Source organism: Chelon labrosus (genome assembly GCF_963514085.1).
Source record: "Chelon labrosus genome assembly, chromosome: 9".
In the NCBI taxonomy this organism is placed as follows: domain Eukaryota; kingdom Metazoa; phylum Chordata; class Actinopteri; order Mugiliformes; family Mugilidae; genus Chelon; species Chelon labrosus.
In genome coordinates this window covers 18,837,234-18,897,300 of record NC_140359.1, presented here as the reverse complement: position 1 = coordinate 18,897,300, position 60,067 = coordinate 18,837,234, and the positions used below count along the sequence as shown (strand labels likewise).

Below are 60,067 nucleotides of genomic sequence, written 5' to 3'. Positions count from 1 at the left end.
GTAGAAATCATTCATTCATTTTCCTCTGAGGGGTCGCAGCGTCTGCTGGAGCCTATCCCAGCTGTCATTGGGCGAGAGGCGGGGTACACCCTGGACAGGTCGTCAGTCCATCGCAGGGCTAACACAGAGAGACAGACAACCATTCACAATTTTTGTACACAAAAAAAGTGGAAAAAGATCAATTTTATATTATATGTGCCCTTTGCTCATGAGGGTAACTTATTTCTAGGTTATTTATGACAAAAAAACAAGACAGTCATCTCTGTCTTAATATTTTACCATTTTTTGTGTTGTATTTTTAAAATAAAAGCCTACAACTACAGTTTCTACAGTATGTAAAAACTGAAGGCTAGACTCTCAAAATAAAACATCCCAAATGTTAAAAGCAGCTCACATGAAAGTTACTATTGCGCATATTCATACATCAAATGAAACACAGCAGCAGCACTGGCACATTCTAAATTTCTGCCGGAAATTTCGAGTTTGTATTACAGTTTATTTCCACTGCCCTGTCTTTTTTTAAACTTGTTGCAAATGCACAAACACTCCTCAGTGTAAATACTGCTATATGTATTGTAGCAGACAAGTGATTCCTGTTGCACAGCAGTGTGCGTGAGAGAGAGGGGGTGTGGTGTAGCAGAGGAGATGTGTTAATTGTAGACACCTGTGAACTGGGTGAGGGGAGAAAGGGAGACAATGGCAATCAGGAAGGAGTGTGGAGAAGAACAGAAGCAGTGCAAATACTCAAAACAAATGTTTAAAGAAGTCATATAGCTGCCAAGGACTGAAAAAGAAAGCACATAGGAAACCAGAGTGAGTGGTTTCAGTCAACTTTTGTAACCTGGACCCTTATATGGGAACACTGAAATCCTAGAGCAGCAACAGTGAAATCTTCTGCACGCTGGTGCACTGAAGTCTTCTGGTACCAGGACTACCCTCCAGTCTGTGGATTGTTAACCTCCTGATCCTGAAAACAGCTCTCCAAACTGTAAGTTCTACCCTCTGTCCCTCTCCTTATCTTTCACATTTCTCTTTCTCACCATTCACCATTGAACATTTACGTGTTTAATTTAAGGACTGGCTGCACTTGAGCAACGCTTATTTTGATTTTGCATGAACTTTGGACGGAGAACGTGGGATTTGTGGACTGGGGAATTTTGAGGAACATTGAAATTGTTTTCTTTGTAGTGTGGGTGTTTAACTTTAATTGAACTGCTGGAACATTTGGGGTCATTAGCCTACCTGTGGGAGTTATTAATTTATGTTAAATTTTTGAAAGTGTTTTGTTGTTGTAAATCATGTCCTTAAGAGATTGTGTTTTTGTTGCCCTGAAATTCTGGTTAAAGAAAAAACAAAAGGCTAAATTCATTGACTCTGCTTATATTTTAAACACAGGAAGAATGTTAACTATGTTAAATTTGTTTTAATTATGCAACGGAAGCACCAAAAAACAAATATGAGGATTTTTACTACTATTATTTGAAATTCAGATTAGTTTGTGCATATTTTTAACATTAACACCTTATTGTTAACTTTACTAGGTTATCAACAACATGCAGTTATGACTGGTATTCATGAAGTTTATGTTTAGAGTGGAGATTACTTTATTTAGAGTTAAGCTCACTAGCAACAATAAGTAGCCAACACAGTCTCACTCCCACTGCGCATTCAAAGACGTGTGCATGCGCAGTAGCAACAAGTATCTGAAGCACAGCAACACACTAGTCCAGCCGTCTTGTTTATACTTTTGAAGAAAAATAATAAGGTAAGTTATCCAGCAAGTTTTTCTGTTAATGTGTTTTAATTACTGCTACGACTGTTGACGCTAGCTAACGTTTCCGCTAGAGGTGTTCGGTTAGCGGTAATTTGAACACTGTACAATTAAGAGGAGAGGACTAGGAGAAGGAGAGGGAGGAGGTGAAGATGGGGAGAAGAGAAGGAGAGGGGCAGAGGAGAATTTAATACAGTTAATCCAACTGTTCCCTTACCGTATACGGATATCAATGGTGGAAGGTTGTCAGTGTTGTCGTCGTCGTCAATAAATATATTTAGACATAAATGCATATTAGAAAAAATAAATAATTGGTGTACCACAGTGTCAGCTTGATTGAATTCAGCTGTGCTTCTTGATGTGATGACAGTTTCAGAATCAGAGTCTGAGGTATCATCTGCTGCTGTAAAAACAAAAAAATTCAAGATCATGTCTAGACATGTCTACTGTCTAGATGTATCCTTCAGTAGAGTATCTAAAACAAGAAAAAAAAATAAAAAATATTGAAGCACTAACCTAGTTTAAAGTGTTTCACGTGTTTTCGTTTTTTAGCCTGATGTCTTCCTCTCGGCCTGTAGTTAAAAGACTGACGCTCTTTTGACTTGGAGATCTGTACTCCAGGAACTGCTTAAATGATGGGGAAGGTTTTTCTCGTTGATGGTTGTAAATTTGCCCTCTCTTTGCATTTTGTAAATTTGTTTTGCCGTTTGTAAAAGTGTTTTTTTTTTATGATTTGTAAAAATGTAAACTTGTGTCTTTGTAAAAGTGTTTCACATTTTGTAATGTTGGGTTGCACCTCTCGGCTGTAGAAAAGTACAGAGTAACGAAAGTAGTAATGAAAAGTACAGAGTAACGAAAGTCTCTAGTATCAAATAATTCACTATGCAGAAGTAAGAAGTAATAAATATACAAGAGAAAAACATGCAGCAAACATAACTGTCAGTTCCTTATGTACTTATGTATGCATGTACTTCCCAGATATGATTTAAAATATCCTAATTGGTCAAAGTACTTACTACTGCTAACTAAACTACAGTTACTCCGCTGGATTGTAAACTTGCTTAGTTAATTTTTTTTTTTTCCCAGTACTACTCTGTTAGAGCTCATTAGTTTGACTGCTGAGTAAACAATCAGACTCCCCGTTACTCTTTATTATTCATCATATGCCAATATGCAGGCATGCAAACTGGTCAGGGGTCAAAAAGGTGAGAAGAGTGTGAAGAGGGAAATGGCCACGAACACCCCCCCCCCCTTGGTAAACAGAGATTTACAAAGACAACAGACTACAAATTCACTAATTTTTACCAAAAAAAAAACTTTTGAGCCATTGAGCCTGAACAGCTCAATGGCTGTTTTTCCTCGGGCCTGAAGGGCATATTTCACTGCTGGGCCTTTATTTTACTCAAGCACATCGCGGTCCAGGCCTTTATTGGAAGGAGGCCAGAATTAGAGGCAGGCCTTAATTTCTATTTGAGCAAAACGAACTACGAGTAGAATGAATAAAAACAAGATTTTGTGTCTATTTGAACCTATAAAATACTAGGTTCATTTATTGAAAACGTACCGTTACCATAACATGGTATGCATACAGAATATTAACAACAAATGAGCGGCGCGACGCGGTCGGAGCGCACTGAGGACAGTGAGTCCGCTGCCGGTCGGCAGTCGCGCCGGGAGCGAGTGGGACCCGTCCCTCCCCGCACGGAGAGAGGGCGCAGTGAGCACTGATTCCACGACCCCAGGGACCCCAAGTGAGATGCGGGGGGTCGCTGTAAAGCTCGCGGCCGGAGCCGACGAGCCACCTTCGCCCCGAGCACTTCCAGGTCGACCCAGAGCCGGTCGCGGCGCACCGCCACGGAGGAAATGCGCCCGGCGGGGGCCGGCCGACGCCGGGGAGAGGTCCCGCTGAGGGGATCCTCCCACACCGTGCCGCCGAAACCCTGACCCGCCGAGATGACCGGCCTTTATTTACCTCCGCTGACAGCGAGACCGGCAAATGTTGGAGACCCGGCCGCTAATGGAATACAGGCCAATATTAGAGGATTTACGGTATATAGAACATTATATTATTATATTATTAAAATATATTAAAATAAAAGTCAACGAGTAGGCTACCCCCCCCCCCCCCCCCCCCCCCAAATATTTTCTCCTCGGATTTGCACGAATCACATAAGTCACCCAATTTGGATTGAAAACGGCGAATTTCGCCGAAAGGTGAGGAGTTTGCATGCCTGAATATGAGTAGGCCCAGCCGGTTCAGAGTAAGGTCATGCCCATGCCCAGAGGGAGGGAGGACTTGCTATCACACAGCAGGAAGGATGTCATGCTCCCTCAGTAAACACTGTCACATGCTGATGACATAAGATGAGTGGCTGTGCTGTGTTTGGGGTTAAGTCATTTGTAGTAAATTTGATTTCAACAATAGTAGCAAATATAATTTGACTGATTTTACTAAGTCATTGTTTAGTTGTTACATTGTTTTTTTTGTGACAATTTGTTTAAAACTTAACATAGTTAAGTAAAGACAAAATAAATGCTTTTAAATCAGGTGTGTGTGTGGATGAATTAAAAAAACATATTATTTGAAACCAAACAACAGCATAAAATACATTTTATTCTGGAGTTTTGATACATCAAGTATAATAATGCAGCACAGTTATGCTGCTCTCTGCGTAAAAAAACGCTAAGGCAATATTACTAAGTACCAAAAATAAACTTCAACAGACTCAAGGGGCACAGCGCTATATGAACACATACTTGTTTTCATAAATGTTTTCTTGATGCGAACGCCAACAATCACAACCAACTGACAAAACACAGTAAAAACAGTGGATGATTACAGTCAGAAACAATAACAACATTTAGACACATGCGACTGCATTTCATGATTTAAATATAGTTTCTTTTAAATAAAACTACTGTACAAGTAAATGACAGGAGTAGACATATAGTAAGTGCTCACAACCTGAAGCTGCACTATATGAGAAAACTTTGCATGTCAAATACAACAGTTACACACTGAGCATGTTGTGAAATCTCAACCGAGGAGCATGGATGAACTGTGAACCAATTAGAAATTGTGCAGGCACTTCAGTGCAGGTGGTGAGAAGAAGGTTAAAATGCAATATTGTCAATGCCCTTGGCACAGGTGTGCATAAATGAGATAAACGTAAGTTCATTGTAATCATTTAATTGTTAACCAACATAAATATTTTAGCTGCAAAGTTGTGTGTAATAATGTCCAGTGTGCAAAGTCGGAGAATCTCATGCTAAGAGACACGTCTTACAGCTGAAGCTTTGAAGCTACGATACACTGCAGCAATCTTTCAGAGCAAAAACTAAAGATATGAGACCAATGTGTGTCAAATTGACACATGGATGTAGATATGCTGTACCCGGAAAATCTGTTGTATAGCCGACTGGTTCTTTATGACAAATATATATTTGCCAGTCTGTACAATGCATCTAACTTTGAGAGATCACTGCTACTCCAAGCAGGGCTATTTGGTCACTACATGTTTACGCTAATATCGTGTTTGAATAACTCACAGTGAAAGAAGCAAAGCAGATTTGTTGCACAAGGAAACTCTTTCTTGACTGTGTTGTTTGTTTTATAATCTGCTCCAAGGAGCACACGTCACCCTGTCAACACAGTTTAGCACAACTTCATGAATACTCAGCAGACCATCTGTTACCAAAAAGTGCATATAACAAAATAAAACTAAAATATCCAATCATTTGACACTGCACATTGTTTCCTTAAATATTTGGGGTATAGTTCATATTCAATTTGTATATAACATTTCAATTTAAGGGATGGAAGCTTCTTAATGTCCTCCTTTAAAGGAGTGTTGATTTACAAAACATCGCAATACAACATAAAGTAAATTCACAGAAATAAATAGGAAGTGACAAGAGGATTTGAACAAATAAAAATACTGGAGTGTGTGTTCAGCTGTTGTCTAGTTAAAGGATACCTCCACTCTTTTTTTTTAAATGTATAAATTTCATCTAATTTCCCTTCATAAAATGTCAACGTTCTCATAAGAGATCTACTTAATTTCTTATCTGCTGCTTCTCTTTGTTTTCTCTCTTCCTCTCCAAGTTTAAACACAAAAGCCAAGGTCTTTTACCTTCTGCTGGATGTCCTATTGAAGGAATTAGCTGTACTGATGAAGACACCTGAGGTCCACTTGATGTGAAACAAAGGTAATGTAGAAATCATCCTCCTTGTTAGAATAGAAATAAGTGAACTACAAATAAATGATGGCATTTTTTTTGTTCTAACCACATGGATCACCAGGAGTGTACATAAAAAATATTAAAAACAAACAAAAACATTTTAAAATAAGTGAATAAACAGTATTATATGTGGCCTTGAAGGTAACATATTTCTTTATAATCTGACTAACATTTTACCTTCAGCAGTAACACACTTGTCCATTCGTTTGTTTGGTTTACTACGCAGCACAATCTAATTTGTGTACCTAATTTATCTATGTAATTGATAATGCTGGTGCTTTTGCTTGCTGAAGAACAATCACATAGAGGTTATATAATTGTAATTAAGTGTGACATTCCATATTTTGATAATATGTTCATTTTCTTTTCAAAGCGGACGATAGATAATTAAAATATATCTCAGAGTTTCAGGAGCGAAACCAGATTTCTACATTGCCCTTTTCCACCACTAGGTGGCTCTCCACTTTTGTGGATGATAGAGAACTATAAAGTGAGGTGAAACTGTCTGTTCTCACTCAAATAATAATTTTTCAAGTGTTATTTTTTTTCCTCTCTAACTTATCACAGATTCCTTAACATCTGGTTTAATGCAATTGCACATCTGCACTAAAGTAACAATGATCTTAAAAAATCTGTGATTAAGCATAAAGTGGAAAAAAAATAAGTAATTCTGACATCGTGAAGATCTGTTCTAGTCCTACTTAGTCTTTGGGCTAAAGGTGACACCTGGCCAGTCGTAGGTGTCTGGCAGGAAAGAGTCGTAGTCGGTGTTCCAGACAGTGGAACGTACAAAGCGGTCCTTGTCCAGAGGCTCAGGGTAGCGGAACGCCATGCCTTTAGCATAGACATACTCAACCACCTGTAGTGAAGAAGAGAAAGTTTAGCGCTAATGAGGACAAACAAATACAAAGCAGGCTACTAGAGCCAAATCTGACTAAGCAAAGCTGCAGGTTGTAGCATTATGTCACGGTTGTTTGTCAGGCGGTGGGTCATTTGGAAAACAAGACGAAGCTAAAAGTGGCTGCATTTAGGCAGGAACTGTTCAGACATAGGCTAACTTTAACCAAAGCTTTAGGTACTGTCAGTAAGGGAAACGTACCTTGACAGCCATCTGGATAGAGACCTCTCTGATGTTGGAGAGGGGAGGATAGAGTCTGCCTTCTTCAAGATCTTTATCTGTCAGCTGCTCTGCAAGAGTCTGGAAGGAATATAAAAATACTTTAATGTTAAGATTTATTTCTAGACCTTAGAGAAAAGAAACATCACAAATACTACTAATATTTGCCTCCAGTATGCAGAGCTTCTGCAAATTAATGTGCAGCTGGTGACAGAATTTGCCAAACTCCTACTTTAAATATTTACATAACAATATTACAGTGACAGTGATTCCATTAGTAAATGAGAAATAATTGTGCGATCACTAATTGCTCTGATCACTGCTAAGAATTCAAATACAGCCCAGCAAAAGAAGATAGGAAAGAAAGTGCAAAGCAGGATCGGCCTTTTTTTTAAAAGCTCTTCATCTGCTAGCTGTTACAGGCAGAGTCTAGAAAGAGAGGGAACAGGAGACATCGGAGGGTTAAACAGGGTTCAGAGGAACACGAGACGGAGTCAGCAAGAAAACACAGGATGGAATGAGAGAGTGAGTAAAAGATAAAGTTTGCAGAAGAGATTGAGAAACACTTTGTGATGTTTTCAGACCTTGGCAGCCTCTAAGAATACTGTGTCACTGATGTGTCTCACTCCACTCAGGATTACAGCCAGAGCCACACCTGAAACACACATACAGCATTTAGTTTTACACGGTGCATTTACTCATCCAGAGGCATTGTCCTATGGTCTAAGTTGTATAAATGTGGTGAATCTGACAGATAGTTTTGCTGCTTCCAGACTGATCAGCTGATGGTGGGCGCTGCAGTGAACCATCCAGGAAGACATAAGACAGTATTTTAAGCTAAAACAACCAACATTTACACTCAACAACGTCCGAGTAAATGTTACTGTTTGATCGTGATACAATATGAAAGTTGTCATGCCATATTCTGCTAAGTAACATAAATATTATATATCTATTTCTTTCACCTGGAAAGATGTAAGCGTTGTTCCCTTGTCCCGGCGTAATGATGCGGCCGTCGCTCAGAGTCACTGGACCAAACGGACTGCCACTGGCAAAAAGACATCTACCCTGTGAGACACAGAGACAGAGGTTGAAAATCACAAGAGCCGATGAGTGAACGGGAAAGGACGATAGCAAGAAGAGTGGTTTAAATGTCAAAGTACTTCTGTTATTCTGTAGGCGTCCTCAGCCGTGCACTCTGCTTTAGTGGTGGGATTACTCAGGGCAAAGATGATTGGTCGTTCGTTCAGGGTGCCCATGGCCTTGATCACATCATGGGTAAACAGACGTCCAGCTCCTGACACACCTGCAGGAAGAAAACAGAGATCATAACTACTTCAGACAAAATAAAAACGTTAAAAAGCTTAGATACAGCTAGAGTTACATGAATATAAAACAGAGAAGTTCGTCACCAATGATGGCTGTGGGTTTGATGGTGTTCACAGCCTCCAGGAAGCTCTCTACATTCCCTGGACTGTCGTGGACAAATGCCTCCTGGTTAGTGTCCGTTTCCTGTGATCTGCCCTGGAGTCACATATGTTTACGTCAATTATAAATCAATTCGCCATTTACACCGTGTGTAGACAGTGAGCCAGACAGGAAGCCACGGAGACATGTGCTGTTCCATATTTTCTAGTCATTAATGTGTATGCCACACGAACTAACCTTTACGAGTAAGCCGTATTTATCGTACATCCAGACCTTGCTTGTGGCCTCAGCTTGGCTCATCCCACTCTCCATCATGGCCATTACAATCAAATTGGCAATGCCGAGGGCAGCCTATGAAGAAAGTATTTAGATTTATTTAGTATTTAGTGTATCTTTAAACCACTTTATCTGTGATCATATTTTACTTAACAGTATCACCGACTCAGTCAGTAGGGAGAAGTATGGCTCTCACAAAGGGGCCTAATTTATTATTTTATACATATAAATTATGTTATATATACAATCAAAAGACACAAACCTGTGGAACTTGGATAAACAAATGAATAAGTAAATATTAAGACTACCTCTCCTGCTCCCAGGAAAAGCACACGATGTTCAGTGATGGGTTTGCCGATGGCTCTCTGAGCTGCCAACAGACCAGCGAGGGCTACGGACGCAGTGCCTGGACACACAGTACAGTACAGTTAACAATGAAAGCATTTACACATCATTTGTCTTACAGTAGAGGGTTTAATCACTGTGATTAATACTTTATTTTCAAAAAAAGATTTTTGTAACATGAGGTTTGTTTTTTTTTTTTTTTAGGTAAAATGCAGGAAGGCGTGAATCAGCATTGCAGAGATGCTTTTACGCAACTGAGCATGTTTGGACGCATTAGGACTGGATGTGTGGAAACTTTGAGGGCTTTGAGTCAGCTGGAAAGACACATAACGCATAAATAATAATACGTTCTCATAAAAAGATCATTACAAAGATAGAATAACCAGGCACAATTCTCTGTAAAATATACACAGTGCAAGACCCAGGTGGTGTTAGGGGTCACATGCGAACCTTGGATATCGTCGTTGAAGGTGCAGTACTTCTCCCTGTACTTTCTGAGGAAGCGGAATGCATTGTGGTTCCCGAAGTCCTCAAACTGGATCAGTGTGTCCTGCCCGTATTTGTCCACCACAGCTTCCATGAACTCATCAATCAGATCATCATAGGCCTGGGAGCGGTCTCGTTTCTGGTACAGGCCCATGTACAGTGGATCCTTGAGGAGAGTCTGACAGGAGGACAAAAAAGGATTGAATGTTTTATTTCTATATTTTCCGTCATCACTAAGGCATTTACACACGTACAGTAAGATGACAACGTAGTGTTCCTACCTCATTGTCTGTGCCAACATCTATTACCACAGGGAGACATCTCTCAGGTCTAATGCCGGCGCAGGCAGTGTACAGACAAAGTTTTCCAACAGGTATGCCCATTCCATAAACACCCAGGTCCCCTAATCCTAAAATACGCTCTCCGTCAGTTACTACCACTGCCTATAAAAAGGAGAGAGGAGGAGGGAAAAAAAGGAAATTAGAATAAAATTTTACAAGCACACATCTGCGTGATAAACCAAACCCCACCTGGGTCAAGTGAATACAGAAAATGTGGATGTTAATGGGTCAACTGACCCTTTGTCAAGTCTTGCCTTTCAATGGTACAGTTGCTAGGTAACCACAAATCAAAACTAAAAACTGGTAAAAAAAAAAGTGAGCATGTAAAAGTTAGCATAGTTGCTACTGTTAGCTGTCTCTGCGTTACCTCTAGACAACATTTCTGGAGGCAAGGATCTCTATATTCCCAATCTAATCTATATTTACTATGTTGTAACAGGGACTTCAATAAGCTGTGTAGTGTTATGTACATGACACAATATTCTCAGCTACCTCTATAAATGTTAAATGCTACTGATTCATGAGAAAAAACAAAAAGATTTTTTCTAGTTACTCACAGCAACATTAGTCTCTGGCCAGTTGTCCAGAATGGAGCGGATATGTCCTTTGTCCAAAATGGAGATGAACAAGCCTCTGACGAGAGAAACAAAATGATACTTCAGCTACTTTAGCAATCGTGTTCATCTTCTATCTACGGCAAAATGTATCTTCAGTAATAACGATAACATCTTAAACTACATGTGCTGAGCTCAATATGTCTGCCAACCACTGGTGTAGTCCAGGGTATACGCAGGTATACGGCGTATACCTACTTATTTTTCAGTCAGCATTGCGTGTACCCACTTCTAAATCCCCCCTGATGCGGCTAGTACTCGCTGCCAGGGACTTCACTAATTGACCTGGTTAACTTTAGGCACGAGGACTAATGAGACAGTCAGAGGCAGAGTAGGGCGAGGGATGCGCTGACCGCCTCTGGAACCTGATTGGACACCTCAGGTGCCTCCAGTTGATTGACAGGTCACTGCACGTCCCGTTGAAAGATGCGCGATTCCAATGAATTGAATGTGATTGAGAAATGCAGTGTCTTCCAAGTAATTTTGAGGTAAATGAGTCCAAATGAGTCATTGTTTTAAATTACTTGCAAAATAACTGCACATTTAGAGAAGAGATTTGATGCCAGTAGGCTACAGTTATGAAAGCCTAATGTTATGTTAGCCTGGAGCTATGAAGGGGGGGGGGGGGCAATTTCATTGTTGGTTTTCAGTAAGTGTATAATCAACCCAGTTCATAAGAATTTCATACTAGACCAGACCTGGGCATGACACGGCCCGCGGGCCATATACGGTCCTTTGGCTGACTCTGACCGGCCCGCGTAAAGCTTGTCATTTGTTTTTTGCGTGGTGTCCTAAGATAGCATGCTAATGCCGTGTCTGTATGTTAGCATGTATGTTAACAGACTGGTGTTTAGCTGCAGTGATGTTGCCATTTATATTTTAGCTTTCTGTTAGCCGTGTGTGCTACCGTGGAACAGTAGGCTAACAGATTTAGCCCGTTGTCTGCTAACTAGTCTGCTAACTGGTTACAAAGACATAGTGACGCTGCTAACTGGTCATTTAAAAAAAACCAAATCATACTAATAGATTAATAGTTAATAAATAAATTTTGTTCATATTTTAAAAGTTCATTGGTTCATTTCATTTAAGATTTAATTAACTGCACTTTATAAGTGAATGTGTTCATTGTAAAGCATTTCAAACTTTACGTATGACTAATTGCTTTCTCGATCATCCCTTTACTAAAAACACCAGCACAAAAAACATACCAATGCTACGGGTGCAGAATTGAGTTCAGCCTATTGGCACGGCCCTCCAAGATATTTTCGGTTTCTCATGTGGCCCCTTGGGAAAAGTAATTGCCCACCCCTGGTATAGACTGTAACGTTAGATGAAACTGTGATAAATGCCCAGAGATTATATTAATGTCCATGAAGCTCGTTTGTTATTGTAAAGGTCTAAAAGTATAACGTTAGCTAAGTTACTTCACCTGACTGACTGAGCTACATGATCTAGTTTAAGTTTATAATAGCTAGGCTGGTAGTTGATTTTAAAGTAAGTTAAAGTACAAGAATGGAGACGAATAGTTTAAGATTCGACCTAACATAATACTAAGGTCTAACCACTCTGTCTTATTTTGTGTAGGGACAGATAACATTGAAAAGAAAAGGGAAATATTCCAGACTTGTTTGTAAAGAAGCACAAGTCTCCAGCGTCACGTTTTTGTTCTGTTGGCTTCGGCCTAGTTACTGTGCTTTACAGACACACTGATACTCCCACTCAAACCACATTTCTTTCTTGGTTGTTGACTTTATTTAAATAAAGTGGTTAAACTTTACGCTTAATCTGTGTCTCTCCTTTTGTTGCCATGGCTTTTGAGCCAGGTCATGACAAAAGGCAAAACTGAGAGTATACCCACTTCTCCAGGGACCACTACACAGCTGCTGCCAACCAATGTAGAACCTACAATTATAGGCTCAAACTGTAAAGATTTTCTGAATCCTTACTTTGGTCTTCTAAAGATATGTCCATAGTGCGTGCAGGCCAGTCCGACGGTAGGAGTGTAGACAATTGGCATCAGTTCGTCTATATCTTCCATCAACACCCTATAGAAAAGTCTCTCATTCCTTTCCTGGATGCCCATCAGGTAGATATACCTGTGTGGAGAAAGATACATGTAATTATTATTATTATTATTATCATCATCATTAATGGACATTCTGCAGGGCTTTAAGAAAAATATGCCATTACTTCTCCAGTGGATCAGTCATCTTCTTGAGATTATTCTGAAAGCGCATGGCCTGAATATCTTGAGTCTCCACTTTGGGAGGCAGCAGACCATGTATCCCCAACATCTGTCGCTCCTGTAGAGTGAAGGCCATACCCTGAGGACAAACACACAAAAACAGGGGCTATGAGAAGGTGGAGTTTTGTCAGCAGAGGGCGCACTGGCTCGCTTTAAGACCCTCTGGTGGGGCTGACCTATTGACTTTGATTTACAGGAAAAAATAACATCTGAGTGAAAGGGAAGAAACCACATGAAAGCAATTTTGCACCACAGAAAAGGGGGTAAGTGTGGGGGAGTAGCCTCAAAGAAGCCAATGGAGAACACTATCGGCAGAGACACCCCATTTTTAAAAGTGAGGATGGGGGGAGGTGAGGAATGGCTGCACACGGTTTTCATGTTCCTGCAGTATATCTGAGCATGTGTGCGCACCGCACAGTTACAGGCCCCACTCTGAATGAAAAATGGCCCTAACACATAAAAGCCGGCGCCTGGGACTGGGGCTGAGGAAGGGGCGCATTATTCTGTGAGTGATGAATGGTGGGGCTCCCCCTGGAAAAATGCCGAGTCATGCCGACGGAGCATTTCACTTCAATCAGCTCTACCACTGAATTCTTCTCAGCCTGGTCCAAGCTGCAAACGTCAGATAAAGGGATTCTGTCTATTTATATGAGACATTTTTATGGGAGAGATTAAACTTTATTAAAAAATCAGTTTTGAAGGCTTTGAGTGATTAAAAAAGTAGCCTAACCCATAAAATATAAAATAGTGCATTAATGCATTTACTGGAAAGTTCATTTGTGTTATTAAATATATTTATCTTTACATACTATAAGTTGTCCCTGTGCTTCTACATGTTCAAAGTGAATTAAACGTAAAATGGTACATTTCACTTTAATTAAATTGCATTTCAATTATAAATATGCTTACGTGTTTCAGCACATGGACAGAGTTATTACATAGCTGAGTGTTGCATTCAATTATATGAGTAACCAGTCACTTTCCTTATCCTATGACTCAGATTACAACTACAAGTCACAGTAGTCACAATCCAGTTTATAAATTTTACAATGCACAGTCACTAATTTGACACTGAAGTCCACTAGGTCCACTTTAAATTTCAAAAAAGTCATCAGTTTTTATTTAACCATGCCGATTTCTTTAACACTGTGGCTTTTGCTGTGGAGGTTTGAGAAAGGAGAATCATGACGATGCAGCATGCTAATGCAAGTCACATCTCCTCTAGTAAATACATACGTGACTAACCAGCATGCCGCTCTGTTTGTCTTCCTTCGTGCAGCTTTAAGAATGTTTGGATGAATGCAGTGACTTTAAATGCTAGAACTGACATTTAAATAAAAAGTAAAACCACAGTAGCCTCTAAGCCAGCCAGAACTCTGGGGCGTGTTTCAACCATTGCTGAGGTAAGTTGGCCTTGAGTCACTCCATTGGGAACTGATTCATGCAAAGATCCACCAGGCCAATCATATCGTTTTGGCGGGCTGAGTGCTATTAGGTTGACATTATTTACAACAAAAGTGTCTCTGACTGGTTGTAGGACTATCGTGTGGTTTATGCTTCTGCGTCAATTTGACGCAGTAGCTACGGCGACAGCCCAGACCCTACGAAGACCCGAAATTTCTGCGAAAGTTTCAGTCGCCATTGTTGAAAGCCAAGCAAGAAGTGGAAACAAAAATTAGGACGACTGGCAAAAAAGACACAGCGCTACAAGTGTTTGGGTGGCATTTTTACAGAGCTAGCCAGACTGACGAGCGCACAAGTATGAATGGCTCGCATCGGCGTAGGCTACGTGGGTAGGTAACGCCGTCTATGTCCCGCAGAGGCATAAACTGCGCTTATGCAGTTGCATGCAGAGCTATTTTTGTCTCTATATCAGTTGAAACCAATAGTTAAAACATCCCCCATAATGCAACACAGTCTGGCTTCCTGACTTAAACCACACAGCTATCGTCATGACAAAAGTATCGTCATGCAAATAATAATTTGAGCAAATTAAGTGGTGTTTGTGTTCAATACATAAAGGTTGTTCAATGTCTCTGCTCTGTGTGTTTGAAAACACCTGGACACTTATTCAGGATTTCTCTTGCACTCAACGCTTGTGTCCTTTGCAATTTTCTGTTTGTTTGCTTGCACACTCATTTGGTCCATGATTTAACAGCAGGGTCAGACAAGGAGGCCCAAGGAGTACATGTTATTTGGTTGTTTTGGTAGAAGTATCACTTAATAGTTTCCAGCTCACAAGATGCAGGCCTGGGTTTCAAACCAGGTTTCTCTACATCCATCTTCACGTACAGTCTATGGGACCACTGGGCAGAGAGCAGTTTGCATGTAGACTGGAATGTCTATATTTAGTGCAACTTGTTCAAGCTGCACTAAATATAAACACAGGTCGTGACAGAGGGCTATCGTGTCACTTCCAGCAGCTGAAGCTTCATGTGTCAAATCATATTTGTAACTTTCAGTCACTGGAAACACCTCTCAAGAACCCCCGGCAGGCAAAACACTCCACAGCACGATGCAACACTGTCAAATACAATACATCTGCATTGAGTATTAAATATATGTTCCAGTCTAATTTACATCAGCTGAAGGATTTCAGGTGTTTTGGTCAGTCCCCACTTTGCTGCGGCAATTCAGAAGAGACCACTGGCGTAACACAATATTTGTTTTCATTAAAATATAGTAAAAAGTTGACTAATCAAACGCAGTCATGTCAGAACCTTCCAGGCATTTCATTATCAATGGTAATGCCATAAGATACGTAAATACAATGTCAGTGAGCCACCTACTTTGTTGGTGCGAGGGTTGAGCATGAGGGGCTTGCCCTTTTCTTTGGTATGTGCCCATCTGCAAGCAGAAACACATGGCCTCAGAGACCAGGTCGTCCTCAGCCTGGACAACATGGCAGACAGTCACTGGTCTGGAACGTCTACTGGTGAAAACTCTGTGAGGAAGAGAAGAAAAACAGAGATGACCAAATATCCTGCTGGTTGTAGAAGGACGACTTGGATGTTGAATATAATGAATGATCCTCCTAGAACATGTATTTGTGCATGTCTTGTGTATTTAATTCTTGCTTCAGATTATCTCAAGCCTATTCACTAAATCAACAAATGTTCTTGGTGTTCACGGGCAATCCTTGAGGATTACAAATAATGGCAGCAGTGGCCGTCATTAATCTGGATGTGGTCTGAAGTGATTTAGTGAGTGATCTTAGCTCTGAAAGATTGTCATAATCCCTGTTCACAGTGAGCTCCACACAAAGACAAAGAACCAGAATAAATGGTTGGCATCAACCAGCAGAGGACAGATGACAGACAAGCAGACAACATGCCTCACAGACTTCAACTAGTAACAACAGAAATCTTTTTGGCGTCTAAATAGCAAACTTGCAGGAATAAATTATCTATAGGCTTGCACTTTTTGGAATAAAAGAGATAAAACAAGCTCACAAACACTGAACAGTATCTGATGACAGGGTTTCCCAAAAAGATGGCACACAATCAGCCATTACTGCATAGGGCCTCTACCGTACTTTTAGCTGCTGTTGGTGGCCTGGAATAGTAACGTCATTGTAAAAGCTATGTCATGCATGTGACCTGTGATTTCCCAGAAAGAGGCCAGTTAAAGTTACTCTGAGATACTCTCTGTAAGTTATAAACAAATAAAAGCAACTTTGACAATGAAACCATAAAGTTAATGCTGCTTTCTCACCAGACTTGCAAAGACATTGCACTGAATAAACATCTTCAACATAGATATGATGCTATCTTGTACTTTAAACATTAGTGTGAATAAGGGCAGACGACTGCTCACACACACACGTGTTTGAGAAAAATGGAAGCACACTGAGAAAAGAGACGGAGCAGATTTTCGTCAGAGTCATTCCTCAGTCCACCCGTTATATATAAAAACATTAAGCTCAATTAAACTATGTTTTTGTCATCGTTTTATTTATTTCAGTATCTAGCAAAATGACCGTTTTCTATTGACCCAGAGGAAACGCAACTGGACGTGTCAGCAAGCTGGGTTTGGCAATGCAGTTTCTATTTTAGTTCCTTATAATTTAGTGTCCAAGTCTTGCAAGTCCTTAAAACATTACATTGCTTTCAAATTCAAAATGGATGAGTAAACTATGCTCAACTGCAGTCAGCCTTTATAAAATTGGGCTTAAAAATGTCTAATCTGCAACATCATTTACTGGCTGATGAAACAAAAACAAACAAAAAAAAAGACTTGAGCTCTGACTTTAAATGATTTTTCTGGAACAAAACGCAGCTGAGCTCAGCTGGCAAGAGAACAAAGTCAAGGCTGCGACACTTTCGTGCCCTCCTCCATTCCTCATCGGACTGTTAATCTCTATCTGCGAATCTCATCATAAACACACCCACGCAAAACCACAAGGAAAGTGGCGATAAGATGAACAGATAAATATAAAAAAAAACATACCACTACATCAGATAGTGCTTGAAAATGCTTTTAGGGACAGTACCTGTGCTTAATCAGGCTATCATCAGGCAATTTAATTATCTGTAGACCTAAGAGGAACAGCCATTACAAAGCCTCTGTGAAGTATTTGTGTTACAACCTGTTTCTTGGACGTATAAAGCCTGAACACCTGATGAGATATTTGTTTTTGATGCAGTGGATGCTGAATTATTTTTTAATTCTTCTCCTCCCAGACTTTATTAGTGTGCCAGCTCTAGAAAATCAAGCATATTGAGACTGTTTGGTACTTTTTCTGTGTCTGCCAAGAAACAAGGTAATTCTTGCGCATGTGCCAGCTTTGTATCACTGTCAGAACACCTGCTGTGAATGCACACCTCCACAGCCAGAAACTGGTCTGGACTGTTTGTAAGTGTAATTGTTTGCATGCACATGAAAGCAGCACTTAGTGTGTTTTTGGATTTCTTCTGTGTTCATTAATACCAATAACCTTTATGAATGTTTAGTGCGCGACTGTTATATTAGAATGCATTAATTTCCGTGAGTGTTTGTTGTTCCTCCAAGGTTGTATTTTGACAAATCTCAGTTTTCACAAGAGCTGCAAATATAGCTTTAAAGGAACAGTATGTAAGATTGTGGCCAAAACTGGCCAAAACTGGTACTGCAATCACTTTCAAAATACTGTAGAACGGTGTATCCCCTCCAACCTCCCCCCTGACTCGAGGTTGCCAGGTTACCGAGGTAACGTTAGGCTACTCAATACGTCTCAATTACATTTCACATTGCCATAATCGACGTGCTAATGTTGTTTTCCTCGGCGTTTCAGCATAATGACAGAGAAACGGGCTCATAATGCATTGCTAATGTTAGCAATGACGACTCGCCGTTTTTATTTCCCAAACAATTCCTTACCTTTTCACACCTCCTCTCTATGCGCTAACGTAACGTTACTTTGCACGAACATGCATAACTTTGTTCGACTGTCGTGAATATTTTAAATGTCCATTTACATTATGTACAAGTAAGTTAGCCAGGAGAAAATTAGCAACGTTGGCGTCTGTCTTCAAATTCTTCTCCGTTTTCAGCCGTCTCCATCTTTCAAAGGCATCTCCTATACAAATCCTTGTTTTATTTCGGACTTTGTCACGACGTAGTTCGGATTCATAATGAGGTCTTAGGTTTCGTAACGTTATACATGTTTTATCCGACACTTTCGTAGCTGCAGCTGCGGTAACTAGAGCAGAGCTGGCAACCCGGATGACGAAACTCTACTGACTTCGTGATTGGTAGATAGGTGGAGGGTGGCGCCTCAGACCAAAACACAACATGACAACAATAACATCAGTTGAGGGCTGCAACTTTCACTTTTAAATGACAATATCCTGGCCGGACCACTGTTGTCAGTGATATAAGTATTTTTGAAATGAACATGATTTCTTCATGTCTAGTGACATATCAGGGCCATTTTATGATTAATTGAAATACATTTCTTACATACTGTTCCTTTAATATCCACTGATCATAAATGTACAACTTTTCAATACCACCTAAAACTGTACATGTCCCTTACTATATCTCATACAGATACATTTTTATCTAATTCTAATAAAGGTGAGGCGAACAGAGCACACACTACAATCTGACCAGGCTAATAAATCTTGAATTACTGAGTCTGAAATAGTAATTTGAATAAACTATGACTGTATTGAAAGCTCCAGGTTCAAATCCAGGCCGACTGAGGCCTTTCTTTTGCATGTTCTCCCTGTGTTTGCATGGGTTCTCTCCGGGTACTCCAGCTTCCTCCCACTGTCTAAAGACATGCTTGTTAGGTTAACTAGTCACTCTAAATTCGCCGTAGGTGTGCATGTGAGTGTGAATGGTTGTCTGTCTTTCTGTGTTAGCCCTGCAATAGACTGGAGACCTGTTCAGGGTGTAACTCGCCTTTCGCGGGTTCAAGTTCCCTTCACAGGACAAGTGGTTATAGAAGATAAATGAATGACTGAATGATTGAATGAATGAATGAATGAACATATTGACTTAAAAAGGCATAACGTAATTAAGTATGACTCAGAATAGAAACACGGTGCTCTCTTATGTACACAGTGACACTTTGCAAGCAACAAATCACACCCACATACAGTATATGCTTTTAAATGTATACTTTTTGAGGGCTTTGAGATTCATCTTTTATGTGGCATAAACAGAAATCCATTAAAACCATAGTATTATAGTATTAGCACACCAGTTTTACTCTAAATGAACAAACAGACCATAGTCATCGCACAGCTGGGTGTGGCATCACTGACAGCAGGTGCTATTGTTCTCCTCTAACACAAGACTTATCCATCCTGTTTCTTAAATAGTTTCTGGTTATTTATAAAAGACACCTTCTGCAGGAGTTACTTATTACCTAATAGCCACTAACATATGTTGTGCACGTGGCAATAACATAATTACAGCAGGGGAAAGCACAACCTTTGTTCACTCGTTTTGACTTTATGTTCTCATTGCGTTTTAATGTGTAACTACTAAAATAGAATAGATGTTTAGCAACCCTTCAGCAGCTCCACAGCCATCTCCCGATAGGAAATGAAAGAGGAAGACGTGAATGTTGCAGCTACCCGTGAATTTATAACCACTATCTTTAAACTTATCATTATAAGATAGAAAAAAAAAAAAAAAAAAAAGGATTTTAAAGCACTAGCAAGCTAACTAGCTAGCTTAGCAGTCTCATTCACAACCACAAACAAAAAGGCAGCTAACAACTGCTAAAAGCTAACGTTTGGCTAGCTTCGAATAAAAGTAGTACATCGTTATTTTAGCAACGGCTCCAGCGAGCATGTTAACGGCAGAAAAGCCCACAGTCTCAGTCCTTGCAATTGCTAAACGGACATCAACACAAAACACTTTCACAGCCTGATATCTTCTCTGCTACACACTGCCATTCATTTAGACCGCATCTCGCTAACTACTGACTCAGAAACGGGAAGTTCTCAGACGACAAGGACTTCTTATTATCCAATTAAGACCCGACTTACCTTATCTTGGATACTTATAATGCCGTCGTTACTTCAGATATGCAGGTCACTGTTTGTTAAGCATGTTTTTCAAGATGTTCGCTTTCTTACAGCCGTGGCTTGACCGCTTGGTGCGTCCCTTGACAGATGCCGGAGTGGTGGTATTGAGGAGAGGACGCAGAGTAGAAGAACTTGGCCGCTCAGCCAATCACAGCCTGGGATTTCCCTATCGCTTACCGTACACACTGCGACATGCGCAACATTTTTTTATTATTTTTTTTTGGCGAGAAGCCCATTTGCCGTAATTACTGTAAAATAGGTTCATTTAAGATCACTTGAAACTCAAGTTTAAGTAGTTTTTAAGAGGAACTTGTCACGTGAACATGAAGGCCTGTAAAAGGCATTTCCATCTAAAATTGCTAGAATATATTTAATATTTTAATATATTTAATTTTATAAGCAGTAATCAAACATGTGAAATATCCTTAAACGACTAACTTACATTCTTACATCCCTTACCTTTATTTATTTTGTTACTGCACCTAAGGGGGACCTCAGGCCACCTTAATTTCATTGTTACATGAAATCACTACAATCACAATAAAGACATTCTATTCTATTCTATTCTATTCTAACTTAAATATATCATCTTTAGCTGGTGATATGCCAACACACTTAGAGCAGGAGATCAAGTAATTGCTTTAGTACTGTTTTATTAATTTTCAGCATAAACAGAAACTCCAAAAAAGAGATATTATCCATCAATGTTAAGCATTAAAAATCACTCAGATCTTCTCAGATTCAAAGCTGAGGCGTCCTTGAAGCGTGGGTACAAAGTAAACAAGAGCCCACAGAAATATGACTGTTCCACAGAGTGACACTCAATAAAAACAAACGATGTTTAAGCTATCTGAATAGCCATGCAGAAGGAAGGGCGTATGTTACATTCAGCAAACTGGAAGCATCGAGGTGTCCTGAGGCACATTCTCTACATAGCTTCGGCTCAGTAACCACACGTGTTACAGTATGTCTGCGTGATTTTATTGCTGGCTTAGTTTACCTGCAGGAGAAACTATATTATGCAATATGTGATCATTAGACCTGTATAAGTTCAACATGAAATTCATTTTAATTTGCTGCACTGCACAGGTTTTATTCATTTCTGTAAATAGATTGATCAGAAAACTAGCAGTTTGTTCTACTTGTCCTTTACTGTGATCACTCTTTTCAGTATGTATTTGTATGTATATGTATTTCTGAATGTTCAAATGACACTATATGTGCTTCATTGTAAAAGTAAACAAATAAACTTGGCTTTGCTGTCACAGGGGTTGTACTGTTCCCATGTATGGCTAAATCCTCTGGAAGTCATACTATGTTGTGCAGTGAAGAGCTCACTACAACCTGTGTATGCTGGCTACAGCATGCATAACATACAATGAAATTTCATCTTTGTATGTGCAGAGGCAAATAATGAATGCAAAAGCAAAGAAAACTGTGATCCGTTTGCAGCTTATCCATATTGTATGGATTCAAATTAACATTGCAGGACATGGTAGATTTGGGGTATGAGATGCTGGACTGATCAATGACAAAACATTCTTATTTTGTTGTGTTGCTGGCAGTGTGATTGCAGACTGCACACAGTCTGTGGTAAACTCACAGCAGAGCTTTACATGTCAAGCTGTAAGACTCAGAAGGCCAGATAGCAGCTACAGAATATGGGGCACATTGATTTAACTGTTGGCGCCAGCTCAGCAGAATATCTTTAATGCCATTTCCATATGCTCGCTGATTCATTTTCAGGTCCACCACAATTGAATTAAATGTCACATGCACTTGATTGAGAGACAACAAAGGCACAAGCCAACAGCTTTCATTTGTTAATAACTTACTGTACACTGAAGAGTATCTTTTAAACCAGAATGGTTCGGAGACATCAGTTGCCAGCATAGGTAAGTGAAGCTAAAAATATATGTTTTATTTATTTTCAGTGTATTAATATGGTTACTGGACGGCAATGTGAAGTTTAGAGTACAAATATGCTCCTATAAAGGTAGTAAAGGATCTACATTCTCCAAAATATAGGCTACTTTTGTTTGCATTAAAGCTTTCCGCGGCAAAATGGGTTGAAGTTAGCAAAACGGTAACAGATATTGGTCTGTCTAGTATAAGGCCTGATGACCTTGTTCGCTCCATCAGGCAGAAAGGAAATATTTATAATCAAACGAGAGCAAAGTTGGCTGAATAATCATAAATCACTACCATAGAGCATTCAACATTCAAACAAAACACTCCAAATTAACATGAATGTGAGCCCTAAAAAATATACAAGAATAATTTAAATCACAAAATTTTGAGAACTGCAGTATAGAATTAAATATGACAACCATGTTTTACAAGTCTACAGGCTTTTTGTAGTCACCGTGAGAAAACAGCAACAAATAAATCCTTCTGGTTCACCATGTGACTGATTATTCTTCAGCTAATACATTCAGGAAACAGCTGGGGGACAAAAAGCATTCTATCTGTTGCTATCATTATTTGGTGAAATGTCACCATTGGAAGACTGGCTGACGTTTTGAAAAAAATACTGGCTGATTGACACGGCGTCAAGGCTTTTGTACAGAAAATTTAAAGCACGCCTAAAATACGAGTGAGCCCTCTCCGGTGACCGGATAAATCAAGTCAGCAGTCGACTATCCTCCCTTCGTCGTTTGCAGATGTTTGTATCGCAGAATAAGTCGCTGTCAAGTCTGGCCTGCTCCAGCTTTAACTTGACAAATCACAGCAAACCACGGTTACCACAAACATTAATCAGCTGATTATATCGAAATATGTTTGCGGAGAACTAATCTTTGATATTTGCGCTGCTAAGCATGGTTATTTATATTCAACCCGAATGCTTTCTGACCTTATTGCCTGAGAGAACGCCTCATGACAAAGCTGCAGGATTGCTTGTTTAAGTGAGGGTTTTTTGTCGCGGCATGTAGTGTGTCATTGCAGTAGTACCAAAAAGACAAAAGCTGCTAACACTAATGTCTAATTTTGAAGCAGCATAGTAAACCGCAGACACCCCTCACTGTGTAAAGCACTGCTAGCATTTTGGAAGTGCTACCCATACTGATGCTAAACTGCGGATGTTGAAATTCAACATCAAGAGTTGGGAGTCTGTGGGGGCTGAGTCCTGTGCTCTGGAAGCCTGGGTACCTTTCGGTTAATGTTTGGTGCTTTGCCTTCTTCCATCCACCCTCCCTCTTTTCCTTTCTTCCCATTTGCTCTCTCCTTATTCTGCCTGCAGAGTTTAAGTGCTCGGGATATGAACACGTCTAGGTCGAACAGGCGATCTTTTTGCTTGACAGGAAGTGACTCCAAGGAGTCAGCATTTACTGGCTCAGAAGTGGAGGAAGTGGAGGAAATGGGCTGGGGTTCAAGGGAAGGCAAAAGCGGTGTGGTGGGGGGTGACGTCGTTTGTGGCAACAGAGGAGGAAGCAGAGAGGTGGGAGATGAAGGGAGAAGCGAGGGAAGGACATGAGAGGAAGATGTGACAGGGGGAAGTGGGCTTAATCTGTCTATGTCATATTCAGCTGATTGCCGCTGCATAACTTCCATGTAGTGGAAGACTGGAGTTGGGAGGTCAGTAGGGGAGAGTGGGAGAGGAGGTGAGGAGGTATAGCAGGAGGGCGAACGCTGCTCCAGAGAAGGACTGGGACTGGGCGAGTGGAGTCGAGACTGGGTGCTCTCCACCCAGCGAGAGATTTCCTGAAATAAATCCCCGGTCTCCTCCTCCTTTTCCTCTTCTGCTTCCTCCTCCTTCATCTCTCCATGGGCCTCTATGCTGCCACCAATGAACTCAACAGGCACAGGGAGGTTGCTAGTGTTACGCTTCCAGTGAGACAGATCCAGGATCAGCTTAGGCTCAGAGTAGTGTTGAGGCTTCCCCTCCCTCCAGGCGATCTTATCCAGATAGGAAGGAGAGCCCACTTTGTAGTCACAGGAGCGGCCGCAGTCAAGCTCCCCGTAGCCCAAACCACAGGCCCGTTCCAGAGAGGAGTGAGAGTTTTCCAGGAAGCGTTCAGCTGAGCTGCTGTGGGAATATTTGCGTGGGTCGACCTGTGTAAGACAGATGAAGAGTGGCAGAATGACAAAAGGTTGATGGTAATTACTTCCAGTTTGATTGTATCTTTAAATTCTTTGACTTAATTCTTGCTAAATATCATATGCTGTAGGTATTAAACTGTAAAACCCATAAAATTAAAATGAAGTTCAAGATATAAATACTAAAGACAGACATTACATTACAGACTAGATCTTGCAAGGAACATGCAAGAGGAGAAAAAAGTAAAAATAAACACTTGTGTGAAAATTATTTGTGACGTTTTCTTCCACAAGCACCAACGTCTCCTTCGCATATCGTTAAAATAAGATACTGGTTATACGTTGTTTGTATCAGTACAAATCAATCAGTGCGGGGCCAAACGACAGAGCATATCCAACCTGAGCCTCCTCCAACAGGGAGCTGGAACTTGCTCGGGGGTCCCTCTGCACCTCCTCATCCTCTGTAGTGTCTCCCAGGTCAGAGGTCGTGTGCCTTGGGGGCAAACAGCGACACTTTCCGCCTGACTGTTGCCAGCACATATCTGTTGATAAACTGTTCTCGTACCTGCAGGAAGGCAAAAAATATATTTGATAATGTCAAATCTTATTGCCAGATACTTTACAGTATCAGATACTTTATAGTATCTGGCAACAAGTGTAGTTTAGTGTCCTTTAAGAGAGATTTAAAATCAATTTAGATCTTGGAAACTGCTTCATTGATTAAGCTATGGTAGCAGTAAAATTTGCAAGCTCAGCCCAAACACATGCAAGTTGGAGTCTAAATCATCCAGATTGTGAGAATGAATGGTGGCCTCTCTTTATGTGTCTGCCCTGTGACCGACTGGTGACCTGCCGGCGTCCAAGTGCCAGCTGCTGCTATTTTACCCGGTGTCATCTGAGATAGCCTCTAGCGCCCCCTCTTTAAAGAAGATGTTGTTACAGCTAATGGCTGGATGTTAGAACTATGTTGCACTGAAGCATTATAAATCATCTGATAACATTAAGTTTTGCAGGACTATTACCTGGAAATAAATACTGGAAATAAATCCTTTTTTTATTTTTATTTTGCACAGATGAGTATCTGCTCATTTGTATTTGCTGCCAAATTGGCTAAGACACCAACAAAACAGACTAGCATGCATTTTGACAAATTGAAACAGGATAAAAAGCAATGACTTCAACTTCCCTACAAGCATATATATATATATATATATATATATATATATATATATATATATATATAGTATTGAATTTACAAACCTGTCCCAGTGGATGCTGGAGGCCTCACTGTTGCTATTGCTGAGGCTCTGCTCGGTGATGAGGCTGTCCACCAGTTCATCCTCGATGCGGAAGGGATGCGACGAGGTGGGCTCATCCTCTGGACACGAGTACTGCTGAAGGAAGGGGTGGGACAGCGCCGCCTCAGCCGTCAGACGATCCATGGGGTTAAAGGTCAAGATGCGCTCCAGGAAGTCCACAGCTGTGTGGAGGAGAAGAAGGGATACGCGCGGGAGGAAGGTGAATTAAAACATAAGTGACCACCAAGTGTGTTCTTAAGAAATACATTCTGATTTTTTCTCCCTCAAGACTAAATGGTATGTGTGAGACTTCCTAACCTCTAAAGCCTACTCAATCATCTCTTGATTTGCCACAAATGTGAGGAGCTGTGTGGTATACTGTATCTTCATTCCTCCATCACTCTTAAATGTCACCTTTCAGTTTAATACTGCTTGACCTTCCCCTTCTTCCCGCAACTCAATTCCCTCCACTCACCCTGAGCATCCACTTCAGGCAGCAATTCAGAAAAGGGTTTCTTGACTCTCCATCCATGACTGACATACGAAGGCATCACCTGAGAAAGTAAGGTTAAAATATTACAACGCTTCTGTTATGGTCATGGTAATATACTTCTTTCACAAAGTGTAGACAAGACCCGTGTCGGAAAAACACACTCAACCTTGTTTTAAATGCTGCTGTCTAAAGCTGCAAACACAGCATGACTGACAAAATAGCCAGACTGCAGGCAAAAGACTTGCCGCAGCCACTGAGGCGTCACCTGTAGCAGATCCTGCCTGTCCTCCTCTCTCAGCACGGGCACCGTGTCGAGGATCAGCTGCATCTGCTCCAGCTCGTGAGCTCCTTGGAGAGAGAGCAGACCAATGAGAGACAAGCTGAGATGAGGCTGAGGATCGGTTACGCAAGCAGAAAGAAAACCTGTGACCTGTAAGAGTCAAACGGGAATAACTGGGAGGCGGCAAGTGAAAGGAAATGCAAGGTGCAAAAGGAATCAGTTGAATTATGCAGTTAGGCTGGAATATTCTGCAGCAATTAAAAGCTGGAAGTGCAGGTTTATAGCAGCCACGTCACTTTTAGAATCATTGCTTGGAACGGAAAAATGTCTCTTTTTGGATCTTAATCTTTTTTTTCATTCTTCTGATTATCTACCTGAAACCCCTGAATAGATAAGGTTTAGAATTTACTGGTTATCTCAAACTATGACCAATCAGTCCAATGCTATATTCTCTACTTAAACCTCACACATTTGTGGGAATCAGATGCTGTAGTCAGGCTTAACTCTGTGCATTTACAGATGGAGAACAAATACCACAGATTTCAGCGTAAGTACAAGTGTATCATCCTTGTGCAAGCATGGGTGTGTGTGTGTGTGTGTGTGTGTGTGTGTGTGTGAACTCAGGGAGCGCAGCACAGCAGCATTTTCCACCCATATGGCACAGCGTCACCTTGCCCTTTAAATGTTTCCGTTTAATAGCTGATGGACACCAGCAGGTGGCGCTACGTCAACACATTTAATCTTAAGAAATGAGCAGTGTCTTTGCTTTAGAGTACACCGCTTTCCCTCTGATGGAAAAAAAAAAAATGTACAGCGTTTCCACTTTATCCATTTAGTTAATAGAAAAGCAGAGCGATGTGTGAAAGTGTAGCGCACAAAAACAGTCGGGAAATGACGGCAGACAGAGTGCATCGTCAGCACTGTACTGTGGTGTTCTGGTGGAGGTCGGATCAGCCTGTCAGGAGGAACTACATCTGCTTCAGACGGGGAGAATTTCTCTGTCTGCATTGTTATTCTGGTCAGGCAACAAAGTGGCCTTCAGAAAGAGAGTGAAGTGTCTTTGGTGGAGGACACTCTGGAAAGAAAAACTCTCCTTTGTACGGTCTAAGCACCTTTTCTGGCTTTAAAACTTAACAAAAGATGACAAAACACGAAGATGGGCATGAACATGACTGATTAAACAGATTATTCTAATGTTTGTGTTCAAGCTAATGACAATCAGAATCATACTCATGTGGGTTCACACAGAGCCTACAAGGAATTTGTCTTGGAGTTAAAAGAGTTAAAGTTAAGAATAAGAACGATATTAAATGTCCGCAATACAAAAAGAATATATGAAAAAGTCTGGATTGAAATAAGGAAGGAACTGTTTTCAGCAGAAAGGAAACTATTCACGTAGACACAGGTTGTGTGTGACTTACTGTACGTTAATGTAACTTGTATGATATTTATGGGGGTGGATGCAAGTCTGTGTCTGGTGTCAGTTCCTTATATTGTGCAGTAGCGCTGTAGATACTAATGAAATAACTGTGAATTATTTAAAAAAATAAATAAATAAAAGTATCTTTAACATGCATTTGTGGGATCCAAAAATATCAGACAGTATGCTGTCCAAAACAAGAAAAAGGTCTGGTTGGACTTTTAGTAACAATACATTCTTTTTTGAATACTCATGAGGTGATAGGTGATCTTGCATGACGAACAGTGGAGGTACCTGCAAACAGCATGCGTCCAGTGAGCATCTCAGCCAGTATGCAGCCCGCGGCCCACATGTCTATGGCCTTGGTATAATTGTTGGGGGACAGGAGCAGACGGGGGGAACAATACCACTTAGTTACCAAACCTTCAGACAGATAGCCCTGGAGGAGTTAAGTGAGTTGGACAGAAACAGGAGAAGAAGAAAAAAAGAAATAGAGAAAGTTGAAACACAGGGCAACAGCACGTTATACTGCAGTTATATTAGTGATGAGCGCGTGGCAGATGTTAGGAGCAGTGGGGCTTTGTAAGTCGGCATGCGGCTGAATGAAGTGTTCAAGATTCTCCCTTTCAGTGCAATTTTAGCTGACAGTTTGTTGGTGGTTATTTTTTGTGGGAGTGGAAGCGTTGCAAAGTTGGTGATGTAAGCTAAAATAAAAAAAATAAAAATAAAAAAGGAAACTTGAGCTCAGAAGACATATTTTGATTTACGCCTCCAAAGGCTTGGATAATCTCGCTTCTGGATGCACTTTGCAGTCGAAAAAACATTCCCCTGAATCCAAACCTTAAAGTTGTCACCCAGCCTTTGTTTCTCTGCTGTGCAACAACATATACACCCTCTCGTTAGCGCTGCCCTGACAAGACTCACCTTCTGCCTTTTTACTTTTGTAAAACACTCTCCTTGGGAATTACAATGATGTCGCGCAAGGAGATGAGCCACAGGCGAGCAGATTATCATACGAGTCCGATGTGGTGATAATGAGATGTTTATGCCTGTTATCATTAACACTCTCGTCGCCTCCTACAGTATATACATCGCTCCTCCTCACTCCTCGCTCTCCGACCTTACAACATCCCAGAATATCCGCACTTACTGCACAGTGTTTGACTATATTTGTTGTATCTCTGCTAAAACAAATTCCTCTGCCCCAGCCTCTTGAAGCCTGCACGACAAAGCATGCTTAATATTCTCACAAATGTTATGTTTTTTATGGGAATAAGTGGAAAGTAGTTTTTCAGTACTTATCCATTTGACTGTTATGAACTGTTTTGTGATGAAAGACACGCAAAAAGTTTTTTTAGTAGCTGGAAAAGACGCCCAGAGGTCTGAGGTGTCTAATCTGCCTCCGAGCACTCTTCCCCTATCATTTCTTTCATCTCCGCAGCCCTCCCTCGTCCATCCTTTCTGCTCTCCCATCACACCTCTCCCCTGAAAAGCCTACTATTTCAATTTTCTCACCATTCACCTGTCCCCCCCCCCCCTCCTATCTGGCACTGGAATTATTCTGTGTAAGCTTCTAGATGAGCGAACACGCTGGAAGTGGCTGTCAGAAACCGCTCTGGGAGCTTTTTCACACCACTTAAATGATCTCGGGCTACCTGTAACGTTCCACTAAGCGGGGCACGGCTCCTCTCTGGATTTGTGTTTTAGGTCTCTCCCAAAGTGGATTGGTAAGTTACTTGGCGGCCGTGCCTTCTTCGTCTTTGAAGGTGGGAAAATCAGAAAAGCCGCGGACGGCTTCTTGATCAGCAGGTTGTGACTCAGAGTGTTTATTCATAATGGGTCGCCCACACCACTGCTCCCACTTATATATATATCGCTCCCAGCAGCGTAGCCCTACGTACTGTAGAACTCAGCCTGTTTGAAATGCTTCTCTTGAGTTTTTGTGGGCCAGCTTTCTTAAAGGTTACATTCCTCCTAGAATAAAATGTGTTAAATGAATTGTCCACTTGCACAGCGCTATTGAGCAGCCCTGAATAAGAAGCTATAAATTGAGAGCTTCACGCTGGCAGCTCTCTTCCGCCTCAAAGGCCTCTCTTCTCCGTTCCGTTTCCTTCTGCACCACTTTCATTCCTGTCCTCCTTCCCTCTAACTTGTCACAATATCTGCTCCTTTTGTTTTACCTCCGTTCACCAACTCTGCCTTCACTGCACCTTACTCACAGCTTCCCCCCTCCACGCCCTCCATCATCGCCGCCGCCTGTCCTTGTCTGTGTGACAGAGGAGTAACTGATGCTGAGCGTTCAGTGATCAGTCTCAGATACATACAGTCACCTCGTCTTCTGTCTGTCTGTCTGTCTATCTGGCTCTCTCTCCTCCTCCTCCTCCTCCTTGCTGACCACGTATTACATCTGAGCTTTCCTTTCTGAGCCCTTGACAAGAACTTGAGAGATGGTGGCATTTGAAAAGAACATTTTAAGGATGGAGTTCTGTTCAGAAAGCTTTTCTGGAAACTGTTTCGCAGATAAGTTTTACAAAACGACGCATAAATGTGGTTTAAAACTGCACGTTGTAGCTATATTAACTCAGTTTTTAACAGCAAAAATTCACAATATTGGGCGCTGACACTTTCTTCCTCCTCGACCTTCTTCTTCCTGTCTTCACCTCCTGCTTTCCTCTCTGTCCTTAATGAGTTCTCATTAACTACACACGATATTTTCCCTTCTCCGTCCTCTTTTCTTTACACATTTCACTCTTGTTTTTTAACCACCCTTGCTTCCCTCACCTCCTTTCTCACCTCCCTTCTTCTAAGCTTCGCAAAAACTTTTTCAACACCCCGTCCTTATTCCGTGTCCTCCCGTTCTTCGTGTGCCCTTCGTCCGGGCCATGAATAATTGCTGGGCAGATCCAGCTCTGCCTCAGCAGGTGACATTCACACATGCACGCTCACACAAGCGCCTACTGGTGTAGACTGTAAACAACATCACAAATAACGCTGTTCTCCTTTTCCTCGTCTAGCCCCTCAACCCCTCTGTCATCTCTCTTCGCCTGAGTAAATGTTTGTCTGTGTAGTCAGAGGCGCACTTCTAGAGGGCTCATCAAACAGCCTCATTTCGATGCACTGCAGAGTCACGGTGTTTTGATAAAGCCACTGTGGTAACGCACGAACCGTGTAGTGCAAAGCACCGTGGAAGAAATGAGATTTTTTTTTTTTTTTTTTGGAGCACTTATACATAATTGAAAAGGGGGCTCATCCTTCAAGGGTGAGAACTAGAAATCTTAACTAATGCGACTGAGCCCGACTGTGATGCAAGAACGCTCTTTTCCAAGAACCATGAATGAAACATAAAGACAGTGCCGCCAGTCTTGTTTAACAGCTCGGAATGAAAGTCGGCGCCGTTCGTGAATTTCCATCACGGCTGAAGTCGGTAGTGGCTGCATCCATTAACACAAAGGGTTTGAAAAAGCAGGGCTTTGGTTTTGCATTATTAAATGGGAGAGAGGAGGCTGTCACGTTCACAGCAGGCATCTGCTTTGGTGTCAAAACTGGATCACAAGAAGCCCAGCATCGTCTTACACGCATATCATTACACATACTGGTGCATAAAACAACAGTTTTATGCACGTGACACAATGACAAACAAATCTATCTATCTATCTATCTACCTAGCTATCTATTTAGCTATCTATCTAGCTATCTATCTATCTAGTGCAGAGTGTAGTTCAGCCCTGAACATTATGTTCTCTGACAGATACTGCAGTTTCTGGAGGTGCAGTGCGAGAGCAAAGAGTGTGGAACACAGTGAGACACAAGTAAACCTTGTCTCTGCTGTTCTGCGTGGCCCAAACCGCCTTAATCTCTCTCCCCCTTTTTCTCTCTATACGATCATTTTTTTGTTCCCCCCTCCCCTTTAGCACTTTTTGTTCACCCTCCTTTCTTCTCCCTGCCTCCGCTTTTGCACTCTTCACCTCCCTTTCTCTCAACCCTTGCATGACTCAATACCTCTCACCCTTGCTCCTCCTCATCTGCTCGTTACCGTCCTCCTCCCTGCCAAACGCACCCCTGTGTCTGCACCCAGCTGATCCCCAGTCCCGTGTCCTGAGCTGACAAAGATCGCCTTTCACTGGAGCTCCTCTTCGCATGCAAAGAACCAAAAAGCACACGCACATCCAGCCCTGCTAGTGTTACAGGGCTGCTGTGGGTATCTCTGCGCATAATAAACCAGAACAATGGTGCGATAAATGGTCACATTCATCCCCCAGCAGCCTTCATCTACAATGGGCAGGCTAATCACAGCGTTTGATTAGTGCAAAACCTGATACCAGGCCTGGGAAGAAGACCTTAATGGCAGGGTTTGGGCAAGAGAGGAAGTGACATCAGTCGGCAACATCAGACTTGGGGATGTGTAATCAGAGAGGGCACTGGTAATGATGATAATAATCCGTACTGTAGCTGAAACATGCAGCTGTTACACACTTTTAAAAAGTACAGCTCTTGAATTTTGGGCTGTACTTTTTACAAGTGGCCAAGATGCCACTGAGGTAACACTTGAGCAAAAGAGTTTCTATAGAAGGATTCTTTTGCAACTTCTTTCGAAACCTTTGTTGCACAAACCACATACGATCAGAGCTTTAGGAGTTGCCGGATATTCTCATATCAGCAACAACAATGTCACACAGAGCTGGAACGCAAAGAGAATTAAAGAAAAATCCCCCCAAATTCTGCTGACTTGAATATTTCTTTTTTTGCGTGTGTGTGATTCATTTTTGTAGAACAAGTCTCACAAAATCAGGGCAGCCGGCACTACAGAGGCATAAACTTCCACGCTGGCTTGTCCGCATGAAGATTATGGATTTATAAAATTAATTTTAAACTTGTAAAGAGAGCACCAACAGAGAATAATGATCAGAGGCATTTATTGGCCCCTAGTCAAAGTTAGCCTTGGCACTTTGGCTACATTTACTCGCCCCAACAACAAGATTAGTAAGAGTTATTGCCTTAAAACTGGGAATGTTTATGCGTGTGCAGTGCTTATATGTCATGTTTGGTTATCACTTATTTCATCGTCTTACATTATAAATTTTTTTTTCCTTAATTGATCTGCATGTGACCCATCCGATTATTAAATGTATATGCATTTATAGAAACACAATATAGGGCTAATATATTATAATCGCTCTGATTTCCATGCCAAGAGCCAGTTTATTGCATTTGTGTATCTACGCGTGTGTGTGTGTGTGTTTAGGTGGGTCGTTGCGTATCTCACGGTTACCTTATGAGAATAATGAGGGTCGACAATTCTGGCCAGCCCGAAGTCTCCGATCTTGAGCAGCAGTTGGTCGGTGTTGATAAATATGTTGGCAGGCTTCAGGTCTCTGTGCAGGACGTTGGCCGAGTGGATGAACTTCAGTCCCCTCAGCAGCTGGTAGAACAGCAGAGTAGCATGACCTGTTCAAGGGCAAAAAAAAAAAAATCAGGCTTCAGGACACCGGGACACCCTCCAATGTACTCTTCCAAATAAGTGTACTCTGAATTGTGTTGATGACTCGGAATTGATTGCATCCTACCGGGGCAGGGTGCAACATTTTGTTAGTTCAATAACCCGACCATCAATCACACTGAAAATGAAAATCTGACATTACTTTGGACGTGTGACTCGTGGACAATAACCTAAAAACTGTCACTTTAATGATTTGTAACATACAGTTGGCTCATAAAAACTAGCTAAATGTGGCAATTAAAATGTTTGTTTTTTGTCAAAAACTTAATTAACAAGATCTTAAAAGGATTTATCCTAAATCCCATAAATCACAATGCAAACACAGACAGCAGTGAATTAACAAGAGACAGTTGAGTGTCTCAGTAAGAAGCATCATAGAATCAGTATGGTGATACGTCGAGGTGAGATTGACTGACTGAATATCTTCACAGAATGAAGGTTAAATCTCAGATTACCTGTGGGCAGCGGCCCCTGCTCAAGCAGCCGAGCCAGATCAGTCTCCATGCACTCCTGGACGATGTACAGGGCGCTGAGGTGGGTTGGGTCCCGGGGCAGCGGTCGCCCGTGCGGCGCCAAAACCTCGTGGACCCGCACCACGTTCTCGTGGCGCAGTCGTCGGGTGATCTTCACCTCCCGCAGGGCGTGTTTCACCGTCACGGCGTCTCGCATCACCAGCTTTTTAATTGCTACACTCTGTCCAGTGCGCTGGTCCACGGCTGACAGGACCAGGCCGGTGACGCCTGTGCCGAGAGGTCGAGGGTCGACAAAGTGACCGCTGAGGTCAAAGCCATGGAGAAAGGGAGGCATGTCCTGTCTGGCCATAACAGCTCACTCTAGAGGTACTAGGGATTAATCAATGATAGAGATACTCCAAGTACTGGTACCTGGTGATGGATTCAATCTCTAGATTAAGAATGTTTTTTTTTTTTTTTATTGTTTTATGCACACAATGTTACATCTTGCTGGTGAGTAAAAACCTGATGTTTCCTTAGGTAGTCAGTAGCTTTAGATGTCTGTTTTCTTGCAAACGCAACCCAAATGCTGTAGAAGTCTTGTGGGAAAATTGGGCCAGTTCTGCTGGCCCACAGAATTGGAAATAGGATTATTATATCAAGAAAAGGCTGTGCTGAATTTTGAGCTATACTTGGTATTGCAAGAAGAAGTTTCTTTGTGCATCATTTCACCTCTTCATTAGTCCTGTGCAGGGCAGTTTTTTATCAAATCAAGTTTTTACTGAGCCATCTGTTTCTAATGTGGCCCTGAAGTCAGAACACAGTGTTGTTGATGGAAGATCGTTTGAGCAAAGAAAAAAAGGGAACCTCACAAAGGATCAAAATATATTAAACCAAATGGGAGGAAATTTAACATTCAGCTTAGTCAGTGATAGCGCAGCCTCATGTTTAAACACGTGTCGGTAAAAAAAAAAAAATCTGCAGGATATGTTTAAAATGAAAAGATTTTCCCTTCAACGCCTTCCTCTTGACAGTGGTGGCTCTTTCTGCTCCAAAGATTTGTTTTCATGTCGTATTCTGCTGCAAGGATGCACTTTTATTCACTGAAGGAGATATTTCTCAATATCAGAATATCAGCGGGGTTCGTTAACACGACCCAGGGCAGGGGTATCCATAGAAACAGCCCTCTGTGCGGCTGGTTCAGCTCTTACAAGTGTCGACGCATGATGGGACGGAGGAAGGCGGACGGTCGGCTCTACACTCCTCTCTCTTTCTGGAAGTCTCACAGGGCAGTCAAAGACTTTGATGCTTAGGCAGGAGGAGGGAGGTGGAGTCATGTGCTTTAAACTCAATGAGACTCTGTTGGCTCCTCCTCTTCTTCCATGATACCACAGAGTGTCTCAGTCAGCCAGTTCATTCAGAGTGAGGTTGGACGGCAGACAAATCCCAGACCTGTGGTATCCTCTTTGTGTGTGTGTGCGCATACGTGTGCATGCGTTTAATCCCCCAGTTAATCTTCTTCCTGTTGCCTTCTCATGAACGTAGGGATTTCAGTATCGGGCCGCAGCCACGCTGGGAAGACACTGCCATCCATTAGCCGCGTTGCTCAACACATCACTGCTGAGGAAAAGGAAAAAAAAAAAAAAAAACAGGGTGAACAAAGAGCCGAGAAACAAGGAAGATAAAGATGAAAGTTACACAGCAACAGAGAGCCTGGGTGTTCACAGGCTCTGTGTTACCATTACATAAGACAGAATGGCACTGTAACCTAATCTACACAAGCAACTCCATGTGCTTAGAGAGGATAATCACGTCAGTTCAGTGATGCTTCAATATGAAGCTCTTAGCGTTTCAGAGACGGTTTAATGAGATGAAACAGATTTTTTTTTTTGCTTTTCCAGTGGGAAAGTTTTCATTCTTTTACTTGTTTGTCGCTTTCAGATCCACCTGAGGTTTTAGTTCTCATTTCTGCCCTTGCAAGGTCACGCGGTGGTAGCAAAGAAAAGCATCGACTTCCTCTAACCCCTAGGTCCCTGCACTGCGAGAACTCAAACAATCCATCAATCCATAAAACAAATCTCCCTGCTGTCAAAGGCCCGAGGGCATTGCCGAGAGTTAACTCTTTCTTGAAATGGTGGGGCCACACACACACATACACACAGTAGCGGTGTACACAGGTGCTCCGTTAGAGCCTTCAAAACACACTCCAAGAGACCCACTCACGTGTTAGGCTCCGCTGGCTAACTGGCCGAGGCTGCAAGAGTGTAAGGTGAGAGCAGAGATACTGAGAGAGTGGAAGCATTGACAGTGCTGCTGGGTGGGAGGCGCAGCACTGGGGTAACTTTATAAATAATGCATAACCACTGGAGATGGCGGTCGGTGCACTCTCTGAGCATTTACTCTCCTTATTTCTGCGGGTTATGCAATGAGACTATATATTATAAATAAGAATCATTTAACACATCCCAGTGCGGTGCAATCTTTGTGTGATATAATGAAATGAAATGAAATCTAACACTGTCTTTAAATGTCTTTGATTTGTGTTCAGTAAGGGGGGGGGACAAATAAAACTGCACTCTACACTTGAGCCAATGGGATGTTAACAAATTTGTAGGTGATAGCAGATATGAGCAAACAAGGGCGCATCTGTTGTACCCTGGCTTTGTGCAGCTGCCTCTCTTTGTCCCCGAGGAGGCTCTCTGGTGGTTGTGTTTTCTTTCTTTCTTTCTTTCCTTCTTTCTTTCTTTCTTTTTTTACTCTATTTACTCCCCAACAGGCATCAAGGCAGCTCTACTTTAAATGGGGAAACGCTGCATCCTCTCTGCACTCCGGCTTGATGCAGCTGTCTTTGTGTGTTCACATATAGACTCCAGAAACGCCCCTCTGACAGAACAAAAACACTGGGATTGAAGTGCATGTAATAAAACATAAAGCAATAAAATAAAATAAAAATAATAAAGTACACCAACCACACGCAGCCCTGTGCTCCGTTTCCAGAATCTTACCCACCTAAGTATCTGTTCGGCCACCAATAAACAAGAGGAAGGAGAAAGAAACAACCATCAGCACTCACCGGAGCATTACGCAGCCGCAGCCTGTCGTCCAGAAACAAAGATCCGGGGGGAAAGATGCGAGAGATACGGATCCTTGGAAGCGAAGAAAGTGAAACGCGACCGCATCTCTTTCTCCTTCCCTCTCTCCTGTGTGCGTGTGTGTGTGTGTGAGAGAGAGAGATTGAGATGATAAAGCAGCGAACAGTCGGTACGGGTCGGCACCGAGGGCGATCCGCCGAGATGAGATAAGCCAGCGGCTGCTATAGAGCCGCTTATTGTGGGAGAACTGTCCACTCTCTGTCAGCGCTTCAGAGGAGTGAGCTGGGAGGAGAGGAGGGGAGAGGGAGGAGAGGAGGGGGATCACCCCCGATTCAGGTACATCTCACCAGACCTGAGTGGCCTCACAGACTCTCACATACACTGGCTGCACCACAGATGATTAACTACTCATCTTTCTCCTCCATATTCTCCATCTCTCTCTGGACTAGTTTTTTTTTTTTTTTGTGTGTGGTGCTGCACTTCTTACTATAGTCTCCAAAATACAAATAATATAATAAGGACAATAGAGAAGCCTAAACCAGCTCATTCCGCCTTGATTATTATGTCTTGATCACCATGGCCATCTATCATCCTGACAGGCAAGAGGAGTTGTGGGTCTGAGATTCCCCCAAGGGATGAAGCTAGAAAGGAGCCTCTGCTGACTGTGAATGAATATCTAAACAGCAGCAAGGATGCCAACACATGTTAATGACCCCGGAAAAGAAAAACATAATTAGTTCAAGGAGAAGCGTTGTGCAAAGGAAGAATGGAAACAGGAGCCTGCATGTGGTAAAATACTGGATGTGTCATTTGCTCATCATACTAAGTATTAGGAGTTCATTCATTCATTCATTCATTCATTCATCTTCTATACCTGCTTATTCCTGTTAAGGGTCGCAGGGGTCTGCTGGAGATCCCAGCTGTCCGTATTAGGAGTCTGATAAGCAAATACATTCAGTTTGTGATTTCTTACTTTTCCTAAAAAAAAAAAAAAAAACATCTCTAGAAACCTGTGTGTGGGATGTCTCATGCTCCTGTTACGCAGGCAACAAGCAAAGTTTAACAGTCTTACAAAGTCGCACCAGTGTTTAGTAGAGACTGATCTTATGAGAGACAACTCACTGAGAGGAAAAGAAGAGAAAGAGAGGGGTGAGCGACTTAATGATTATGCAGAGGTGCTACAGCTGTAGGGATTATTAAAGAGGAGAGAGGGCGTACAGAGAACAGACCCATGAGTCATCTAATGTAATGAACTGTGTGTGATATTGTTACAATGATGTGGCTGACAATGACAATGAGAAAAGTGGAGGACAGGGACTATCCATGTCCCCTACTCTGAGTCATTTCGGGATGTGTAAAACAGCTCGGGGGTTGCTGGACTTCCGCGTGTACTGTGTGGGTTTACAAAATGAATGCGGTACAGCAAAACCTCTCCCTAGACTTCAGAAAACCTGATAAAGACCAGTTTATAATGAAATATCAGATCTATTCTTATACTTTATTCCATATTATTTGTCTTTTCTGTTCATTCACTCATTCATTTTCCTCCGGGGGGGTCGCAGGCGGGGGATGGAGCCTACCCCTCTGTCATTGTGCGAGAGACGGGGTACACCCTGGACAGGTCTCCAGTCTATCGCAGGGCTAACATAGATAGACAGACAACCATTCACACTCAGACGCACACCTACGGCGAATTTAGAATCACCATTTAACCTGACGAGCATGTCTTTGGACGGTGGGAGGAAGCCGGAGTACCCGGAGAGAACCCACGCAGACACAGGGAGAACATGCAAACTCCACACAGAAAGGCCCCAGTTGAACCCAGCACCTTCTTGCTGTGAGGCATCACTGCTAACCACCACATCACTGTGCCGCCCGGCTTTTCTATTGATTTACAAAAAAAAAACAAAAAAAATGAGGACACAAAATGACTCGAATGGCTCCTTTGATGTTGAGATGCACTCGCCTAATGGCCGTGACTAGACACCCACAGCGGTCCGGAATGGAACATCTGCTGACAAAGGCACGAAACATCACTTTGTCGTGTCTCCTGTGTATATTTTTATGTTTCTGAAAAACAGCGGCGTCACGACCTGCTTTCATTAACAGCAGAAGATTAGATGGAAGAAATCCAAATGTGTGATGCGGCACTGAGGTGAAAGTTTTACAAAAATATCTTCTCGCTGCCATTTTTATTTAGTAATTTCAGAGACTTTTGATTCATATTTATGAGACTAGTTCCAGTTACGTGGCAACATGTGCTATTTTATTTTTTTTTTGAGTACTGCTTCAGCAATAGTAGTTGTTGGAGGTTAGCTAAGTCACCTTATAGGTAAAGAAGTAGCAGGTAAAGATAAGAAAACGAGCAGATAAAGGGAGAGGAAACTGGACGACCTGAACAATAATGTATACTGTGAAGATTATTGTAGGATCATAACAGATACCATGGGTAAAACTTCGATACAGCTGCGGCAGCTCACATGGCCCATTTCAGTCTTTGTTGTCTGCGTATGCACTGTGTTCCTGTTCCTCTTTTCTGGCTACACAGTCTAATTAATACTGATAGCATCTGACAAATGGAGACGTCACGGTGTCAGTCGTGGGCGGCTATTTGCAGAAACACACTCGCAGCCTTGTATGATGTCAGTAGCACCTGCTCCTGGTCTTGACAATGTATTGTCAATGCGTGCTGAAAAAGAGAAGGAAAGAAAACCCCAGATGAACCTTAACGGCGTACTTATTCTGTTTGTTTAAATTTTTTAATAAAAAGGTTGAAAAACCCCTTTTCCTAAAAGACAGCAAACATTCTCCGTTATCTGCCGTGTGATACTATTTGTCCTGAGGTTTTTTTTCCCGTTGCTACTTTGATGTTAAAGCTGTCAGATATGTGGCAAAACCGGCCGTTATGAAACAAATCCAGAAAAGGAATTTAATACAAGTGTTATATCATGGAGGAATTCTCTGGATGAGACACAGAAACTGCCTTCCTGCAGTTTCCTCTGTACCTTCAGGACAAAGTGAGCAGCGGCACTGCATGTTCGTCCTTCTCAGATTACCACCCTTCAAAAGACGCCTGTCTAAGTAGAAAAGGAAATAAATAAATTAGAGGGTAGGCCAAAATTTCCCAATGGCATCTGGCTCAGCCGGCTCATTTTTGTGTTTATTTTTTGGGTTTTTTTTCAGGGAGTTGGTGGCCCAGAGAGGGGAAGGAAAAGGAAAGGAGGGACACATCTGTAGGTGTGCAAAGATGACTCATGAGGGACCGGAAGATGGTACAATGCCAAATGATACGCACAAACACCTCTTACCCCAGTGAATTCAACACTTTCAGGCGCTGCCTTTTTATCTTGAAGGTGACAGAAAGTGAAGGCTGAACATGAAGCTTGTTCTAAAATAGGAAATGATACCTTACTCAAGCCTCATGCTATCCAAGACTATTGTTTCCCTATATTCATCATGCTTCCCAAACTGAGGTCTGAGCCCCCAAAACCAGTGACAGGAGACGTAAGTAACAATGACCATCTTGTGACAATTCAGTGTTCTGCTAGGAAACTTTTGGACCTGGCATTCATGTCATGGATGTGACTTAGACATGTAGCCCCCACCCCATAGTAATGACACTCCTTGATGGCAGCAGCCATCCCCAGCAGGATGCAGCCTGACACAGGCACACACACACAAATGGTTCAGGAACAACTCAAAAAAACATGAAGAACAGCACAAAGTGTTGACCTGGCCTCCAAATTCCCTAGATCCCAAACTCATCAAGTATCTGTGGGATGCACTGGAACAAGCCTGATCCACAGAGGCCCCTCCCCTCGACCCATAGCCCCCACTAACAATATTCTGTTCCCAGACACCACAGGATAATGTTACGGCTGATCGGTGTGGACAACCCACTAAAAGACAGTGGGCTACTTAGCAGGCCACACCTTTGTGACCTCACAACCTCTGTGGCAGGGCTTTCGATCAGTTCCACTAGGGGCTGTCTGAGAAAAGAGCTAATGTAAATGTGTGAATAACACACACTTTTTGTATAAAAAGAGACTTTAAGAGTTACTTTGACTGTGGTTTTATTGAAAGATTGGACCAAACATGGTCAGAGTGCATCAGTTGTGCCGAGAAGGCAGCCAGTGACATTTTTAGATCAAAACTCTGAATCAAACCTTGGGCACTACAAAGATTCTCTCTATGCTTTTGAGTCTGTGTGTGGGCTCATGGATGGCTCAGCTGTTCTTAGGTACCAGTAAGGGAGGGCTCCAATTTAACAGGCACACAAAAAAAGGGGGGAACAACTGCTGTATAACTTCATTTAAAGGGGTAAGCCACTATTTCTACACATGGAGTACACTCTACTATAGCAAATAGAGTGAGATCAGATCTGAGATTGAGACTCAAAACCTCAAAACGAGCATTCAACCTTACAGTCTGGTCTGTAGAAAGAAGCCTGTTCTTGGTTTCTATTTACTTTATGTTCTTGTCTGCTTTATTATTCAGATTATGCAGCATGACTCTCTTCTTTGCTGCACCACCTATTATCAAGGGTTAACACCTGAAACTACAGAGCGAGAGAAGTTGAGAAAAACAAGAACACAGGACAGAAAAACATATGGGTGGCCCAGATAGGAGGTAGAGATGCAAATACACCTCCAGCGTAAGAAGCAGAGAACAGATAAAGAAAGACGTGTGACGCGAGGGAAAAGGTGAGGCCAAGGAGTTGACACAAAGACGTGGGAATAGACTGACATGGGAGTGACAGAGAGAGACGGGAGAAAAAGGCAGTTTGAGGAACAAGGGAGGGAAAGCAGGTCTCAAGAGTTGACAAGGTTATCTGACAGCGTGTGCGCCAACAGTTCTCTCTGAAAAAGAACGCCCCGTCTAAATGTCAACACAGCCCGGAGCAGCCGGCGAGGATGTGCACTGAATAAGATATGCAGCCAAGAGATATGAGAGGGACGCAGACTGAGACGGGGTCACTTACGTTCATCAGCAGACGGCATTCACACAGCTGCACAGACAGAACAATCTCAATCACAGGGAGAGCTATTAATAGAGATTCCAAGTGAATGTTAAGATACATAGTTGTAGAAAAAATATTTCACAGTCTCTCTTCAAGCTCTACTGAGAATAATATGCTTTCTATTCTTTGGAGCATTGTAGGTTGTGTTTAATTTATTTATGTGAAACATGGCAAGTAATATAAAATGGGATCTTAACATATGATCTTCTACAAGTCCATCACTGCTAATGCTTTAGACTTTAAACTCAGGGCAGGTTTTTAGCACCACCTACAGGACATTCGGTGTCGCTGCAACTCAACAAACAACATGGGTGATGGTGCTGCAGATGCAAATAGAGCCTTTATTGCAGGGACTGGCAATAGAGGAGGCAAATGAGGCACACAAAGCTGGTTTGAATTAATTATACATTTACAAAAAAATAAATGGAATACTTAAAGTGAAACGTGTTCATTTCACCAATATTTTGTTATCGTATGCTAGTGCTATTCCCCATTGAGTCCGGAGTTAGCCGTTATTATCATCCGGGGTCTGTAGGTCAATCTACAGACCTGGTCTTCCGACCTGGATGATGTCGTGTCTGAGCGCAGTGCGCACCCGCGACGTTCGGCTTATTTACATGTAATTTGCAACCTGTAATTACAGGTTGCAAATTACGCGTGGCACTCAGACACGACATCATCCAGGTCAGAAGACATCATCCAGGGTCTGTAGGTCAATCTACAGACCCTGGATGATGACAACAGGTAACTCCGGACTCAACGGGGAATAGCACTAGCGTACGATAACAAAATATTAGTGAAATGAACGAGTTTCGCGGCAGATGATGCGTTATTTAGAGGCTGCGTTTCGGTGCCCCATTCACTCCCACTATATGGATATTTACGCTGATCTAATTATCTCCCGAAGGAATACAAATTACACAAAAGTTATATGGGTGAGTAAATGACCGTATTTTATACCAGAAATAAGGTCCAGGTTGTAAAAAACAGTAGTTCCCTTTTAACTTTGAATTAAACTAATGGCTAAAATCAGATTTATCTGGAACCTCATCAATGGGTGCTGTATATGTGGATTGATGACTATGTCTCCCCTGGACATGAGTTTCTATCTTTATCTTTCTAAAAACTGACAGGGCTTATGTAAGATGAATAGTCCTATCTTCTGTATGTGCCACACTTGCGGCCTCTTTATCAGCACAGTCAGGAGGTGAGAGATAACCACCGTGGGGTCGCGTTAAATGGGATTTGAATGTACAGTCTGACACGAGCAAGGTGTTTTGGCACAAAAGTGGCGACAACATTAGACATAAATGTCCGATCCCCCCCTGCCCTCGTGTAAGAACAAAGGAGACGGGTGAGATATGACTACAGCAAACTCAGGATTATTGTGAAATGGTCACTTTTTTTAATTTAGAAATATAATAAACACAACAAACGTGACAATAGATGTAGAACTACAGCTCAGTTCAACACAGTTAACTGACCATAAAATCACATTTATATGTATTCAATCGTTCAGTGGGCTATAAATATTGCAATCCTAAATAAGGCATTAAACATCTGTCCTTTTTATGTCAATCACAACATGTTTAAAATATAGTTTGAAGTCATTCATTAAAGTACTGTGTATTCCCCAAAGTATAATGTCCTTTAAAAGAATATCTACATGATGCAGCAGAGGAAGAAGGCTCAGACGGAAATACAAGAAGAAGATGGTTATCTTTTCTCTTTGATGTCACGGCAGCAGCTCTAGGTTTACATTAGAAACAAACTGCTGCATCAGAAGGAAAAAAAAAAGCTTTCCACAGAGATTTTAACTATTTATGACCGGTAAAAAACAATTATTTAACAAGTCAGTAGTACACTGATGTCGATTTCATCAGCTCCGGCATGATCCCCTTAAGACTAAGACAATGACGTTGCTTAAATTTGCACAATAAATGAATGCTTCTGTACAGCGCACAGTAAGCGGTCAGCAAACCTAGAGGGGTAAAGTGAGGAGGTGGTACAGTAGGTGGTCGCAGGAGTGTTTTAGGCGTACAGAGGCTGGTAGCCACTCCTCCGGCTGCCACTTCTACAGGTGATCACACAAACGCTCAGCATCCCAAAGAACTGCAATGAGAGAAATCAGGAAATAAGAGACTGATTTTCTGAGGCAGCACGTGAACAGATCAGTCCTGGGATGAAATGTTAAGGGTTACTCTGAATGTTATGTTGGGGTACGGTCAAATAAGAGCAAGAGTTACAAAAAAGTAGTTTAGAGGGCAGTCGGGAGGTCATTCGATTCAGATATTTTCCCCTCATGATGCTATCTCCGAGTTGAGCTTTCTTGGAAAAATCACTTTGAATCACATAATTAAATAAGTGTAGTGTAGAAATGCTGAAAATTGCTGTGAGGATGCCACACTGACCCCTTTCTGTTTCCAGTAGTAACTTTCAACAAAGATGGCATTGTACATTTACACGAACAGATTTTCCCCGTTTGCAGAGATTGAGTTAATCCATTCAGCCGTTTTCCACCACTGACAAGCTGACATATTGCACACAGGGAAGTATAATGTGTAGAACAGTATTGCTTCAAACGTCCACGCCATCTGTTGCACTGACGAACTAGTGTGTGTCTCGCTGCACATGTGTTAACAGTGACGCTCATTCAATGTGAGCCGCGCGTGACCCACTTACCTTGATGATGGCAAAACCGAAAACGACCAGCATGGCGTAACCCAGCACGTCTTGTATGAGCTTCTCCAGCTTGCCCTCACAACCCTAAAATACACGCACAATGAGCACACATATAATACATTATAGCATAAAATAGCAAAGTAAATGCACAGCAGAAGAATCTAATTGAAATGTAGCTCTTACAGGCCCCAGCTGCAGGTAACAGGCCACTATTTAAAACAGGCGTATATTATAAGCAGATGTTTATATCTATTATTGTCTGTCTAATAAGTATAACATTCATTTTTCATATGTTAATACATTTTAGGACCCGTAAAGTAACCGCTTTACGCTGCTAAACTCAAGGGGATCTTATTAAAAGCCCAGCAGTGTTTCAAGACACTGAAACCTTTAACCGTGCTTTTATTGTGAAACATTTGCAGGCATGCCAACAGTTGAATGAGTGGAAAGCACACGCAGCGGTTGCATATGCAAACTTTTACGCTATGGTCTGCCGGTGGGGGAGAGGAGGATGTTGGCTAAACTGTCCAACATCAGGAACAACCCCTCTTATCCCCTGTATGAGACAGTTGGGACTTTAGGAAGCTCCTTCAGCCAAAGACTGCTGCTCCCACAGTTCAAGAAGGAACGTTTCCGGAGGTCTTTTGTCCCCTCAGCAGTCAGCAATCAGACTCTTTAACGTCAGCATTACTTAGCGCTGCTGCTGAGCTTCTGGGACGTATAAAGGACATAATACATCTGTCTATACCACTTGATCCCTGTATTAATACACATCATTACCTCATGTCTTTTTGGTGCAATACTCTGTTTGTTTGTCTTTATTCATGATATTCATGAACGTCATTATGAATATGCAGCTTTCAACTTTTTGGTTAGCTACTTAAACCTGATGCAATATGTAAATATATGTAAATATCTTTTGTACCTTAACATATTTACTGTTATATAGTTTCTCTTCTATTTAGTTTTGTATATTGTAAAGTCCTATCTTATCTTACCTTATCTTATCTTACAACATCCACAGTCACAGTACACAGTAAAATAGGGCCCAGCGACTTTTATACCGCTGGTTTTTATTTGATATATTGTAAAATTACAATCCAGAGCACAGCAAAGACAGAAACACACTCACAGTGAGACAGCCAAGCACCTTCTGTGTGACTTACGTCTAGGTTAAGTAGGTGTAGTTGCTCCAGTTTGCCAGTACACTGGGTCGTCGTGTTTTTACAGCAGGACGCAGGCACAGAGTTGTTGTGGGTGGTGAACCAGGTCGTGTTAAACCAGCTGGTGTAGTTGCCGACACCACAGCACTTCAACTGCAAAAACATAATAATGGACAGGTGATAAGAAAGTAGAACAAAGGAGTGGTAACGTTGGACTCTATGATAAGAGATATATATGCCTGTATAAATGAGTGACCTACAATACTGAGGAATTTTTGTCCTGCTTATGTTTTGGCCCACGCACTCTCCATCTTCAAAGCCTCATCTTTTACCTCACGGAAAATTTCCTACATGATATATGACAGAGTAAATTAGGGGAATTTTAGGGGCATGTACAGTAGGTGGAGAGTCGTTTGTTTTTTAAGCTGTTGACGAAAACTAAAAACTAAATTGAAAGAGGAGGAAATGAAACCAAGCAGGTGAGAGGGAACGCGAGCAAAGCAGAAGTCGACATTTACGAAAGTAACACAGAGAAACCGGATCTGTTAGTGTGCAGCAGAATATAACACCGACCTCCTTCTGCAGCACGTCCACGGCCTTGGTCTCGGGGTCCTGGCCATACTTTGAGAAGACGTCATTCATGGATTGGCCCAGGCTTCCATTTATCTGGACAGACACGAGAACGTCGGGTACTTAGAGAGTGAACTCACAGATACAATACAAGTCTCCAATAGATTATTTAAAATGGATGATAAAATAGAGTATATTGTTTAAAAATCTGTCTGCCGCTCACCTTTCCTCGGTAGATGAAGCTGAATGCCAAAGCAGCCACTTCAGCAGCAAAGATCAGCATGATGATCAGGAAAAACTGAATGAGAAGTGAAATTCAGTGATTAAAAGAGAATCAAAAGGCTTTGAAAGGATAAACCACTGGAAAACATAAATGAAACATTCAACATGATACCACAGCAACCGAAAGCAATATTCGCAGTCTCATTTTCACCTTCAGACTCTCCAGTTGTGCATACAAATGTCTAGGAACTCTCTCTTTCTCTCTCTCTCACACACACTTACAAAGCCAAGGCCGAATTTGGACTCGCGGAGCGTGGCGCAGCATCCCACCACGCCGATGACGAACATCACGACGCTGATGCCGATGATGATGGCCGCCGGGATCAGCGTGTGCTTGTCCTGAATGAAATTGCCAAAGTTGTTATAGCTCTGGATCATGTAGGCGCCGACGTAGGCCAACGCCGCTCCTGCAGCCTGCGGGGGAAGAGAAAGCATATCCAGAGTCAGTGTTTATTCGCAGCTGAGAAGTGAGCAAGTGGCAGGAATTAAAAATGTGACATGTGTGCACACGGATCGGACTTTATCACTACATACTAACGAGAAAAATTAACAATGAATGCGGATTCCACTCAAGGTGAAATGTGTAAGTTTGAAAACTAGGACGCATAGGGGCATGGTGTCAGGACAAACAAACGAAATAATAGTTATAGGAGAAAGGAGGCCCCCAGATGGCGACCCTATAGCACATTTCTATCTGTCTTGTGACAGATTTCTCTAGTTTCATCTAATGTGGGACTAATACCCGTCAATCACAATTTAAGAAGTTAATTTAGGTCAGAAGCTTCAGTCCGTGGAGCTTAACAAAGCGAGTTACTGCAGAGACACGGATGTTGGTACAGTTGACGAAACTTGTCACATGATCCGTGTTTACCTCTCTGTGTCGTGCTCTTCTTGTGTACACTGAACAGCTGTGTTACTCATTTACAAATATGGATGTTAAATCTGGTTTTTGGCAGGTCAAGAAGAAGCTGCAAACACATATGACTGGACTACATTATTATAATTCTTCAATAACACTATTTTTAAAGGCAAAACAAAAAAAAAACGTAGTTAGACTGAGAGGCCTTTAGCTATTAATGCCATGAATTATAAAGCGAGAACAAAGACAGCGGTTAACAGCGGCAGATCGAGCGCAACGCGATTTGCTCTCACTTCATTATCTGTTATGATCTCACACCATTAACACAGACCAAAAGATTAGGCTTCGAGTCACACCATCATCACGACCTTTCTACAAGTCATGCTTCCCGGGTGAGATCATCAGTCATGAGACTCCACGTACACCGGCCAAGTTTGTCCATATACAGAGGAACGGCTACAATTACAGTTACAAAATAATTTCCTCATTTCTTTGGATAATAACCGGTTTGTTCATGCCGTCCTCCGCGCCTGTTTAACCATGCGCTCAAAATTCCTCCAAGAAATCTATAGGGTTAAGAAAACAATGCCTCTGAAGTATTTATCTCGATCAGCACACGTAACTTCCATTTGCACTTTGACACGCATTGTATCAGGATTCAAACTCCAATCTGTTATCAGAGAAACCCAATTGTGTGGAAGGAAAAAACTAAAAGTGAAATTAAATGATACACCGATCAGGCATAACATTATGACCACGTTCCTAACACTGTCTCGGTCTTCCTTGTCCCTCCAAAACAGTTGTGACTCATCAGAGAATGGACATGGGCCTTCTGAGGGTGTCCTGTGGTGTCTGGCAACAGGATGTTGTTAGTGGGGGGCTTTTGGGTCCTATGGGTTGAGGGGAGGGGCCTCTGTGGATCAGGCTTGTGCCAGTGCATCCCACAGATACTTGACCAGTTTGGGATCTAGTGAATTTGGAGTCCAGGTCAACACCCTGGGCTGTTTTTCATGTTTGTTTGAGTTGTTCCTAAAGTGTTTTTGTGTGTGTGCCTGTGTCAGGCTGTATCCTGTGTCATTGCTATGAGGTGGGGGTGCCTGGTCTGGTCTAGGTGGGTGGTACATGTCTAAGTAACATCCACACGAATGCCAGGTCCAAATGTTTTCCCAGCACAACACTGTATTGTCAAAAGATGGCCAATGTTATTTACTTCAGCCGTTCGTAATGTTGTGGCTGATTGGTGTATGTGATATATATAACTCTTCTGAATCCAAACTGTGGAAATGTGCTGAATTTCTCTTTCCGTATCAGATGGAAAATTTGCGACAGAAAAAAGGCAAATATCAGAAACCACCCCCCGCATGTGCGTCTCTGGACATTTTCAGTTTTACTTCCCCTATAATTGATGTTCTTTGTTCACTTATGTTTGTCAGACCGCACAAAACACACATGCTCACATAAGAACAATCATTCATGCTGCACTCCAGCCTCATGACTCACTTCTCTTAATCACTCCCCAGTCACGGGATCCCTATGGGGTTTGCTATTCTACACCCCCCCTCAACTCCCCTCCCCTCAACAGCTCACCCCTAATCTGTCCAGAAACTCTGATCTTGTGCCTTTCGAGGCAGCACAAAGAGGCTTACACAAGGTATAGCATCCACGCACGGTGGCACCTCCCTGCACTCTGGAATGTGAGAAACCGCCGAGGCAACTATCGTTCCTCCTCGACCTGTGGGAATGATTTTAGTGGACCCCTTAAGGACTTGAGCTGTACATCTATTTCCAAACTAGGAAATAAAGCAGCCATGACACTTCCACTCATGTGCTTTCAAGCATTCAGAGAACATTAACCTTTTCCTTTTTGATTTTCTTTGTTAAAAGAAATGCATAAATACACTGATTATTTACTCCAACTACATCAACTGAAAATAACTTTTTGAGGGTGTATATCGGGTTTAGCTGCTCACCACATAACCAGCACAATTGCCTGAAATCCTTTAGAAGCTTAAAATTATATAAAATATAATAATGATGGCACACACTACCAAATAAAGGTGATCATGAAATGTCGGGACATTTCCCTCTCTTTGAAGAGAATGTGGCAATCTAACGCACACAGACCCTTGGTCCGATAAATCAGTGACAGTGCCAAAGGTGGTTGCTCACTATTTTGCTACGCTGGTTCAGTCGCAAGTCTTCTGGCTAAACAACATTCTCCAGAAGCAGTCAGCAGACTGGATGGACTGCACAACCGAGGTGACGCTGTTGGAAAAACAAATCAACAACCAGGTGATATTTGTGGTCTAAACATGAAGTGAAAGCGTCGGATTTTTGCAGCTAGAAACTTTCCGTGCATTGTTATGTGTTGCCTGTCATGCCGAGCTTCAGGGAAACAAGGAAACACAGGAATACAATACAAAGTCCAAACATATAAAAAAGAAACTATTTCGTGCGGAATGATTTAATAAAGAGAAAGTAAATGAAGCGTTAAATTGGGAAGAAGACAAATAAGGAAGTAAAACAAAAACTGATGCGGTTAATGAAATGACAGCAATAAACTGTGTTCTCCATTGAAAATACAGCCGACACAAACACAAGCCTGTTCCATCTCACAGTAATCTAATTACATCAGTCACAGACAGACAGGCAGGGCAGTTTACTAGCTCCCTTCAAAACACTTCTTTTTTTTTCTTTTCTTTTTTTTTTTGTCTGTCTCTTGAGGACACAGAGGAGGTCAAATGGGCAGAGACAAGTTTGATTATTCCATAAACCAACAATGCATAAATCCAAACTTTGCTCTGAACAACGCCAGATCTGACCTCTGCTCAGATAGAGGGTGAGTCAGGGTTCAACCCAGGTGGTTGGCAGTGTTGCAGCACAGTCTGATTGGTCAGAGTTCCCCCTGACTTCAGCTGAACTTCAGATTCTGGTTATCGGAAATGAACTCATAGCCTTCTCATAACTCGCTTGTGTTTTTCCCTCCCCCCTTAGGAACTGCGCAGATATAATTTGTAGTGTATTAGGGTGCGTTAATAAAGTAGTGCACCATGGAGCCTGCCAGGAAAAACTGGGCCATGGCTGTAGAGATGCTTATCAAGTCATTACCGAGATTTGTTGGATGCCAACGTCAAAACGCAAAAACAATCGAAGTAAACAGCGATCACTTCGAGAAAAGAAAGAGGAAGTGGTGGTTTCATTCAGCCCCTTCCTCCGTCCTACGGCGCCATCAGCTCTAATCTCTGCAGGTGGAGAAACAACACCGCCACTTACCCAGAATATCAAGCTGAGGAAGAGGAGGATGGTCTTGGACGTGACGATTCCGCAATCCATGTTGCCTGGCGGTGCTGGGGAGATGGATGGGGAGACTGTGGAGACGCAGTGGTACAGTTTTTATAGCGCAGTGAGCCGAGCTGCTTCTCCTCCTGCCGCTTTGGTCACAAGTTTCCTCACACTGTCTGCCTGCCTGCAGTGACTCTGATCACATGGTCACATGCTTAGGGGAGGAGAGCAATGGTACGGAACAGGTCCTGGGGCCCACCCCCTCCTCTCTTCTAACTCCAGCCCCCCTGCTGGAAGGCTCCATCACACCATACGCAGCTCACACGAAGGACACAGGAAAGCCCTGGGGCATCAAATATGACAAGTTAAACTGCAGCTGTAATATGATTTTTGTTTGTTTGTTTTTACTATGAAACAGTTTTAAGAACTTTTTGATAATAACTAGTAAACGTTTATTGAAAATAAAATGGCCTACATTTCTCCACTTTGCCCTGAAAATGTGCCCTTTTTTCTTTTTTGGTCATTTTTTTTTTTCAAAGCAATTCAACATCTACCCTCCCTCCCGCTGACGTCTTTACATTTACGCCTACTCGTGACACAACATAACCGTTTCACAGAGATTAGTGAGGTCACCCTGTTATGTGTTAGCGTGTAATCACTCAATAAAAATTCACTCCTAATTTCATGGTCCTCAAGTTAGTTACTGTTATGATTCTGGTTTCCCTTTGGCGGCTCAAAGTGATACCAATGAACTCTGCTGCCATAAAACATGGTTCTGTTAACACTACCTCAATGGGAGGGTTAGAGGCCTTTTATCTGCTGAAGCAAATTCCACAGTCATATCACATGGTACCTGCAGATAGGCTGAATGCTGGTGATTTAATCCACTTATCTGTTGTGGAGGTTTGGCGGAAACACAGAAGATGGTTTCAGCTGACATGGCTAAAGCCTCTTACTTTTTGTAGAAACCAAAAAAAAAAAAAAGTTGCTTAAGTCCTCCTGTGTTTCCTCCTAAGTGTGGTGGACTGAAATATTTCATACATACACACACACACACCCACACTTTTGGAGTGGTTGACTAACAAAGATTACTCCAAAAGCGTGGGCGTGTGTGTGTGTACACATGAACAAAGACGAACGAATCTGTCCAACTGTAAACTTGTGGATTGCAAAGTCTTCAGAGAAGGTTACTTAACCTTTTCCAGCCACGACAGCTCTTTTTCTGAGCTCCTCAGAGAGCCCCATTCTTCCGTGCCATCATACGCTTCCACAAATGTGTGTTGTGAAGACCAGACTGTGACAAATACCTGAATTTCTAAACTAAACAGGGCACCGAATGACACCTGAGTCTCGCCCCAATGACTGGAAACGCTTCTGAACAGATGGACTCTAAGTCGGCCTTGAAATTGATCTTGTAATCCTAAAAGTGCACTTAAAGGGGAACTGCTATTTTTTTTACAACCTGTACCTTATTTCTGGCATAAAATCGTTTATTCACCCATATGACTTTTGTGTAATTTGCACTCGTTTGGGAGATATTTACATCCGTGTATATCCATACAGTGGGAGTGACTGGGGCACCGAAACGCAGCCTCCAAATAACGCATTATTTGCTATTTGCTACTGCTATGGTTCGCGCACAACCTCAGAATCGGAAAAATATTCAGCCATGTTGCAAAAAACTAGCAGTACCAAATTACAGGTAAACAAGCCGACCGTCGCGGGTGCGCGGTGCTCAGAGATGACATCATCCAGGTCAGAAGCTGCAACAGTGCATAAATCAAAGTTTGCTCTGATACAACGGCAGATCTGACCTCTGCTCAGATAGAGGGTGAGTCAGGGTTCAACCCGGGTGGTTGGCTGTGTTGCAGCACAGTCTGATTGGCAGTGTTGGGCACGTTACTTCTAAAAAGTAATTAGTTATAGTTATTAGTTACTTCTCCCAAAAAGTAACTGAGTTAGTAACTGAATTACTCCACTATAAAAGTAACTAGTTACCAGGGAAAGTAACTATTGCGTTACTTTTTTAAAAATATATTTATGTTTAAAAACGTCTTTTTAGATTTTTTTCTGAGCGTAATGTACACTTCACCTGTACGTCCTTGCCTTTTACCTCAATGAGGTTAAAGTAGTGCCTATACTTCCACCTTGAAAATGGCAACTTTACCTCTGAATGCTCCGATCTCTCCATTGCTGCAGTCTATCTCTAATGCTTGTCTGATACTGCTATATGCGCGTTTGTGTGTAAACACCCGCTGATTGGCCTACCGTGAAATCTTACCCTACCTTAGCCAATCATCATCACTTATGCGGCGATCATTTCGAGGAAAGAAAGAGGAAGTGGTACGTAAACAAGCCGACCGTTGGGGGTGCGCGGTTCTCAGAGATGACATCATCCAGGTCAGAAGGTAGATTGACCCACAGACCGACCCACAGACCCCGGACGATGTCTTCCTGTAGGTCAATCTACAGACTCCGGATGATGATGACAGGTAACTCCGGACTCAATGGGGAATAGCACTAGCATACGATAACAAAATATTGGTGAAATGAACGAGTTTTGCGTCAGATAATGCGTGACTTAGAGGCTGCGTTTCGGTGCCCCAGTCACTCCCACTACATGGATATATGCTGATCTAATTATCTCCTGAAGGAATACAAATTACACAAAAGTTATATGGGTGAGTAAACGACCGTATTTTATGCCAGAAATAAGGTCCAGGTTGTAAAAAACAGTAGTTCCTCTTTAACTATTGCACTTCAGATAATATTGGCTCATTTTTCTGAATAAACAAATACACAAGTATAATATTCCTGTTTCATTTGTTTAACTGGATTCTCTTCATCAGCTTTCACAACTTGTGTGAAAATTATGTTCAGAGCCATTTTTATGCAGAAATGTAGAGATGGAAATACTTTTAAGTGGCCCTGTGTTTCCTTCGGTGGCCCTTTAAAATGTGTGTCTGCTTTGATGCTGACAGAAACAAAACTCACTCTGTTTTAATAATGTGTGTTAGCGCTGTATATCTGCATGTACATTCAAGAGGCGCTATCAGTGCACTACAGAAGGCCAGACTATGCCAATCTTCTCCCTCACACATACACGCACGCACACACAAACAAGTACACATGTTATCTGTTATTAGAAAAAGGGGGGGGGGGAAAATAGCGGGATAATGAACAAACAAGAGTCACAGACTTCTTATTCAAGTGCAACAGATAAGGTTAACTGACGCTGCAGTCCTTGTGTCTGACAATAATCTGCATTTAATAAGAAATGCATCAAACAGTAACTCAGGTGTTGGATCATGTTTTAAGTTCAAGATTTCTTGGGAATTTTTTTCCGCGGTTGGTGAAAGTTAAGGACAGTCAGAACAAATGAATCAACGTTACAAATGTGTTCCACTGTTTGTGTAAGCTACAAGAAAAAGTCAGAATGCAAATAAGAAAAACTATTTTAAAAAATGCAAAATATGTGAAAAACAAACAAACAAAACAACAAAACCCTGCATTTTATTCAGGGTGCACAAACTGAAGTTCTTACTTTACGAAGTGTTCTACACATTGGTATTTTGGCACAGTGTCATTACTACTTTGAATCCTTTACATTTATACTGTTAATTTATTTATATTTAAAGGATAAAGAACAACATGTCTTTCTTAAATCGAATAAGGAAGCCATAAAACAACAGTTGATGGTTAAATAGGAAAAAATCTAGTTTTAAACATTTATACAAAAATTAATGCATCCTTCAGTGAATCTAAAAGAAACAAAAAATAAAAATAATAATAACATAAATCCCCCCCAAAAAAACCCGGGAAAATAATCTGAAATTCGTTTCTGGCCACCCCTTGTCACAAACTGATAACTCTTATTCTGGCTTAGATCCATTTCCCTCCACACAGTGGCAACATATAGCAGCATTTATTTTAACTATGTAAAATGTAATTACATTAAACTTATTTATTTATTTATTTTTATCTGTTTCCCTCCTATTACAACCGTCTTAGCTTCTGATGGAATTTCCAAGTATGTTAAAGCCACTCTTTGGCTGCCTCAACATAGATAGAAGGGAGATGTGTTTCTTTGGTGATCTTTAAATGAATTTATTGAGCACAAAATTGTGTAAATAAAGTGAAGTTTTGTGACCACTATATCAGACACATTACTGCCTTTAGGCATATTTAATTAGAAAACTGTGCCATTGATAGTTTGGGAGCAGTAACGAGTTAAAATGATCAAAAGACACATTTCAAATGACATTCTGCCACCGCCAGCTTGTAATTACACATGAAACTATAATATATTTGATGGATTTCTATATAAAAAATACATCTGTAGCCAGATAAGATTATGGAGATTTTTATGAGGAGTGTTTTATGTGAAGATTCAACATTTTATGCAGGGATTTTAGAGTATAATCCAGAGGAAGAAAACACAAACTTCATCAAGTTGGAGAGGGAGAGAAGAGGCGCGCTGTTCAGGCGGGGACTGACTCTACACGGTTCTCATTGGGGCTTGATAAAGCCTGAGTCTGTCAAGGGGCCAAGCAGAGATACCACTCTGTCCTCATCTGTCTGTGACCCTCGCTGACTTCATCCTGGTTGTAGTAGATCTACCACAATGTCTTCTCCTGCAATTGCTTTGCCTTTGGCAACTCCAGCCAAATCTCCCAAAAAGAGAGCTAAGTCTCAGAAGAAGAAAACAGGTCCGTCTGTGTCAGACCTGATCCTCAAGGCAGTTTCTGCGTCCACGGAGCGCAGTGGCGTGTCCCTGGCGGCCCTGAAGAAGGCTCTGAAGGCTAGAGGATACGACGTGGTGAAGAACAAAGCCAGGCTCCTCGCCGCCGTCAGGCGCTTGGTGGCCAACAAATCTCTGGTCCAGACCAAAGGCACCGGTGCCTCGGGGTCCTTCAAGATCAACAAAAAGCCCCCCACACCTCGAAAGAAGAAGGTGGTGAAAAAGAAGAAGGCAGGGGCGAAGAAGGTCAAGAGGGCCAGCGCCAAGAAAGCTGCAGGAGGAGCCACTCCAGCCAAGAAGTCACCGAAAAAGAGGAAGGCAAAGAGTCCTAAGAAAGCCAAAAAACCAGCTGCGACCAAAAAGCCCAAGAAGGCAAAGAGCCCCAAGAAGACCAAACGCAAGGTTGCCAGGTCTACCAGGACCCGGGCTGCTGCCAAGAAGTGAATACTCTCCCTCTGAACACTAAATGTGGCCCAAAGGCATTCCTGCCGGCCTTTGACTGTGTGGACTAAAAAAAAAAAGCTGCATTCATCTCAAGATCCACTTGCTTTTGCTGTTTTAGCTTTTCTTGAGTTTGGAAATCGTGGACTTGCTGTATGTACACATGTTTCCTTCTCGCTTTCTGTCATGGTCCGTAATGGACATTTGTTGGAAATAATAAAATGATTTTAATTAAAAGAGCGTGGTTTGTGAACGTATGTCAAATACAGCTGCAGACAGTGCTAAACTGAGATGAAGACGATCATGTTGAGGTCAATGTTTACATTTATCACTCATTTTCTAAAATATAATCCTGACATTCAACACTACTATACTGTTTTGGCACATCTTGCCTTTGAGTGATTCATAGAATGGGACATTTTGAAGAGGTGCTTTTACGCACCGTACGCACAGGAACTGGGACGTCCAGACATGTACTTTTGATCCAATTATGATCCAAATATGATCCATGCACGTAAACTTGCTTCTTGGCAACGGAAATTGCAGATGTTTGCTCTGCTTGCGCAAGTGTCAAAACAATACTGATATCCAGAATGTGAGTTGGCCCGCTGTGTTCATAGAGCAGCAGCTGGTGTCACAGCTGCTTGAAAACGCAGCTAATCGTCAGTGACAGTGAGACTTGATGGGCGTGACAAAACAACGTGGCCGTTGGTTTTCTTCTTATCTGTAGCAGAAAAACACATGTCATGGTTTTATGTAGCCAATAGAGGAACTGATAGTGATGCCCAGCGGATGAATATAGTCAGCAGATAACACAGTGTGCAGTCTAGTGTGCAGTCTACTAAGTGTGAGTTCAGTTTTTTTTTTTTTTTTTTTTACAGGAAATAGAAGAGAAGAAAAAGTCATGAGCCAGCGTTGATCAACTGTATGGTTTTTGCTGCCACCTGTTGGCTGCATTCACTACCCAAATAGTTAGAGATGCAACTGACAAGATTTTTTGATCAGAAATGTTCAGCTCTTTTAACAGCAACAATAATTGTTAACACAATTGTTCTGCCCTCGTCAAAGAGTCCCCTTCCTTCACTAGGCAGACAGATAACTCCTTCCACACACTGTAGTCAATATCTGATGGCTTTCTTGTGCACCACTGCTTGACACTGACAGCATGAGAACAGGGTAAAAAGACAATGCTTCAATAAATGATTCCACAAGAAGATGGATGTTGATTCTCTGGCTGCTCAGTTCTACAATGTGCTCACAGTGAGTAGGAAAAACATGATGGCAGCCTACAAGGTACAAAATTAGCCATAAGGCTCACAAACAAAACTAGCACCCCTGGTGGCTGCAAAATTAAATAAAAGTCTGTAGTTCCAGCAAGGTCAGAACAACAATATTAAATAACAAAATAATAATAATAATAAAAACAAGAACATATTAACATCAATTCTGACTCTTTTTTTAAATCATAAGTAATTACATCTAATTATGTGCTTATGTCTGGGATAACCAGACCAGAAAAGAAGACGTGGGGTGTAGAAGTAGGTGAAAGGGGCGGGGGATAGGAGGATACCGTAAATTTCCGTATTTAGCGTACATGGATAATTCAATGAAAGTCAAAGGTGAACATTAGGGAGTACATTGAGCCTTGTGTGTTTTGATGAAGTATTTTGATGAAGTTGTGAGAGACTCAGTCCACAGGAGGGTGCCCCTCTGCCACACATGCAGACAGAGACACAGAGACACACACTTCTCAGAAACAGCCACACACACACAGGAGGAGTAGGAGCCCGTCAACCTCCATGAAGGAGAAGAAATCAGAAAAGTTATCAAGATAATATGGGAGACCAAATCCGACAGCTCCAGCAAATGGTTTTACTGAGTAAGTTTTGAGATGCATGGGAAGAAAACCCCCGGTGGTCACCTGGTGGTGGAGCGTTTCAACTCTGAAAACGGAGTATTTTTCAGGACCTTGCGCGTGTCGGTGTCGGAGTGGATGAAGATGCTGGACAAATCAGCCGATCGCATTACTGCTCTATTCAACGACAGTCACTGCTGGAAAGACATTACGATGATTAGAAAAAACCTTTCTCATCTGTTTTAAATTTGTTGATTTTTTGAAAAGCTGAAACGTGGGCAAACAAGGCCACTCCCATCTCCCTGCCCACTTCCTTACCTGCAGCATAAAATTGCTTGCCCTTACCCCTAGCCTGAAGAAGACCAAAACTTTGAGTCGGAGCATCATGTCTCTTGCGTGTGATTCACCTTGGACTCCGCCTTCATCTCCTACATTATCTACTATTATACAGGAAGAGGGAGGCCAGGCATCCACACCGTCTCCATCTCCTGCGGTGGACGTACAAAAGGAGAGCCCTGCGGCGTGCCTCTCCAAACCCTCGGATGGAGACCAACCAGACGGTTTGCTGTCTATCATTTTCCAAGAAAATGTTAAAGCCACTTCATCCATCTGCTGAATATCACTCTGCACGAGTATCGTCGTGAGATCTGCTTCGGCTGCCAGGTTAACCACCCTAGCCAGATGAACCATGAATGTTTGTATGAGGCCCCGACCTTCTACACGACTCACTTTGCCCAGCTGATGAAGAAGCTCTAGACACCACGCTTTATACCGGCCCTTCAGCAGAAGCTAACCACGCTGATAAATCCAGAGTTCAAGGCGCCACTGAAGCCATACTACACGAGCTGAAATCCTCTAACAACATCTTTGAAAAACTCGGTGACCTATACGATACGCTGATTGGAGAGGACGTGGTTAAAATAGCCCTACTTCGTATGGTCGCCGATACTTGGAGAGGAACTCTGGGGAAAGGAGAGGAAACTTAGAGAGAAATACGTTCTTACGGACATTTTGAAAACAAGCAAAAAACCCCCCCAAAAAAAGTTGAAGTAACTGTTCCTATATCTCTTATTTAGAATATATTGTGTATGTCCATTTATCTGTCTTTGTTTTGTGCCATGGGTAATTGTTTGAGAGTACTGTTTAGGGCTGTGAAGGTGAGATACATTGTATGGGAACTATCAGCTATTCTACACCAGACTATTGCCAACAAAGTAAAGGATGTTAAAAAATGTAAAATCAACAGTAACGCTAAACCTTCCGATGTGAACAAACTAGAAATGCTGATGGATTTAATACGAGCTCAGGCTACAGAAGCTCGATGGGAAGTGATGGTGCAAAAAACTCTTAACATTAATATGTGAAAGCTCTGTGACTGAAACATTTTGCTGTGTGATCAAACATATCATCGATGATTCACCCAAAATTGATGTGCACCACCTGTTGACGCTTTACACTATGATCGTAGATGCCTTGTCCCGTTACATTGAAGACCATCAAAGCGATGATATCTTTCATGTGTTGCAAAACTTGCACGGTATTATACACCGCAAATTCACAGCTCCAGTTTTAATTGAAGCCTGGGAGATCTTGAAATATGAACCCTGTCGTCGATAAGTAATGTTTTCTGTTGTTCAATTGTGGACAATAAACTATAAAGGTAAAAACAGTAAAGAGGGTTCAGCAGCAGCAGCAGCAGCATCCGTCTGCAGCGGGCCAAAGTTTTTGAGTTTCCTAAAGTGTTCATGGGCTTGTGGGTTAGTCACAGAGGTCTCAGGAATATTAAGTTCTGACAGAGTCACTAGAAATTCGGTCCATCCTTCGGGAGGCTGTTCATTCACTTTCTTATAGGCGCTAGATGTTAGATGTTAGATGTTTGACCAGATCGAGCATATGAGATCCTCTCAAAGTTTTACCTCTGTAGATAAATTCACCTTTCGGCATGCAGCCACTGTCGCTCTTGGATAGTTTTGTCATCACATACTCTGCATTTTTACGACTGCGAGTCGGAAGACTTTTTAAAACATCGTCCTCCTCCTCCCCCCTCCCTCCTTTCACCTCCACGTTCTCCCCCTGATGCAGCGCCTCTCACGGCAGACTTAGAGTTATCGGTTGAACTTCATTCTCCCCTTGTCTGGTGAGGCTGAGATAGCGTTGGAGCAGAGCATTGTGCTTCTTATATAATATCTCTCGCATCTTTTCATCCAAATCTTG

At 42.0% G+C, this 60,067-nt stretch overlaps 4 protein-coding genes across 8 annotated transcripts; 1 reads left to right on the top strand and 3 right to left on the bottom strand.

The window, feature by feature from the left end:
* Window positions 1-4,355: 4,355 nt before the first annotated feature.
* On the bottom strand, window positions 4,356-20,629 carry me2 (malic enzyme 2, NAD(+)-dependent, mitochondrial). Of its 2 annotated transcripts, XM_084551363.1 has the most exons (15): window positions 20,350-20,629; window positions 15,655-15,809; window positions 12,811-12,944; window positions 12,567-12,716; window positions 10,564-10,639; window positions 9,947-10,108; window positions 9,630-9,843; window positions 9,143-9,240; window positions 8,796-8,909; window positions 8,543-8,654; window positions 8,294-8,436; window positions 8,096-8,198; window positions 7,715-7,785; window positions 7,113-7,211; window positions 4,356-6,872 (listed from the first exon to the last, which is right to left on the bottom strand). In XM_084551363.1, exons 2-15 carry the CDS (start codon window positions 15,766-15,768, stop codon window positions 6,711-6,713), a joined length of 1,752 nt encoding a protein of 583 aa, XP_084407489.1. In that variant the 5' UTR covers window positions 15,769-15,809; window positions 20,350-20,629; the 3' UTR covers window positions 4,356-6,710. The 2 variants fall into 2 exon arrangements, with proteins under 2 accessions (XP_084407489.1, XP_084407490.1); XM_084551364.1 differs by lacking the exon at window positions 20,350-20,629 and having other exon boundaries at window positions 15,655-15,843.
* Window positions 20,630-21,024: 395 nt separating this feature from the next.
* Window positions 21,025-37,273, bottom strand: mapk4 (mitogen-activated protein kinase 4). 4 transcript variants are annotated; one of them, XM_084551448.1, is made up of 9 exons: window positions 36,940-37,273; window positions 33,870-35,486; window positions 33,187-33,362; window positions 28,212-28,356; window positions 26,483-26,565; window positions 26,200-26,278; window positions 25,687-25,906; window positions 24,826-24,991; window positions 21,025-24,441 (listed from the first exon to the last, which is right to left on the bottom strand). In XM_084551448.1, the coding sequence occupies exons 2-9, from the start codon at window positions 34,234-34,236 to the stop codon at window positions 23,485-23,487; spliced, it is 2,193 nt and encodes a 730-aa protein (XP_084407574.1). In that variant the 5' UTR covers window positions 34,237-35,486; window positions 36,940-37,273; the 3' UTR covers window positions 21,025-23,484. The 4 variants fall into 4 exon arrangements, with proteins under 4 accessions (XP_084407574.1, XP_084407575.1, XP_084407576.1 ...); XM_084551449.1 differs by having other exon boundaries at window positions 33,870-35,483; XM_084551450.1 differs by lacking the exon at window positions 36,940-37,273 and adding an exon at window positions 36,522-36,621.
* Window positions 37,274-43,323: 6,050 nt separating this feature from the next.
* On the bottom strand, window positions 43,324-51,082 carry tspan36 (tetraspanin 36). The gene is made up of 7 exons (XM_084551652.1): window positions 50,808-51,082; window positions 46,898-47,089; window positions 46,617-46,691; window positions 46,397-46,489; window positions 45,827-45,976; window positions 44,661-44,744; window positions 43,324-44,090 (listed from the first exon to the last, which is right to left on the bottom strand). The coding sequence occupies exons 1-7, from the start codon at window positions 50,865-50,867 to the stop codon at window positions 44,010-44,012; spliced, it is 735 nt and encodes a 244-aa protein (XP_084407778.1). The 5' UTR covers window positions 50,868-51,082; the 3' UTR covers window positions 43,324-44,009.
* Window positions 51,083-55,327: 4,245 nt separating this feature from the next.
* LOC311493698 (protamine-like protein) lies at window positions 55,328-56,235 on the top strand. Its single transcript, XM_084552464.1, has one exon. It carries the CDS (start codon window positions 55,441-55,443, stop codon window positions 55,999-56,001), a length of 561 nt encoding a protein of 186 aa, XP_084408590.1. The 5' UTR covers window positions 55,328-55,440; the 3' UTR covers window positions 56,002-56,235.
* Window positions 56,236-60,067: the final 3,832 nt, after the last annotated feature.

Coding starts and splice junctions, on each gene's coding strand:
- LOC311493698 (XM_084552464.1), top strand. CDS start 55,441: ATGTCTTCTCCTGCAATTGCTTTGCCTTTGGCAACTCCAGCCAAATCT.
- tspan36 (XM_084551652.1), bottom strand. CDS start 50,867: ATGGATTGCGGAATCGTCACGTCCAAGACCATCCTCCTCTTCCTCAGC. Junction 47,090..50,807: donor TCCTCAGCTTGATATTCTGG/GTAAGTGGCGGT, acceptor CTTCCCCCGCAG/GCTGCAGGAGCGGCGTTGGC. Junction 46,490..46,616: donor GCTTCATCTACCGAGGAAAG/GTGAGCGGCAGA, acceptor GTGTCTGTCCAG/ATAAATGGAAGCCTGGGCCA.
- me2 (XM_084551363.1), bottom strand. CDS start 15,768: ATGTTGTCCAGGCTGAGGACGACCTGGTCTCTGAGGCCATGTGTTTCT. Junction 10,640..12,566: donor CATATCTTTAGAAGACCAAA/GTAAGGATTCAG, acceptor TTCTCTCGTCAG/AGGCTTGTTCATCTCCATTT. Junction 6,873..7,112: donor CTATCCAGATGGCTGTCAAG/GTACGTTTCCCT, acceptor TCTTCACTACAG/GTGGTTGAGTATGTCTATGC.
- mapk4 (XM_084551448.1), bottom strand. CDS start 34,236: ATGGCCAGACAGGACATGCCTCCCTTTCTCCATGGCTTTGACCTCAGC. Junction 33,363..33,869: donor GCAGGGGCCGCTGCCCACAG/GTAATCTGAGAT, acceptor GCCCTTGAACAG/GTCATGCTACTCTGCTGTTC. Junction 28,357..33,186: donor ACCCTCATTATTCTCATAAG/GTAACCGTGAGA, acceptor TAACTCCTCCAG/GGCTATCTGTCTGAAGGTTT.